At 43.5% G+C, this 59,443-nt stretch overlaps 3 protein-coding genes across 4 annotated transcripts in view; all 3 read right to left on the bottom strand.

The window, feature by feature from the left end:
* rapgef5b (Rap guanine nucleotide exchange factor (GEF) 5b) overlaps positions 1-12,668 on the bottom strand; it is a 45,436-nt gene extending 32,768 nt beyond the window's left edge. For both annotated transcript variants that reach the window (XM_080768682.1, XM_080768683.1), the window contains exon 1: positions 12,115-12,668. In XM_080768682.1, coding sequence (XP_080624808.1) covers positions 12,115-12,318 — 204 coding nt within the window. In that variant the 5' untranslated portion in view covers positions 12,319-12,668. The remainder of the gene's footprint in view (positions 1-12,114) is intronic.
* Positions 12,669-19,704: 7,036 nt separating this feature from the next.
* LOC308318345 (ferroportin) lies at positions 19,705-30,041 on the bottom strand (the record flags this gene model as incomplete). The annotated part of the gene is made up of 10 exons (XM_080767868.1): positions 19,705-19,964; positions 22,446-22,596; positions 23,184-23,474; positions 23,961-24,195; positions 24,903-25,170; positions 25,892-26,018; positions 27,806-27,921; positions 28,149-28,308; positions 29,480-29,547; positions 29,939-30,041. 10 exons carry the CDS (start codon positions 30,039-30,041, stop codon positions 19,705-19,707), a joined length of 1,779 nt encoding a protein of 592 aa, XP_080623994.1.
* A 3,252-nt stretch (positions 30,042-33,293) lies between these two features.
* LOC308318673 (uncharacterized protein) lies at positions 33,294-40,969 on the bottom strand (the record flags this gene model as incomplete). Its single annotated transcript, XM_080768297.1, has 6 exons — positions 33,294-35,565; positions 36,368-36,678; positions 37,590-37,658; positions 38,848-38,981; positions 40,030-40,182; positions 40,729-40,969. The coding sequence occupies 6 exons, from the start codon at positions 40,967-40,969 to the stop codon at positions 35,556-35,558; spliced, it is 918 nt and encodes a 305-aa protein (XP_080624423.1). The 3' UTR covers positions 33,294-35,555.
* Positions 40,970-59,443: the final 18,474 nt, after the last annotated feature.

Here is a 59,443-nt window from a genome sequence, read left to right as displayed (position 1 = left end):
TCTTATCCTCTTTTCAATACAGTAGCACATGACTGAAAACTCTTTTAACAATTCTCTTACAAAGAATATATATAATATATATATATATATATATAATCACGATTTAAATTGTCACCAGTTTGAATTTTAATCGATTTACGATATATCGTTACATGCCTTCTGGAAACCGTACAGGCATAATAATTATAATGTTTCTATTTCCCCCCGGAGTCAGGCCCTAAAGATGCTACTGATGCTCCACTCAGCTCCCCCCCCCCCCCCCCCCCCCCCCCCCCCTCTGGTAAAAGGCTTTGGTTTGGTTAATGACTTGAGTAACATCCTCAATATCATCCTCAATAGAATCCACAATGGAAGCCATAGTGTACACCAACTCAACCACTTAAACCTATATAGTCCCCCAGGCCTCTATACTATAGTGACTTTTCTGTTTTCACATATACATTAAATATCTTGGCTGAAAAATGGCTGAATATATAGGTCACAATGCATTGCGCTATAGTCAATCTATTTTCTGCGGGAGTTTTTACCCAGAATTCAGATGCTGGGGTTTAAAGGCAGGGTAGTGATATTTTTTGGTTAAAACAAAAAGTTTTTCCTAAAATGTTAAAGCTATTTAAATCACTTACCCTGCCTTTAAGTGGTTAAGCTCCAGTCCCCCAGGAGTGCGCACGTGCATATGCATACGTGAAGCTGTAGCTATGTATACTGTAGTGATGAGTGTATACATTTCCGTGTGTTTCATTAGGTGCAGCCGGGAGGCCAAAAGAAGAGGTATAAGGATAACAAACCTATAAAAGTGCCACATTGACCTAAAAGCTTGGGAAGACATATGGCGACAGACAGGACAACCTGGAGAAGGCTAGGGTGTTGCACAGTTTGATGATGACCTCCGCCATGCTGCACAGGACCAGCGCAGACTCAGAAAGGACCTCCGCCATGCTGCACAGGACCAGCGCAGACTCAGAAAGGACCTCCGCCATGCTGCACAGGACCAGCGCAGACTCAGAAAGGACCTCCGCCATGCTGCACAGGACCAGCGCAGACTCAGAAAGGACCTCCGCCATGCTGCACAGGACCAGCGCAGACTCAGAAAGGAGAGAGCATCCATTCCAATAAACAGGTCCAACCCAAACCCACCACTACTGTACATTCTCCTGTCCACATACTGCACCAGAGTCATTTGGTCCAGAATCGACCTTCATTCAGTTTCGTGTGTGTGTGTGTGTGTGTGTGTGTGTGTGTGTGTGTGTGTGCGTGCGCGCGCGCCTGCAGGGGAGAGAGAGCATGATTTCACGCAGCGCTGCTTAAAGGGGAATACCACTAATCTTCAACATTTTACTATGTCATTAATATACTTTAGAGTTGTTATATGTGGAAATAATAAAAAAGTCCCCCCATTCTGTGTTGGCTAGAACTGGAGGTCTGAAAAGAAAATCAGTAACATTATGAAGTACATCTTTGTGATGTCACTGAGATTTGTTTTACTCTAGTCTAAGGTATATTAATGACATAGTAAAATGGTCAGTGTCAGTGAGGAGATTCAAAGTCATTGAATTGCAGCGTTGATGCAAACATTCCCATTAAAGGTTCTCTTCTGTTTGCAGGAGAAACATGTCTGCTATGTCAGCCACGCACAGCGAGAGACTGTACTAGGAAGAATGTGGTCTGCACACACACACACACACACACACACACACACACACACACACACATGCACGCACACACGAGCGAGCAGCACACGTAAACAGATCCCAGAACAGCACACTAGTACGTACTCGCGCCAGGAAGTCCTGCAAGGCCCAGGGTCCCTGGATGCCTCGGATTGTGATCACAATTAGAGCAGGAAAAAAAATGCAGCCTCTTCCAGCCTGCCTGCCTGGCTGGCTAATTGCATGCAGGGAAGATGTGGTTGGTTGGGCTGACGGATGGCTGGAGGAAGGGGGGGGGGGGGTAGGGGGGAACATGGGCTGCATGCATGATGCAAGTAAAGTCGTCATTAGGATCCGTTCAGGGCTCCACACCGCCCCCCAGCAGCTCTGCCAAGATGTCACTGTAGTCTTGATTTTGTCGACTAAAACTATGACGGAAAATGTTTGTCAACGACTTTTTTCACGGACGAAAACTAAATAAAAACTAAGCTATGGTGACTATAAAACAAAGACTAAATATACTGACAATTCCGTCAACAAATTACAAACTACATTAAAATGTTAGGGAGTGGACTAGTGGAGAAGAGATCCAGTAGAACTAAATGTTAGGGAGTGGACTAGTGGAGAAGAGATCCAGTAGAACTAAATGTTAGGGAGTGGACTAGTGGAGAAGAGATCCAGTAGAACTAAATGTTAGGGAGTGGACTAGTGGAGAAGAGATCCAGTAGAACTAAATGTTAGGGAGTGGACTAGTGGAGAAGAGATCCAGTAGAACTAAAAGACTATACAAGTCATTTTATGTTTCGTTGCACGGTGAAAATAGCAGATCTACAAACTCACAATGCGTCGCTCGGCGACGCCAGTATCATGTGACTTCAAAGTCCTAAACATAATGAGTATGGTGCAGATCAGTTTACGTGCATTTTTTAAAGATATGCACCATAAGGTCTGCTAGTTTTAGCCTGAATTTCAGTAGCTCGAACCACATCCTAATTGGCGTATATCATTCAAGCGTGTGCGTTTCTTTTTTAGCTGGGAGTCATTACAGGAGAAACGCTCATTCATTTTTCAGAGCTGAGCACCAGATCAATAATAAGTCTAACTTGTCAGTCATCAGCAGGTATAGTCCATTCCCAGACAAACTCCATGCTGGGCAAATCAATACACTGTGTTTGTAATGTTGCACTGTACATGCTGTGTGTGTGTGTGTGTGTGTGTGTGTGTGTGTGTGTGTGTGTGTGTGTGTGTGTGTGTGTGTGTGTGTGTGTGTGTGCGTGCGTGCGTGCGTGCGTGAGTGCGTGCGTGTTTCTTTGTTCATGTATGTGTGTGAGCACACGTGAAAGTGGTACAGACAGTACTGCATCAACAAAGGGCCAGCAGGCCATATTATTGCAAATGGCTGCATTTCATTATCATTAGCATCCCCCCAAACACACACACACCCACAGCCATGTCGCATGCGAACATGCACGCACACACGCACGCACATGCACACAAACACACACGCACACAGCTCGCTGACATACTTGAGGGCGTGGCTGGCTGATAATAGCAGTCTGTATTATCGTGTCACATGAACTTTGACCTGAGGTCAGGGGAGGGTCGGAGGAAACCCAGGAATCACAGAGAGAACTTCCCAGAACGGGGCGGGGTGCGTCACTGAGCATCCTGCTCCAACAGAAAACACATCCACTTCCAGCTCTTACATTTTGCCCAGATGGAACAAGTATGGGACATGGTTATGTAATCTAATCGCCAAAAAGAATTATTACATAATCGCCTAATCACAATAATGGTAAAGAATTTTCATAAATTTTCACACATTTTCTAAAAATAGCAGAAATAGCCGATCTACAGGCTTACAAGTAGAGCAGCTATTTCAGCTATTCATCCAGATTATTTTAAATGCATGAAAATGCGTCACACTTTACTTAGCCCCTATGAAGCGTTATGACGAATTATGGATTATTATAGATGCATCCATATGTACGTCAGTTTACTTAACCCATCTGCTGCCACCTGGTGGACGCAGAGCCAACCGATCCGTTTGTAGTGTAACACACGCTGGATTCACATCCTGTTTGGGCGGCCATCTTAGATACTAAATAAATAGCCTCAATACTAGCGAGCTAAAATTAAGCCATCCTTGCTCTAGAAAGCACCAATGTTCCCATCTATAGATCACTGGATAATCAAGACCTCCGAACATCGTGTGTTTGATCCAAACCATGGAGAGTGGTCCCGTCAGTGCAAGCGGCGGCCGGCCGTCGGGAGCCCCCTCGAACTCAGACTTTGGGCCAAAACTTCACATTTACCCTCTTTTACCTCATTTACCCTCTCTGTAACCATGCAACAAAAGTGTGTTCTTACATCCTCCATTTCAGCACTGGGTGAGTACCGTAATTGCTGATATGAAAGTTCTTTCACATTCTGCACTGCAGCACATATGATGCTGCTGATGAATGAGCTTGTAGTAGGTAAATATTTGGCCAAAGTAACTATTGAACCGTGCCAGCAATATGAATGCCCTCATAAAGCATTATAAATGTGGGATTTATGCACCCTATAGCAAGGGGAAATCGTTTAAATAAAAAGTTGAAATATATGGAGATACTGTACAAGCTTTCTACCAGACACCGACAATACACCCTTTTCCTGCCAATTAATCATTGACCCCGCCCGTGTGGCTGGTTGCGACCCCATGTGGTCAGCTGCTGGCCCTCCAAAAAAAAACACAATGGAGCCTCCCGGCTGCTTCTAACGAGGGACACGCTGTCCTCTCGGATGCAGCCTGGAGGTGACCGGAGACATGCTGTTACCATGGCAGGACTGCCAACCTGCACATGCAGCCTCCGTGCAACTACAGCACAGTAAAAGGCTAAATGGTATCGTTTTAGTCCTCTGCGTGGTGCCATCAATGTAACAGTGCAGCTACACTAACACTTGCATCTTGTTTTGAAAGCGTATCTGCGGGTATCGTAGAATAAGTATTGAACCAATGAAAAGTATTAACAAGAGCTGGTGACTGTAACTACATTATTGGACCCATTGGAAACACACTTTTTTTCCCTATTTCCTGAAAAGTGAAACTATAAAGTTTCCATCAGACAGCGATGACAAGTTTGGGTTATAAATAACAAGTGTTACGACACACACACACACACTTGTCTTCCAGAGGCACATCGCTGACATTCCTGATTCAGCTCAGAGAATGTAAACATGCACTAAGTGTTTGTACATGTCAGAGCAGTCTCCGGAACAATAACATGTTACATTAACTAACTGCTATGTTTGGAATTCTCTGAATTCCTTCTGAGAGAAATTAGAACATCAGTACTTTGACCCCCCATAGTACACATTATGCAACATCTATTGAACATCGTGATTGTGTCACGTTCCGTGACATGTGTTATGTTTTTCTAGTGTTCCTTGTTCCTAGTTTGTGTGTTTTAGTGTGTACTCTTATTTTGTAGTCTTGTTCCTGTGTTTTCTGTCTGCCTTGTCTGATGTCACCTGCCTTGTCTCACCTCCCTGTATTAGTGTAACCCTAGTCACCTGTGTTCTGTTTGCCTGTTAGCCTATCCTAGTGTTGATTATCAGTTTGAGTTCACCTGTGTCTGTGTATTTATACTCCCCTGGTTTTGTCTTTTCCTTTGTCAGATCATTGTTGTATGTCACTTGTGTTTGATCATATAGTGAACTCCCAGAGTATTTTCCAGTTCTTGTTTTCCTCGTGTTCCTGTACCTGGATTTTGGTAATAAACCTTCTGCCTAAACCTACTTAGCCTCTCTGCCTCTGTCCTGCACTTGGGTCCGAAAACCTCCTGCCTTGTATCGTGACAGATTGGCCGAGAGGCATTCGGAGCCGTGGCAATAACCGCAATACACCATGCAGTGACATCGGGTAAGTTATGGGGAAAAGTTTCACCCCAAAATCCATTTTCAGGTGGGTCTCAGCCGACCAGGAGAGTACACGTTTATTAGCTTCATTTTATAGTGTTCCAGTTCCAATTTTGTCTGCTCATTTCTTTGAGTCATCACTTTCTATTTCACTTGTTTAAATTAATGTATTGTACTGTAATGTAATGACAATGCACATTACATTACACATACATTACATGTATCCTGACTGAGTTCTCTGTCCTGATTGTATAAAATTGGTATCCTGACCTGAAAATGAATTTTCTGTTTAACAGTTTGTCTGCCCTTTCATTCTTTCAAAATAGTGACCTGGGGTGTCCACTGATTATTATTATTTTTTAAACGTAATTAAAACTAATTAAAAAGAATCCGAAGACGTGTACGGGCACACCATGGGATAACACAATTCTTGCCTTCCACGATAACACACACACACACACACACACACACACGCACACGCACACAATTCTGCATCACTTGGTGGCATATAAACAACAGCAGGCGGTATAGCCAGCCACATATACATTCATTCATCCACTCAGTTGTGCAGCGCAATGCAGAGCACACGGAAGCCAGAGCTGTGTAGTCTATAATAAGAAGTGATTCACGAGGACACATTTTCTCTGTATAGGTGATGTACATTCGCAACGGATGCAATTACCCATGTTCTGGTCCACAGCTAGGCTACTGGAAATGCATTGAATTGTGATTCGTGAATCACTGAGGTATCTGCAGTCGCAGAGGCGACTATGGAATGAGAAGTCATCTTCACGTCCAACCCTCATTCTTTATATCGCTGCTGTCGGGCGCAAACCTCCTATCTCCGTATTTCAACTTTTAATCAGTGCTATTGAACACTCTTACGTCAACTAACTCTTATACGTCATTTTTTAGAAATTGCAGCGTTTATCTCCCATATCATCATCCATAAATCCTCAAACAGTGACCCGGGCTTGTATTTGTTGTTTCAACTGTAGCGGGTCCCAGGCTTTTTTTGGAAGGAGGCATATATAAATGTGTTTTGCTTAAATCAGCCTGATGGTGGCGCTATAACAGGTCATTGAGGAATATTTGGGGCAGAGGTTCATCGTTGTTATCCAGGGAGTTTGTGCTAAAATTTGGTTTGGATCGGGCCAACGGTGCCGGAGATTAGCTGGTAACGGACGGACGGAAGGAAGGAAAGAAGGAAGGAAGGACGGACGGACACACACACACACACACACACACACACACACACACACACACACACACACACACACACACACACGGACGGAGTGCAAAACATACTCTCTCCCCATGCCTTCGGCCTGGTGGAGACAATGAAGAAAACCTCATTCAATTTGGACCCAGCATTAGCCATGTTAATGTTTATTCTAGTGATACCATGACCATCTGTTATTGCCACATATATCATAATACAGTATATTACCATAATATCAATAAAAAGCTAACTATTTCCGAGGTAATATTCTGTCTCTGTTGTCATGCATGGTGCAAATGTAAATATTATTAGAGATTAGGAGGGATTATGTAACTGTCCCCATGGCTTCCAGCTGAAGCTGCTATATATGGTGACCAGCATGCTTCCACCAAGATGGATTTATTTAGTCACTGGTGGAAGAGGTATAGGCCTACTCACATATCGTTGAAATCGGCATATTTAAACTTTTCGTGTTGTAACTTTTTTTTGGTAAACTAGTAGTGCTCTACTTGATCACACTAACGCATCACAGTAAAGCATCAAAAGTAGCAGATCCACAAGCTCGATACGCGGCAGGATGTGACATATTTTGACCTTGTAGATCTGCTACTTTTGCTTTTTTTTTTTTATCTTGAAAAGTAATGGACTGGCAAGACTAATGTCACTGCGTAGTTATTAGTCTGGAACTATAGGGGATGAATCATTTCCATGGGCGGTTTACAAACAGATCCAAATGTCACAGCAAAAAATGTCCCACTTTGAATAGTGGGCTATTGGTCAGGGTGAGCAAAATGTAGTGCCAGACCAATCTGCCATACTGCCTGACATTTGTTTTAGTGTGGATAAAATCACAACGCACGATATTTACTCTACCACTAACTCTACCACTAACTCCAACCATAACGATAATAACCTTAAAGATGGAGTGCCACAATTTTTTCAGATATTTTACAATCAATGAAAAGCTCTCCTGTAAAATTCAGAAAATGTTACTTGCCCTTTGCACTCCAAGCCCTCAGGGCCGAGGGAGTAGAGGCTTTCCACTGCTGATGCTGACCACCCTGCTTGAACTAACATGGATTTATTTTAATATGTGAGCTTATGTATTAATATGAGTATCATACATTATTGCAGCATCATTGGATTATTCAAAATCATTTTCTCTAATCTGGTAACGGACCTAACGGTCCATCCATATAATCTCCAGATTATCTGGACATTTCCAGATAATATCATGCAAAGAAAAAGTAACTAAACATTACTATTGTATGTGAATGACGTGAAGTGGTATGTACAGTGTACATATATTATTCTCATTCACATTATACGATAGGGAGGCACTTAATGTGCAGAGGTAGACGAAGTATTCACATTATGGATTTATAAAAGTAGCAATACCACAATGTAAATGCCCTGCAAAATATTCTTAAAATAGCTAAAGTAAAAGTAGTATTTTTATAGTATATTATACTATATCTTTTAATAGTATACAGTACTTGAATAAATGTACTTGTTTACTTTCTGTTCGTGTGTACAATACAATGGACAGACCACGTGCCATTCAAACAATAATACGCAGTAACAGCAAGGAAAAGGTCGTATACCCCGGTTTGGCAGTGACTCACAATACACAGTAAGGTCATTGTGGTGGATGAGGACATGGATAAGGACCCCTGGCCCAGCCTTTATTGAAGGTCAGAGACCTGTCCCACTGGAGCCCATACTGAATAAATGTGACAAATTGTGAATGTTTTCGGAGCATTTTAACAACATAAATCTTATATGGTGATCCCTGGCACTAAATATCTTCAGATGGTGGGGTCCGCGGTCAAACACATATTAATTTGGGGGGGCTTGACATGAACATGTTTGAGAACCACTGGCTTAAACAACATTATATGCAGCAAGCCCAAATAAACTACCAAGCGAATTTACCGAAAAAACAAGCCCTATAAGTCACGTATGGACGGTACTGGTACTGGCCCTGGCCTGATCGAACACTGGTTCAGGCCAGGGCATGTGGTACGTCAACATGTACTGCGGGGCTGTGGTAGGCCTACAGTACGTCAGCCCTTAACTTCCTGCCATTGTTGCAGCAGGTTGAACATACACTGATACAGCTGCATGGCAGGAAGAGGAAAAACTGAGCCCGCCGATGAGGTCAGTTCGAGCCAATCAGGCCTGTTAAGTGTCTCAACGGCTTAATTGGCAGCTGATATTCAGTGGTGGAAAGTAACGTTACTCAAGTAGTGTACTTAAGTAAAACTTTTTTGTTTCTGTGTCGAGGGCTGACACAAGTCATCATTAGGCAAGGTTTTCTTTTAGTTTTATATATCTTTTATTAACGTGGGAACAATTATATTTTCTATTATAGCATGCTAACATTCCAGGAATAGAAAGCCTTAGACTGGATTCCCCATTGATGTTGTCACTGGTAGGCAGGTTTCTGAACTGTCCACAGTCCTCCTCTGAGACACAGACCAATTAGACAGAAATGGGCATTAATTTGAGCTAATGTGCTGATAAGCTCAATGCATCACTGAACCTCCTCATTCCCTTAGAAGGATATCTTTAGCAACTTGTCCTCCAGTGCCCTGCAGGCTGATAAACGGTTCTATTAAGAAAACAAAAAACAGAGTGGGAGACATTTTCTTAACCGCTTCAGCCCTTCAAATACGGTGCAGGCTGCAGCAGGGAAAATAGCTGATATACAAACTCAGAGTGTGCAGAATTGTGACACGTTATATGCAAAGGGATAATCTGCCTACAGTAGGTGGTAATTGTCGGGAGATAATAAATACATGTATATGTAGCCTATAGGCCTTATATATAGGGTGCATGATAGTCCATGTTCGTCTGACCAGAAGCAGGAGGAAAAACATATCCCTAACGGTAATAGAAGTTAATGACCAGAAAAGGGGGGAGGGTATTAAATGCAGAAGCAGGGACACCAGGGACAGCACCACACATAGTTTTGCCCTCTGGAAGTTGTACAACATGACAAAGACAAGCGACTATAAAGCTGCCAACAAAGCAGCTCTTTATGTAAAGTTATGGTAGATTATCATGGCTGAGATGAATGAGAAAGAGACTCCGGCGGGGGGGAGAGAGAGAGAGAGAGAGAGAGAGAGAGAGAGAGAGAGAGAGAGAGACACACACAGAGAGAGAGAGAGAGAGAGACACACAGAGAGAGAGAGACTATGAATTATCTCATTGCTGCAGCGCGTGGCAGCCCTGCACAGCCCAGGGCAAAAACATGCTATGCAATGTTAGGCTATACTGTAATAGTGTAATGGAATATATCATTGTTGTCGGGCAGTAACCTCTTATCTCCACATTTTAACTTGTGTTTATAGTTTAGTAAATTAACGCTACTTGTCACTACAGCATCACACAAACGTATCAAAAATTGCAGATCTGCAAGCTTGTCGATCTGCTGTTTTTGAGTTTGAATCCTGAATAGTAACCGTTTTGGACATATGAGGTTTCCACCAGACACGAAAGTGATGCTATGCTAATTCAGCTGGATAAACCTAATGAGACACATAATTAGAGGACTATAGCCGCGATAAGAAGGTCGAACGAACACTTCAAATTAAGGTTGAGTCTCCATGTCTGCGTTATACTACTCTGTCTATAAGGATTGTTAAAAAATAGCAAGAGTCAATACTTCAGGTGTACGACTATTCAACAGTAATCATTTCTGTTTTGTTTGTTCAGTTAAGAAACAGGGGTCTCAGACTGAAGGGAGAGAACCCATTTATCAGCTTAATTCTTTCTTTCCCATGTCCGTATATATACGGACCCCAATGTATACCCCGTCTATATAATGGTTGAGTCCCACGGCAGATTTTAACATTGGTCCGGTTGCAATGGGATTGCAAATATAATCACTGTGTAAAGCAGTTGAAAGGAGGATTTTCAAACGTCCATAAATCGTAATCCAGGAGGTGTCCTTGGTGGTTCTTAATTCTGCCATCCAAATTTCGGATTTAATTTGTGCCTTTGTACCACGATGCTCCCGCCATGTAAAAGCTTCTGACAAAAGGTAAACAGTGTGTGCTTGTGCCAATGATAGTAGTAGTGACTAGTGAGTGTGTGTGAGGGACGGGCACACTCCGAATCTTAAAGTGAACACGTATGGTGGCACCTGAAACTGGGATTCATGCTAACAGCTAGCCGCAATAAAAGAGTTAAATGTGTTTCAGTTTAGCTCATTCTTTTATTTCATCACTTTAGGTTTCATTTGTTTATCCTACTGCATATAGGTCTCTCTCCTGATTGGATGAAATTCGTATCCCCACCTGCATCTGTTTTACTAATGCAGCCTCAGAGCATATCCGTGGTCATCATATGGGCATACCTAACAATCTATGCCAAAACAATGGGAAATGTTCCATCTTAGTGTATTTTTATATGAAAAATCCATAAAAATCTATTTTTTTAAATAGATTTGACGGTTCCCTATATTGTGTGTTATATATATATTACTCTTATAGGTTGTCTGGTTTTGTACTGTTTACCCTATGTAACCTCTGTTCTTTTTATTCAATAGGATTGGGGAGCAAAGCCTAATCATGATGATCAGCTCGCACCTGGGCCCGGGTGTCGCCCTATAAATGCCTGCTTCCCCAGTCCTTCCCCAGTTCTGTTCTTTTCAGTTTGCTCTCTGCACCTACGTGTTCCCACCATGCACACTTTTCTGTTAATACATACAACACGCACACACATACATTTCACTCATGCATACACGCTCTACACCACTGTCTACTGACACAAAAACAATTCCTGCAGGGACTTGTTTCCATTGTGGTGCTATTCAATTCATCAACATAACATAAAAAAATCACACCCGTGTGAAGTGAGGGGCACTAATATATTAAAGTCTAACTCATGTTGATTAGGTGATGTAATGGTGATATAAAACAAACGGTGCCAACACAAACATTAAATTATCTTTATTGTTAATGGCATATGTTTGTGTTAAGGACACAATGAGGTAAATGTTCCCTTCATTGTCAATGGCGTTTTTAAAACAAACATTGAACTAAAAACAAACATTAAACCTGTAGGAGGGGCTAGCGCCCCTCAAAAATAACAATACAAGGTGTCATCACCTAATGCAAGTACTATATGTACAAAACCTCCCCTGTGGTCTCCTGATAGATGCTTTTTCAGGCCTTTTTCATTTGGAAAGAATTCCAGTGTTACACTTCAATGACAATGGATGGTGTCAGGGCATTCCACATTTTGTTGGCAGAGTAGCAGAATGAGAAGTTTTCCATGTTTGTTCTAACACCATTCTAACCATGTGTGCCTGTGCTTGCGAGTGCTCTCACTCACCTCTCCCGTCCTGTCCGAGGCCTTGTTGCTGCTGCTGTGGCTCTGGAGGAAGCGACAGCCGTCCTTGGCCAGCCTCTGGACCATCTCCAGCCGGGAGGACAGGTCCTCCTTGTCGTGCGGGACGCCCCCACCCACGCCACCCCCCGGCTGCTGCAGCCCGGGGGGCATGGAGAACATGTAGCGCAGGCCGCAGTCCCACGTCATACTCTCCTCTCCTCTCCTCTCGCCCAGGCGGCAAAGATCCCTGTCCTGTCCTGCCGCAAGCTCTCCTCCTCAGCGCTCTTACCAGAGAGAGACGTGCAATTGACCAAAGACAGAGAGAGTGTGTGTGTGTGTGTGTGTGTGTGTTAAAGTCTAAGAGTGTGTGTGTGTGCGTGTGTGTGTGTGTGTGTGTGTGTGTGTGTGTGTGTGTGTGCGCGCGCGCTGTATGTGTGTGAAGGTGAGTTACGGCCACTGCAGTCTAAGTAATTCCTAGCCACTGACTGTGGACCTCAACGCATGGTGGAGACGACTCTGCTGCTCTGACTCCAGGTGTCCCTGTGTCCCTGTCTGTGTGTGTGTTTAGAGACTGAGAGAGAGTAAGAGGCTGAGTCTCTCTCTCTCCCTTCTGGTGGCTTTCTCCGTCCGTCAGGGAGGGGAGTGTGTGTGTGTGTGTGTGTGTGTGTGGGGGGGGGGGGGGGGGCATGGTGGGAGTCAGGAAACATCTGGCCCACGGGGCCAAGCAGACTCCCTCGTAGAAAGGAAGTTTCACAATCTCCCTAAAAAAGCAGGAGAGAGCTGGGATCATGGGTCTGAGGCTGGGCAGGGTCAGCACACACGCACGCATGCACGTTTACTTATAAAATACTTTTATAACCATGTCTAACAAAAACAGTATTAACCCTATTGCCTCTAAGATCATCGGACTTCTCACACAAACCTTCTGATTATGAACAACACGTTTAGCACTCACAGTAGCAAATGACACTGATCATACCGTATCACTTCAGACTGAGTTTTGTCCCTTCAGCCATTGCTGCACTAAACAAATTAAACTGCCTCGCTGATTGAATGGTTCTATGTACTGGACATCATGTTATCTTGGTGATGTTTTGTGCTATGGTTATGTATTTTTATGTTGGAACATACTGTACTAAGATACTAAGATGAATATCCATGAGGGCACAATATAGACTATTATTATTATTTGGGGGAATTTACATATCTTTTTACAACAATTCCAATTTGGAAGTATCCCAGTGAAGTACAGTACAAGTACGCTACCTTGAGTAAATGTACTTAGTTACTTGACACCACTGGGACCACTGATGTAGCCTACAGTAGAAGAGGTTGAATCAAACAGTGGATGGACCACTGATGTAGCCTACAGTAGAAGAGGTTGAATCAAACAGTGGATGGGTGACTCTGACAGAAACACACTGATGTAGCCTACAGTAGAAGAGGTTGAATCAAACAGTGGATGGGTGACTCTGACAGAAACACACTGATGTAGCCTACAGTAGAAGAGGTTGAATCAAACAGTGGATGGGTGACTCTGACAGAAACACACTGAGCTGAAGGTCACTGCTTTGCCTCTGTCCGTATAGCACATTCATTGTATTATTGAATGTGCATACCACAACACTAATTTTGTGTTAGTAGTAGTACTAAATTGTGCACTGCAAGTGAGTATACCCTCTCATGGGGAAATATGACTCTAAATGACCTCTAAAATATATATGTTTAGCAAAGTAAGCTTATAAATACTGCTACTGTGCAAGATAAACTGAGCCTTTTACAGTCACTACCCGACCTCTAAAAGGTTTGCTCTGTCGTAAATGTATAGCCTCAATGGATTTAGAAACTGCATTTCTTTGTGCAGATCTTGGCTTTTGATTGTCGATACATTTCAGAGCAGAGTTTAACTGGTGAGCATACAAACTTTGACCTGAGACCACCTGAGACCAGGTCTAGGCTGCTGCTACAAATAAATCCTCCATCCTTCACCAGGAGCCTTTATTACATTCTACTGTACATCTCCCCACCTTGTCACGAGTTACTGTAGCCGTTCAATATGAAGCCTGTCAGAGCCAACCGCTTGAGATGATTACATGAACACCAACAATATAACAATAACCTACATACAGGACCCATGCAGGTGAAGCAAGGACATTCATTTTCGGTATGGCCACTTTATCTATATTGCCATTACATATTTTCCGCCCTCTGTCAGCAATGTGACGCTTGACTGGGCTCATGCAGCAAAGCCCTTCAGTTGTTCCACAACCGGGCAGTGCAAATGTGCTGACGTAGTAAACGGTCCGGTGAGAAATGGCCCCAATCTGTATAGGTAGTGCAAGGAGATACGTGCCACATGTGAACGTCCTTCTCTGTACATGTTTGTATCTGCACAGAGCTGTGGATTTGGCCATCTTATATGAAGAGAAGACCATATAAGCACATTCTGAGGTCCTTGTATCATCTTTATGAGTCCAGACTCTTCCAGTCAGATGTTGCCTCTGCATGCTCTTTGACATGAAACAGAATTTGCTATCTTTGAACATTTTCGAAAAAACTTGAAATCTTTTACACTCTTCTGGGGGTCCCTGACACGAAATATTTCCAGTTGGGGCTCCGTGGCCAAATAATGTATGCATTTTTGTGTTATCCTTTTAGCCTTGATGTCTGACTGTACCTTGTGCTGTTTGCATTTCTGTCTAAGTATTCAATCAATCCATCAATGCTGAGCTTGCGTTTGCAACCACATTAAGCACCAGCTGTTAATTATATACGCTGGTACAACTTCTTGATGCAGGCGATCTGCTCTGGCACTTATAATCCACCTCAACAACTCAGATGCACGTGATGTATGGAACAGTAGTTGACCCAGAAAGACAAGGCATGCTTTTCAATTTGTAGAGGGAAACAGTGACAGTTCCTGTCTGTGGAAGGCAGGCCGAAACGCTGTGGTGTGTGTGTGTGTGTGTGTGTGTGTGTGTGTGTGTGTGTGTGTGTGTGTGTGTGTGTGTGTGTGTGTGTGTGTGTGTGTGTGTGTGTGTGTGTGTGTGTGTGTGTGTGTGTGTGTGTGTGTGTGTGTGTGTGTGTGTGTGTGTGTGTGTGTGTGTGTGTGTGTGTGTGTGTGTGTGTGCGTGCGTGCGTGAGTGCGTGCGCAACACATCATCAAGTTATTTGGTCAAAGTTCAAACCAGAGTCGTGTTCATTTCATATAAGGAGAGGTAATCATCTGTCTATAACCATACAGACTGACAGAATACAGTATATAGACAGATGAGATAAGTATGTAATCACATGAGCTGATGCAGGTAGGAATTGAAGTAGTGCAAGACTAGGAAATAGTATGCATGGTGCAATAATATCTCCCTGGCACTAACCCAGTGCATATGCTAATGAGCTACTCTGAAGTTCCTCATCAATTTTTTAACCCAAAGCTATGAGTTAAATTACTGAAAAGAAGGCTGGCGAGGATGTTTCACTCCATGCTTGAGAGCGGAATCATTTCACAACACCTATATACTGTACTGTATGTGTAGTGTAGTGCTGTGCAATATCTTGTCATTGATTTTAATTACACAAATAAAATCATTGCTCACAGTCACAACAAGCCTCGTTATTGCAACGCGATGTGAGCTTGTAGATCGCTTGCACGAAAACGCACATGCCCCAATTGTTTATAGTTTGTTCTTGTATACATTTTACTCAGGTTAAGGTTAGGAATAAGGTTAGGTTTAGCCATAGTTTTACTGAGGTTACGTTTAGGAATAAGGTTAGGTATATAGGCATAGTTTTACTGAGGTTACGTTTAGGAATACGTATTCTTCTGTAAGAGGAAGAAATTAGCACAGCTCAGGCTTTTAATGTGCAACCACCACTCTGACCCAGTTTCACTGGCAAATGAATTGCAAAGAAGACAAAGTGCCTGAAGTCAGACTCTCTCCAGTAAGGGTGTCCTTAATAAGGTGGAATGTGTGCGATAACTGTTAATATAAGCATGGCAATGATACTCTCATTTTATCCTCCTTTTTTTCTAATAAAGTTGTTTTTATTTGTTGTTACCTCTGTAAAGCCCCCCCATGTAAAGCGTCTTTGGGTACTCAGAAAAGCGCTATATAAGTTTGAGATATTATTATTATTATTATATTGATACTCTCCTTTTATCCTGATATACATCATGTACTGTATAGTAACTCGTAGGAGGAATGTTGAGCTTGTGGATCTGCTACTTTTGATGTTTTCGTGTGACGCTGTAGTATGATCATGTATTGTAGGCCACTGAAGGCCAGGGCATTTTATGAAAAGAAAACACTAAAAGTTTGAATATGGAGAAAGCAACAATATCCTTTTTATCCTGTGTGTGTGTGTGTGTGTGTGTGTGTGTGTGTGTGTGTGTGTGTGTGTGTGTGTGTGTGTGTGTGTGTGTGTGTGTGTGAGAGAGAGAGAGAGAGCAGGTGAGAGTGTGTCTGCGGCTCTGCGCTTCATCCAATTGCTTGTTCTAGACATAGCTCCTTGTCAGCATAATAGGCCTAGCATAGCATAGCACAGTGTGTGTGTGTGTGTGTGTGCGTACGTGCGTGCGTGTTTGGGGTCGGGGAACAGGGAACACGCTCTCCTATCAGACAGCTCATAATGAACTCTGCTGGCCAACAATTATATTGCACATTTCTCGTCTACTCATGTGCCAATGGAAACATTTTGTTTTGTTTGTTTTGTTTTTTCTATCAATAATGCAATATAGAATGTAGTCCGGTAATTTTACTTGAGTAGACTACTCATGTACTTTTCAACTTTTTGCGTGCTCAAAATAATAATACAATTATAAACAAATAACTAGTGAATTGTTTGCTATAGCGTGCTGCTTGTTTATGTTATGGATACTGTACAACTTTGTCATGAATAATTCAACATCAAAATTGCATTTTTTTCCACACTTGGTCATCATATGGGCATAATATGATTATTTATAGCACTTCAAGTTGTGTTCTACAACAGACATCCTACTATAAATGCCCCACGTCTGTGCGTGTGTGTGTGTACGGTTGCAATGCACGTAACTCGAGAATCGTTTGACCCACCGACTTCACATTCGACACACGCGTTCCACAGCCCCACAGGGAGTGCAGTGCCAGGTATCGAGTCGGTCAGACCCACCAAAAAAGGCTCTGGTCAGGCTGTGCCAGTGGGCCTAATGAGGCCAACTCCTTTCACCTGGGCCAGGCTCTGCCAGTGGGCCTAATGATGCCAACTCCTTTCACCTGGGCCAGGCTCTATTTATTTAAAGACGGTTACGCCGCGGACAAAGCCAACTCGGATTGTGACGAATCGTGACAATGAACACAATATTTTGGGCCGATCAAATCATTAGAAAGAAGAAAATAAAGGCAGGAGACAACACTATTTGTTTTGTTTTTCTTCTTATAAATTATTTGATCGGCCCAAAACATTGTGTTCATTGTCATGATTTGTCACGATCCGAGTTGGCTTTGTCCGCGGCGTAACCGTCTTTAAATAAATACTTTAAGAAAAGCCTATGGGAAAAATGCATTGCGATTCATTTCCTGGGCCACTCGTCGTTCTGAAAGGGGGAGGGACTGCGACGCTCTATAGAGGCTCAACCAATCAGTTCAGCTCAGTTTGCAGTCTCCACACACACAGGCACATACACAGATCTCCATGTGGGACACCGGCTGACAGTTAAAACGGGTGCTATGACAACGTATATCATTAGGTTCCCAAATTGCATCGATTTTACGGAGCCCCTGAGTGGCCATGGTAAAAAAAAATTGAATTGAACGAGATATCATATTGTTTGAACAAGATATTATTTTGTTTGAACAAGATATTATCTCGTTTGAACAAGATATCTCGTTTTATATACATAATTTATCCAATACCTGATGCAGAGGTGCTGTTGGAAATGTGCATTGAGAATTTACGACACAAGTCACATCTGCGTTGGCCTATAAACAAGACACTAAAAAAAGAAAGATAATAAACGTGAAATTATTTTGTGGATTATCGGTAGATTATTCTAGGAGATTCAGGCCATTAGTAAATTCAGCACAGGCAATGTTATTATGGTCATTCGTGTTTATTGCCTTTATCGTAAAGAGTCTGAAACAGATGAGGACAACAAGGCACAATACTGAGACATCACAGGGAAATGTAAACAAATATATTGAGATGTGGTGCTGGTTGGCATGACGAAGAGTTCACTGTACTGTACACAATGTATAAAGGAAATATGAGACAAACAGCAGCTGAGAGTATAATGTCCAAGTCAGTTGTGTTGTTCTGAGGTGAGGTAAGGTCATGTTTGGTTCCATAGAACTAAAACAATAATGCTAGCATAATATATGATACAATACTGCCCTTGCTGCTGGTCTTACAGACCTGCAGTTAAGCATACAACAGTCAAGTCATTTCAAACGTGGCACAAACTGAAAGGATCGCTTTTAAAACCGCATTAATATCACTCCGTTTTATACCTAAAAGCTCATTTCATTTAACTACGTACACAAGCAATTAAAGTCGTGTTTTTGACTGAACCGTGTCAAGAGACCAGGATTTGCCTTGATTGCTAGGATCGGTCCTTTCTTTCTTCTTTTTTTTAGGTAGGTATACATGTTCATGAACTAAGTTTTAAACTCATAAACCAAGTTTACATGTGAACTTATGTCTGAAAGATAAAATAAAGAGAGGCACTTTGTTTGCCTGATTCATCCACAGAGAAACAAGCCAGGGGAAGACAGCACTATGTCCTTCCTCTTCTGTCCATCAAGGGGCGGGGGATTCCTTTGTCATTTTTGTCACTTATCCTACAATCGAACAGCAAGTTCCCTTTAGGTTCCTTTTTGGACATCCTGGAGTATTTCCAAGTGGACGGATCAGTAACATCTATGCCGCTTGTGAAAACGTTCATGTCTCCCATTGATTTGCTTTGCTTTGCCTTTTTGTGTTTGTTTTTAACTTACTTACTTCTACTATCATCATTGTTTGATCTCCATAATGCCCAGTTTTTTGTGAAGTTTACAAAAATAAATGAATAAATAAATAGAATCCCTCAATCCATCATCTGTCAAAAAAATGAAAAGGAAAAACGTGCGTGAGTTACTTTAACAGTCAAGTCGACCGCTGTGTTGAGGAGCTCTTGCAGTAATCCTGTGGGGCTTGCAGAAAAAAGAAAAGGCACGCACCAGTGCCTCGGTGGCACAATTTCGCAATTTTCACGCATTCCCTGTTCGCGCCTGAGATTAGGACACATCTCGTGTATGGAGGGAGCGGAAAGTGCATCTGCTGCTGCGGCCACATCAACTTGTATAATATGAAAGAAGGGGTTGTGGTTGGTATATCTCTCACTCCGGTTTCACCTGAGTTGTGGCGTTTGGCCCTGCAGGACGAAAGCATCCAAGGGGAGGACAGAAGGCTCGCTGTGGTTTGTGCAGAGATGAATGGCCGGACGGGGGGAGTGGGGGGGGGGGGTGGGTTAGCTTAGCACTGACACTGCCGGAGGAACGGGAGAGAGAGACGAGTGGTTTCACAGGCGCAGAGTGGACTGGGACTCGGTGCACACTGAGGTTCACCGCTCCGCTGCCCTTACGTGTCCAGGCGGTGTTTTCGCTTGGCCTTGCGCGCGTACAGGAAGTACATGGTGTGGCCCGTGGTGATGAACAAGACGGAGATGAGGACCAGGATGCCGAAGTGCTGCGGCTGCGGGGCAGAGATGACCATGATGAAGTGCAGCAGGTCCATCAGGTAGTTCATGGAGCTCTGGACACCGTTGACCACGCCCCGCTCCGACGCACAGATGTTCTCCTGCAGCAGCTGGGTCACCGTCAGGTCAAAGGACCACAGGCCTGGAATACACACACACACACACACACACACACACACACACACACACACACCGGGGGAGGGGGGGGGGGGTCAAAGGTCAAAAGAAGTACTACATCAGGGGGGAGACAGACCCTAACACTGACTTTCATTAAGACATCGATTGCTATTTATAACTTCACTTCAACTTCACCTCCGTTCCACAGGGTTGAAATGGTACCGTTGTCTTTTTCCCGCCTAGTGTTTCCACTGAAAATGAATTGGTTCAGAACCCTATTTTCTTCTTTTCTTTTTTCTTTTTTTTCCTCATAGTTTTGTTTATTCAAGATTTCAGGGTATACAGTAAATCAAATCAAATAACATAATACAATACAATATATGTGACACACCCATACGGAACATACCAAAGATGATAATATGTTTACATATAATTATAATATAATATAATTACATTGTCACAGTCTCTGTCAGTGTCTGTGTTTGTCTATGTTTGTGTGTGTGTCTTTGTGAGTGGGCGTGTGTTTTGGGTGTAGGCTTGGCTCCAGCTCCCAGCTTGGCACACCTGGTTCCAGTTCCCTAATCTCCCTCACCTGCCTGGCATCAGCTAATCATCCTCCAGTCTATAAATGTTTGGTCTTCTCCCCGCGCCGATGCCAGATCGTTTCACAACCTCATGATATTCTGACCAGCTTCTTTGCCTTGCCTGCCTGCCACCAGCCTAGCCTGCTCGACCACACCGAATATAGCAGATCTACAAGCTCCTTTTTTCCTCCTGTGTTTTTTCAATAAACACCCTTGGACTTTGACTTTGTTGTGTTCTGCTTTTGCGTCTGCCAGTTTTTACAAATCGTGACATACATATGTCATATGACCACCATATGCAAAATAGTGTGGTAGCATAAAATAAATAGTATAGTCCTACACTAACAGGGAAGTGACACTGACAGTTACAAACAGCATATCCTGAATTAAGTTTTGAAACAAAACAAACATACAACGACAACAGAACCCTAAAAGTTGGTTCAGAACTGAAACCAAAATATTTTCTTGCCCTGAACTGGGACCCAAAGTGGGTGGGTCACACTTTTCTACAGGTTGGAAGATGCAGATGTGATATAAACAATGACAAAAGCAAGCTAAAAATCATCCTACATAAATAAATAATTGAACATGGGGCAACTGGGGACTCCTGCATTACAATTGTTCTGCTTAAAACTATTGGAAATGCAAGTCGGTTCGCAGCTAGAACGGAACCAGCTCTAGAAGCAAAGTTCTTGTGGTGCTTACTATAAACACAGGGCTGCAGGAGGGCTTTCTCCCTTCGTCTCCAAACACGTAGCAGCTGGATCTTGTGTTTATTGATGTCTGCCATGTTCCTTTTGAATTGCTTTCAATGTAAGTCACTGTTTGCTTTTTCATTGATGTGGATCCAACCCCACTTGGAAAACCACTGAACTACAAAATTGCCAAATCCTGGGTTTGTATTCTGCTCAAGATATTTCATAAAAACTTCTGGCTGGATTGCCAAGGGATTTGCTGTGCAACATCGTCCTCCACCAGAAGATGAACTCTATACTGAATATTACTGATTTTGGTGACCCCGTGACCTTTCCTCGTGGACCAACCTTAGGCCAAAAGGTGCACATAAAATATAACAAATTCTACAACAATTTGGCCCTGATATACCACTGCTGATACCATGGTGGGCAAGCAACAACAGTGGTTGGGTCTGCTAGAGCAGAGGTTCCCAACCACTGGTACTAGTACCACTGGTGAGTCCATGGTGGATAAGCACTAAGCAACGACAGTGGTTGGGTCTGTTAGACGGGCTTTTAGACTCTTGGTCTTCGTTAAAGGAATACTTCACCCCAAAAAAAACTACTTGTTTTCTATCAATTACTCACCCCATGAAGCCTTGAATGCACAGAGATTTTTAGCATTCCTGTATAATATAATATTTGATTAATTGAAGTTAATAATAACATTCTCTTTGATATTTTATACATATATCTATTTTATATAGCTTTGCAATGGTCTCCTATAACACCGGCACCTCCTATCTCCATGAATTCAAGGCTTCATGGGGTGTAAATAATTGATAGAAAAAAAAGAGAATCTTGTTTTTGGGTTAAGTTAAGTATGTTTAACTAACAGCACAATGAGTCATGTGTAAGGGAAATTATTCTTTTGGAATCCGTTTAGTAAGAGAATTGACAAAACATAGTTTTCAGTTTTGATGTATTGAAAAGAGGATAAGAGTAATGCAAAAAAAAATAGAGAAGAAAATACTGGATTTGTGTAAGAGAAATAATATAAAAATAAACCTTTGTCGGTCATTTGTCTGACAAATAATGTTGTGTTTAAAAACCTAGTGAACCTAGTATCGTGATACGAATCGTATCGTGAGTCGAGTGAATCGCGGCATAATACCAAATTCCACAATAATCCCCGTAGAATGTAACAAAAGATCCCCGTAGGATGTGACTCTGTGTGGTCTCACTCACCGATGCGTGCCGTGATGACGCCCAGGAACAGCAGGATGATGGAGATGTAGGACTCTGGCGTATTGCTGACAGGAACGGTGTCGAACAGCACCGTGTTGTTGGTCCAGTGGATGGACGAGCGGTCTGGCAGCAGCGGCTGGTTGATGCCCACCTATAGGGTTGGCACAATTATTACATAGTCTAATTGCAATTGTTTGAGATGGTCGCAATCATTTTTTGTCATAATTGTCATAATCATGTTGTAAAATGTTCATACATAAAAGAGCAGAAATAGCAGATCTACAGTGAACTGTAGATTATTTGCAATTATTTGTGCGACAATCGTCAACTTAAATGTGTAATGGTGACAGCCCTAGGCCTGTCACAATTACTACATATCGCCTAATCACAATTATTTGAGATAATCGCAACAATTCAATCAATCGTCAATCGATTTCATGTTGAAAAATATCATTCACTTTGTGATGTGTTGTATGAATCTTTTAGATCAAATATTTTCGATATTATGTACATTTTTGGGAAATAAAAAATACAAAATGTATAGATGTGTCAGTGATTTCTTTGTATATTTAAGTATATTTAAGTTGTATATTTAATATTTTATTTGTGATTACGAAGCCTAAAAGGCAAACTAAATATAAATTGAAAAACATTCAAATCTTTAAAAAAAAAGAAGAAAAAAGAAAAGAAAACGTAATCGCAATTATTTGTGTGATAATGAATCTTGTGTAATCCCACCATGAACGGGTAGGTGTGCTTCTGCCTCTGGCCGCCCGCCACCTCCGCCGAGGAGGAGGAGGAGTTGGCCCCGTCCGTGTGGGGCATGAGCAGGCTCAGGTCCATGGGGCTGCCCGGGGCGAACACGGAGCACACGCACAGCAGCAGGCAGCCCAGGTGCAGGCAGCTGGAGATGATGCCCGTGTTGACCAGGCCGTACGCCTTCCGCAGCTTGGTGAACATCACGGTGCCCATGAGGCCCGTGATGGCCGACACGCCCATCAGCAGGCTGAGCAGAGAGCCGCTGATGCCCTGCGTCGTTGTTGTTGTTAGTGTAGTAGGGGATGATGCATCGGTCAGACGTTATGACATTATTGTGAATGTATTCATGATTTACAGTAGTCCTATTACACAGCGTTGCTGTCAGTCAGACAAGAGGGCAGAAACTTCTTATCTCCATATTTTAGCTAAGTTTACAGATTTGTTCGTAAATTGACGCCCTGCTTGATCATATTACAGCGTCACGTAGAAGCATCAACAGTAGCAGATCTACAAGAACGAAAGCGACACATTTTGAGCTTGTAGATCTGCCGTTTTTTAACAGTTTTGGACACCCGACAGAGACAAAGTGTAAATTAAGAAATACAGGTTATATAAATTATGTACAAATTAATAAAAATAAGCAAAAATAAAAAGTAAATAAAAGCCACATTTTTGTAGGTTGGTATGAAAGAAAACACACATCGCATCTAATGAATTGTGACCTTTTTAAAATGCGGTCACTATAAGTTACCATACCTGCGTGTAGGCGTAGCCCGTGGTGATGCAGTCGAAGCCCAGCACGGTGGTGTAGAGGAAGGCCAGGCCCATGCCGGCCAGGAAGACGGGCTGCCGGTAGTAGGCGCTCCAGCCGTCCTTGCAGGTGCTGAGCAGCCAGCGGAACCTCTGGAAGCACAGCGGCAGGTTGGTGATCTCCTTCAGGTGGAGGCTCAGGTCACAGCTGGTGTCCTCGGCCACGGCAGGGACCTCCTCCCTGCTGGCCTCGGCCTCTGAGGGGGAGAAGAGAAGAGGAGTCTGTCAGCGCTAAAAGGGAATCATTTCATTATATGACACACACACTGCGCGCACACACACACACACACACACACACACACACACACACACACACACACACACACACACACACACACACACACACACACACACTGCACTGCTCAGTTCACACGGGTGTGATTTTTTTCTTCCCACAATCAAATGTACTATGGTCATGATTCTCCAAGATGCTAGATGGCTAGATTCTAGGCTTAAAATAATTGATTTTTGGAGATCTCTATGGGAAGAATCTGGTCGATGGAACCAGAAAATGGCCGCCCCTGGTATGCCCTATACTATAGTACTGTTTTAGACTGATGCTATACCCCAGAAAGGATGAGTGGAATCATGTTTTCAGACACATACAGAAATGTCAACTGGGCAGCCCCTTGGGAACCGTAACAAGTTTCTTGATCCCCGGCACCCCCTGGGTTAGCTTTGAAATGTCCAAGAGCAAGAAACTGAACTCATTTCACTTTTTAAAATAAAGAAGATATGCTATTTTCACTAGTTTGGGTCCTGAGCAAACGTCTAATCTCCCTTATGGGTCTCGACCTGAAAGGTTTGTGAAGCACTGTTGTAAATGCACCATTTTATAAGCCTGTATTTGGCCCCAAAACCTCTACTTTTAGCATCCTGTGAGTCGACACCTCCGCACCTCGTGAGCGGTTCCTCTCCCTGAGCGACGGCACACACTCCTGGTCGTCCTCCGGGGCGGGCGGCTTGACGGACAGGGCCGGGACGATGCGGTACACCCGGGACAGGAAGATGAACTCCACGATGAGAGACACCAGGTTCCAGCCCAGGATGAAGCCACAGCCAACCACGTTGGAGGCCAGGGTCATGACCTGGCCCACTGCCAGCGGGGCCAGGATGTTGGTCACCTGGTCGATCCGCCTCATGGTGGCGTTCATTCCTTCCATGACGACAAATCAACCCAATGCAAAGGTTCATGTGCGAAGCATGAAACCGACATAAGTACAGTCATTAGTACTTCCCTGCTATTTGGGAGGGAGGGAGTTTCATTATCGCCCCTGTCGGGTGGAAACCTCATAATGTCCAAAAACTGTTACTTGTCAATACAGCAAACAGCAAAAGTAGCCCATCTACAAGCTCACATTTCGCAACGCAATTCGAGCTTGTGGACCTGCAACTATTTATGCTTTTGTGTGACACTGTAGCATCATCACGTAGGGCAGTAATGTACGAAAAAAAAACACGAAAAGTTAAAATATAGAGATAGGAGGTTTCTACCTGACAGCAACAATAAGTAATAAGGCGTTGATCATGATATATCCCATTGACGCCTGGTGCAACCTATACGTTGTTCTACCTTTGATGCCGACGCACCCTCTGCTATTGTTATACATGTAGCAACATAACTATTTAAAGAAAATTTAATAAGAATTTGAAGGTTTTCAGAAACCTTAGCTCAGGCCCTAGAAGGCGTTCCCAGATTCGGCCTCAGGCATCAATGGGACATACATAGCAAGGTTTATAATGAGAGTTTGTTATTCAGGTATTGAACATCAGTGATTAAAGCTCTACATTCTGAGAGTAATCGTTGCACTTGCTAGTATAGTGTTTGTTCAGTAACAGGGGTCTCCAGTTATTTAGTATACAGAAAATACTCTCACCGGCGAGGTGTCCGCGGTTGTAGCCGGTGATGACCACAATCCAGTCCCTCTGAATGGCAATGGTCAGTGCTGTGCTTGCAAGGTTTGCCACATCTGCCAGGACGATCACCACCGTATAACAAACCACCTTGCGTTGAGTTTTTACATGATGCAACATGTTACTACACGTGACAACAGAAAGGTTTTTATGATGCAACATGTTACTAACATGTGACAACAGAAAGGTTTATGATGCAACATGTTACGAACACGTGACAACAGAAAGGTTTATGATGCAACATGTTACTAACACGTGACAACAGAAAGGTTTATGATGCAACATGTTACTAACACGTGACAACAGAGAGTTTTTATGATGCAACATGTTACTAACACGTGACAACAGAGAGTTTTTATGATGCAACATGTTACTAACACGTGACAACAGAAAGTTTATATGATGCAACATGTTACTAACACGTGACAACAGAGAGTTTTTATGATGCAACATGTTACTAACACGTGACAACAGAGTTTTTATGATGCAACATGTTACTAACACGTGACAACAGAGAGTTTTTATGATGCAACATGTTACTAACACGTGACAACAGAGAGTTTTTATGATGCAACATGTTACTAACACGTGACAACAGAGAGTTTTTATGATGCAACATGTTACTAACACGTGACAACAGAGTTTTTATGATGCAACATGTTACTAACACAATAACAACAGAAAGTTTGGTCATACTGTACTTGAGCATGCAAATTCATACAAATAATTAACACTTCTTTTTACGCTTCTCAGGTGGGTGGCCAGCCTCTCCCTGATAGGGTGAGTTCAGGGCATCAAGTACGAATGCCCCCCGACTCCGAGCGTCTCCCTAGGGAGGTCCTCGCTGCATTGGGCGGAGACCCCCTGGCAGACCAAGAACAGATGGGATTATATCTCCACATTGGCCTTGGAGCACCTCGGGATCCATCAGGAAGTGGCTAATGTTGCTCGGGAAAGGGAAGTCTGGAGCTCTCGGCTGGAACTGTTTCCCTCGCAACTCGACACCGGATAAGCGGTTGAAGGTGGATGGATTAAGCACTGTCGGGAAACTCCCCCCTGTCAGGTGCAAAAGAAGTGGCTTGGAGTCCTCATGCATAGAAGGAATCATGAGGTCAGTCCATTGCTCTCCCCAGGTTGGCAGAGGAAGTGTAGCGTCCAGGATTACATTAGATAATTGACAAAATGGGTTGCAAAATCGTGGGATAAAAATGTAACAAAAAAATAAAAAGATGGATGGATTAAAATTAATGATCAGCTCTCACTAATACATGAATTCATTATGAATTGAATCATGAATTCATCATTAATTCCTGGTTCTCACCATTAACTAATGATGAAGTCACTATGACTTAACCAATTACAGGTCATTCATTCATCATTAATTACATGCATGAAATTGCATGCTCAAGTAAAGTGTGACCGTGTGCATTTGTGATGGTACAATGTGGCAACAAGAGACAAACAAGGACACAGGCAGGCAGCAACGCTACTGATTGACACAGTGAGATTGTTAGCAGGGGTGGAAGAAGTAGAAATATATATATACAGTATATATATATATATACAGTATATGTATGTGTATATATATATATATATATATATATATATATATATATATATATATATATATATACAACTTAAAATAAGTAGCATAAGCAACACCACAATATGGAAATACTCCAACTTTTACAAGAGTAGTACAACAGTATTGGCATCAAAATATACTTACAGTACCAAAGTAAAAAAATAATCTGAATTTGTCAAACATTGGTTAATGTATGTTTTGTAATCAAAAGCAAAATCTACAAAGTAACTAGTAAGATACAGTTTCAAATGAATGAATCCAGTGATTGTTAAGGTAAGTGTACAGTACTCACAGTCAGCCATCCGTCCCAGATCAGTTCAATGGATTGTTTATAAGAGAAGACCAGCATGAGGACGATGCTACACACCGTTACTGAGATGTTCTGAATGAACAGTGAGGCGTGAGCAACTAAAACAAGAACAGACAAGGACAACTGCGTTTATAAGCCTCTCTGAATAGCACAAATATTAAAAACAATAGTTGTTCCTTAAGGCCCCGTCACCGTGTCCAACCAAAAAATTTTTTTTATAAAAAGAATATCTCATCACTAAAATGCTAAATAAATAACTGACCTTGACATGAAAAGGGTTGGAAACCACAGATAGGCCTATATAATAATACTGTTTGGTGCCTACCTTTATTCCTAGGGTTGCGGTCGACCCAGTCGCCGATCAGAGCGCCCAGGAGGAGCACTGAGCCGGCCACGACCAAGCCAAACACTGCGGTCAAGAGGAGGTTACGGCCATACAGCTCAATCAGAAACACAGAGATAGCAAAGTGCCACATGCGGTCCCCCTGGGTTTTTACCAAAACAACAACAACAATAAATTTAATCACGCTCTGTTGTGCAAGGAAGGCACGTGCTGTGCTGTCCAATGGGTCACAGAGTTCAGGAACACACAGCCCTGCAGTTAACCCTGTCTGATCACTCTGCATCTCAGTAAGGTGGGTGGGCTGGCTATGCGACAGCTGAGAAACCTGGGAGACAGCTCAGAAACTTGGGGGACAGCTCAGAAGCCTGGGGGGGGGCATCTTATGAACATGACATCACTAGTGTAGTCTTGCAAGTCAGACTGTTACCTACCACAATTTTCAAACGCTTCCGTCATACATTCGTATAGATTAAATCAAAAATGAAATCTCACGACTGAAAAAAGTGTACATTGCCAAGTTCTAAGAGATTTCTTAAGATTTGAGAAAGGAGCAGCACGCACGCACACGCGCACACACACAAACACTGTTTCCTAAACAGTTAACACAATATGTAGAATTATGTTTTAGTAATTTTGTTCCTGTTCTATACTTTAACCTTTGCTGTTATGAAATATCCAAGACCGTTAAGGTTTTATGGAAGATTGATCTGAATATATTTCTAGTTTGACCACTTCAAATGCTCTAATCTTAAAATAATAGCCAATGAAAATAGCCAACCGATACAAGAAAATGTGAGCCTGTGAGCTTGAGAACCGCTCAGAAGACATGCCAACCTCTATGGAATCCAAATGACTGAAATCAGTCGGGGCGACTGAGAACTTTAATACATGCATTCGGAGATTGTGGAATGGTTGTCTGGCACACGTGAGACTATCATTGGTGGGATTCCAATGAAACTACATCTCTTCCTGACCTGGACACACTGAAATAGAAGCCATTGTTCTTACATCGTTTTAAAAAAGAAAACGTTATAAAATCTTGTTTGGAATGACCACCGATGATGTCACTGGTATGCAGGTTTCTGAACTGTCCAGTGTCCACACCAGACCTCGCCTGGAGGCGCTCGTTCAGCGTTTTTCTTTTAACTTCAGTCTGGATTCCAGGCCACACCACCAGCCCACCTCTGAGACAGAGTGACTATAGACAGAAACGGTGCCATCTCTACTGTATATTGAGCATTACTGGGGAACCAATATAGTGCCGCAGTTTCCCCACCAATTGCTGGTCTGTCTATCAAATCAAATGGTCTTACCCACATTGACAGAGCTCCACTGACATAGATGAGAAACTTGGGACCTTTGAGGTAGATGAGAGGAGACCCTGAGGAGGAAATTTCCAGATATAATAAGATCATGGAAAACCTTTGGGTTAGATGAGAGGATCGAGACCTTAAGGTGGAGATGTTCTCAACATGGATCGGAGCAGCGGAGAGTTAATAAACGTAGCATATTATCTCTGTAAGGCAGAAATCTCTTATCTCCATATACCTTTTTTGGGGTGTAAATTAACGCTCTACTTGACCATACTACAGCCTCACACACAAAAGCATAAAAAGTATCAGATCCTCAAGCTCGAAATGAGCATGTAGATCTACTACTTTTGCTACATTTGAAATTGAATCCCCAAAAAGTAACATCTAGCATTTCCACTCGACAGAGACGATATGCTACTACTGCACAGTGAGGCTTACTCCAGGTCAAGTCAAGGTTACCTGGTATAGTCCTAGCCGGCCTGGCTCTTGTGTCACTCGAGTCCTCCGACTCGAACTCGACCACCACCCCTCCACACTGTGAGGCGTTTGTTCGCAGGGACATTGCCTACAGTGGGATCATGCAAACAACAACGATGCAAAACGATGCAAAAAATGGATAAACATTTTGTCAAATAAAAGTATGAACAAACGCGGCTATTTTCGGCATTTGACGTACAAAGACCTCCAATAGCCGGCTTGTTTTGAATGATTGCAGTAACTTTTCATGTGTTTGCATCTCCGCGGACGTGTTGTTGACCACAAGCACTGGTCAGTTCTTCTTTCACATCCATATTGAAGCCATTCTAGAAGACAACTCTCTGGGCTACAGTTGATCAAATCTGACAGGATATTGATTTAAATCAATTCACAGAAACCACCAGGTCAGTGTATATCCAAACATCTCTGAACTTTACCACCCACATCAACCTCTCGGAGATGCTATAGCACTGATCATGTCTCCAATATAAAGCATGTGATTGTTTACATACTGTATACTTGGTCACAATGATTATTAGCTTTTTTTTTGTTGTATACAAAACACACAAATTGTAGATATAGTTTAGATTGTGTTGACTCCATATGCTACCGTACTGTATACAGTATGTATAGTATTACTGTCTAAACTATTTATACACATGCAATGAAACTTGGAGGGGGAAAAAACACAGTTTCGTATACAATGTGAAGTTTACATATAAATCACTCAACAATACAAAATAGCAGTATTTAGCATTGATGAAATGAACCAGAGACACGTGAAGACAAAATGAAACTAAATCCACCATTTGTCAGAATAAGTCGGATCATAAAAGAAAAGAAGGTCCATAATAATCACCGCTGTGCCGATGTTACATTCGATCCTTGCTGAGGTCGACCGGTCGCTCGATCCTTGGTGATGCTGCTGATGGTGACGATGACGATGGGAGTGTTGCCATGTATCTTACATTGGGATGCCAGTGTTTCCTGAGAGCTATAGGCTTTTCAAGCTGTAGTAGTAGTAGTAGTAGGTTGGAAGGTTTGATAACAGCGCAGGTCTAAAGTGTGCACCTCCACCACCATTGTGTGAAAGTGCCAGAAAAGCAGAACGGACAGTGGGGACAACAAAGGCAGCCAGCATATTCCACACGCGGCACGTGACGCCGCGGGGACAATGATCACTGGCCCTCCGGCACCACAAAACACAGGCCGCACATTAGAGGGTGACTTTCTGTAAAAAGACTGATTTATGCTTCGTCGTGGGACGGCGGTGTCGGTCACTTGCCGAAAGAAAATATGCGATCTACAAGCTCACGACCGCTGTTGCAGCGTTGTTTTGAGCTTGTAGATCTGGCATATTTAGAGGCAGGGCAAAATACCACGGTCCCACAAGTATACAAAGTCTCTGTCGTGTCCAAAACCTTTCAGGAATTAAAATTTAAAAGTATCAAAATATCAGATCTACAAGCTCGTGGTTGTGGACAACGATAAATGAGGCGGGTACTGTAATGACCCAAGTGTCCACACACACGTGCGCACGTGCAAACACACACACACACACACACACACACACACACACACACACACACACACACACACACACACACACACACAGTATTCACTGTTCATGATCTCTTTCAAACGCAGACACACACACGCATGCTCTATCTCTCTCTCTCTCGTACACACTGTTAACATGCATAGTGGGAGCACATGAACCCTGTTACTATAACTATCACATAAAAAGCCCTGCCACGCATCAACATCCAAGTGTTCATCTGACTGTTATGGTCAACTGGTAAGACTATTATTGGAGTAACACTGTGTACTACTGTACTTGACCTTTTGGGCTTTCAGATGAAAGAGTGCCACTTATTGATTGCAAATGTTTTATGATGATTTGTTTAATTCACTCAGTCACCCTGGTGTGAATGAAAATCTGCACATATCTCAAGATTGCAACACATTGTGAGCTTGTGTACTTAAAGCTTTTTTCTTTTTTTTACATTGTTGCCTTTTTCCCTTTTCTTTTGGCAAAATGATTTGATGGAAACCAATATTAATGTTTGACTAGAACTCCACCTAGTGGTGATGTGCTGTGCAACACTAGCTGGGCTGGAATGGAATATTGAGGAAAGGAAGATATACTGTACACTGTACAGTATATCTTCCTTTTCCTCAATATATGTACAGTGTACAGTGTACTAGGTCAAACATTGGCCAAATTGTGAAATTCTACCTGAGAAATGAGGCAAACAGGTGGTAATGATGATGGATAGCTGGATACTTCCATGCTATGCCAAACTGTTTCATGTCAGGGACCACCAAATTGATAGCCATCCGGGTCCATTTGGTTACTAGAGGAAGAAATAGAAAGAAGAAATGTTGAATCAATAAACCAGTGGAGCTGAGTTTTTCCTACCAGTGCTGCAGACTCTATTTCTTCCTCTTGTATTGACATTTTGTCCAGCACCTGGACCAGAGTGGATGTGCATGCTCTATTACCTCTGTCCATTTGGTTACTACCTTTATTCCTAACCCTAACTACCGTCTCTGGACCCCTGGGGGTCTCTGGACCCCTGGGGGTCTCGGGTCCAGAGACCCCTCTTTGAGAAACAGTACTACGACAGAGAATGCAAAACCTGTCCTTTCTACCGATTACACGGCTTGGTTGAATGCTTGATTCTGATTGGTCAATTACTGAATTCAGCAGTGTGTTATTTCGGAATAATGACCGATCAGCTATATAAGTTATATAACAGATTACTGCCTAATCAAAGGCTCAGAGCACCTGGCTTTGCTGCGTGAATTTTATGCTGTATCCAACATGACAGGCTGTCATTTACGTTTCCTTCATTTAACTATATAACTATATATATTTTTCTCCCCCTTTTTTCATATAATTTTATGATTAAACATCTCGGCTTTCGCTCCTGTGTTTAATCAACAAAAGTATCGCAAAAAGTGCCCCTGCTACGCACCCAGCGTTTCTCACCTTACAAACATGCATGCATAAAGAAAATGTCTTAAAGCACTGTAGAGCTGGATGGAGTTGTTTTGTGATTTTGCTTTATTGAGACATTTGTCAAAAGGTGTACATGGTGTATACAGTTAAGTACATACTGTATGTAACAGTGCTACTGAGAGGCTGGGCAAAAACATAACAGAGCAAAATGTCTCCTGTTGGTATGCCAGGTTGATAAATAAGACCATTACATATTATTAATTAGTCTCACGTAGCCAGACAACTATTTCACAAAACATTTCTTTCTGGTTTTACCTCTAGGCTTTATGCTCTCAGGATTATTTTTTTTTCTTTCTAGTGGTGTGATGATTTTTAATGCAAATGCTAATTGTAGCACTATTTTCACAAATGTAAAGTGCATTATTAATACAATCCATATTACAATCTTCAAACGCTACATAATCTGGAGCTACACATCCCAAAAGCCGAGAAGAACGAAAGCTGTCATCTGTTCGTCGTTTCCGTTTCCATTTCTGCTAAGCAGCAAGCTATTATGCTTTGATTATTTTAATTTAAATTAGGGCAAATTTGCACGACTGTAAAGACAAAACAGAAGTGGGGGAGGAGGTTTCACATCCGCTTCATTGATCATTTTCAGAGCTTCCATTGCTCTGAAATGTATGACGGAAGCATTTGGAAATTGTGGGAAAAAACTGTGAGGCTTGCGAGACTACGAATTAATCAATTGATTAATTAATTGAGTGAATACAGATAAACCTCACAGGACAAACATATGCCTGTGTGGCGGGAGACTAATTACAGGTGAAAAGTATTTTGGTTCGGTGCGTACTACTGTTTTGAAGCTACAATATAAACTGTCTTCTCTTTTATAATAGAGAACCCTTGAATACAAATTCAAGGATTCATGATTGTTGTTGATAACATAATAAAAAATTAAACATAAAAAATGTAATACTACCGGTAATAGTAAACACGTCATACCCGACAATTATTGTCATTGAACACAAACAGCAATCAAGTGTTCTTACTCAGTCACTCACTCATATGCAGGTAAACGGTGCATTTATATAGCGCCTTTATCCAAGGCGCTTTACAATGATTGTGCATTACATTCACCCATTCACACACTCATGCATACACCAATGGCGGAGGAAACCATGCAAGACACCAACCTGCTCATCGGGAGCAATTAGGGGTTCAGCGTCTTGCTCAAGAACACTTTGACTAACTCTGGGGGAGCCTGGGATCCTACTGGGAACTTTCCGGTTCCCAAGCAGGGAGGGACACAGTTTAACTTAGTCCTACATGTTAGTTAACAAATTATTCATGTGTGTCTTGACTCTGGTGCAAATAAATAGACCTGCGTCACGAAATAGAGGGACAGTGCTACGATGTGTATATTATTTCAGTACGAATTTGTTTCTTCTCTCCCCCGACTCCTGTTGCCTTGCTAGTCTCTCTGTAATTGTTACAGAAGCATGGATCAACAGACGTAGCCTAATAAACACACCGGGGAGGAAAGCCCAGGAGGGCCATTCATTGCACGAACCTACTATACATGATACACGCACACACATGCACGCACCATCCGCAATGCACTTTGTTCATAATTTGTCCCACTGGCACAAGTAGTATGGAAATGTGTACACAACATATAATATCCTCTAAGGAAGAGATCTACAAGCCGACAATGTGTCGCATGATCATGACATCTGGAACACCAAACAGCTCATATAGGCTACTGTATGTGTAGATCTGTTCTGCTTTCAATGTGCATTTTACTCTGGGGCTGCCACAGCTCGGTGCAATTTCTTAATCTGTCCATGTGAGAACGTGGAATTGAAGTCCTGCAAGCAAAAATAAATCTTATATATCGTCTATGTCGGGTGGAAACCTCACATGTCCAAAACCGTTACTTGTCAGGTAAAAATAGAAAAAATTGCAGATCTAGTAGGGCATTCATTTGACTTCTGGAAAGTGAGGGGCGCTCTTATCATCATACATCCTCATACATCACATTCCGTGCTCAGCCAATCAAATCATCACAAATGTCATTCCGGCCCATCACTTTTAGCGTCTTCACTTTTCTGCCCTCACTTTATATGCTCAATATGTACTTTGCTCAGCCAATCAAATCATCGCTATGGAGTGATCAGCCAATCAAATCATTAACAACAAACAGACAACACTGGGCATAGGAGGGGCTAGCGGTCCTCATAAACACAAAAAGTTAAAATATGGAGATAAGCGGTCTCTGCCCGACAGTAACGATATACTGTATACTGTATAGATATGTTCAATATGCGCCTGTACCAAAGCCCTGTGCTCTTCTTTTTTCCATTTTTCAAGTTTTTTTCATTTGATGAATAGCGTTAATATGGCCTCATACGGCTCTGGTTCTAGTTCTGTTCCATTGCTGTCTTTTGCAAACTATGTTTAGTGCATAAAACAATATTGTAAATAATAATAATAACATTGTGAAGTCAAAGGATGAAGATTAACAGAAAGTGAAGTTACTTGACATTTTACTTGGAATTGTATCCACCTTCTTGTTGTAAAGGTCTGGCAAAAGATGGTCATTGTAGCGATACATGCAGGCTGGAGGCACTGTGTTTATGTGGATCTGAATGAGAGAGAGAGAGAGAGAGAGGGGGGGGGGGGGGGGGGGATAAATATGGGATATTATTAAAACACTTTCCCTCCCATTCACGAGTTACACGAGTAAATTGATGTAGAACATGCTTCCCTCCCGTTCACGAGTTATGTTTTCATTGTTTAATTTGTGTTATTTTAAGACCTACAGGGTTTCCATCGGACAGTGGGATAGGTGACGCGTTCCGATGACGTCACTGGAAAAGTTTCACACTGGCTTGCAAAGACTTCTTGGAAACTGAGGCGCAATGCAAACTCTATGTTAGTCCAGGATAATTTTTTTGCGCGCACATCCATTACATTAGCTTTTACAATATGTCCATTACCATTATCCAAATGAATTCCTTATTATTCTAAAAAAATATTACATTTTGCAAAACACACAATGTTTAAGTGTCCACTCTTCCTGCACCCTTTTGCAATGTAAAATGCCACCGAATCAGTAAGAGTCATCTTTTTCCACTTTGCATCAAAATGAGCTCGTGCAATGGACAGATCGGTGAGATCCAATCAGGGCATGCGCAAATCTCAGCCGTGACCCCTCTAGACCAGAAACCTAACTTAATATCAGGCTATATTATGTTTAGCAGGAGCGGGACATTGAGGCCTGTTTAGATGGAAATCTGGCACACAGTCTTGAACAAAGTGTACTATGAGAGAGCCAAGTTCACACACGCCCAGAATGAACTCGTTCACAATAACGTTCACCAAGCAGAAGTACGGTACATTCGGTTCACGTTCACCCAAAATATGAACGGGACAACAATGCTTACCTGTCACAAGTCCCACCGATGTCGGGCCCTTCGTCTCTATACTGCTCCTGTCCCAGCACTGCCCGGGGCCTCAGCATTTTGGAAGGCTCTCTCCACTGCTCCTGTCCCAGCACTGCCCGGGGCCTCAGCATTTTGGAAGGCTCTCTCCACTGCTCCTGTCCCAGCACTGCCCGGGGCCTCAGCATTTTGGAAGGCTCTCTCCACTGCTCCTGTCCCAGCACTGCCCGGGGCCTCAGCATTTTGGAAGGCTCTCTCCACTGCTCCTGTCCCAGCAGGGTCAACCGCTCCCGCCCCAGCACTGCCCAGGGCCTCTGCAGCAGTGTTGATTTTGATGTACAGTATAGTTTTAGTCATAGTCTTTTGAATAAAATTCCAGTTAGTTTCCAGTTAGTTTCAGCCATTTTAGTCATCTGAATTTTGTTATAGTGTTAGACTCTAGTTTTAGTGGAAATATATATATATATATATATATATATATATATATATCATAGGATTTTGGTCGACTAAATCTGCAGTTGATTTAGTTGACTAAAATGTATTTTAGCGGGCTTTGATGGCGTCGTAATTGCTGATTTTACACTTGGTTGCCGATTATGATCTGCAAGCTCACACCCAACACGTTGCGAGTTTGTAGATCAGCTACTCCCAGCATGCAACCAAGCACAAAATGACTTGTCTTTTAGTTCTACTGGATCTCTTCTACACTAGTCGACCCTCCCTAACATTTTAGACTAGTTTTTATTTGTTGATGAAATTGTCCATATTCTTAGTCTGTTTTAGTCATGATAGCCTAGTTTTTAAAAGGAGCTGTAAGTCAGTGGTTCTCAACCTTTTCTGGATCAAGGCCCACTTGAAAATCTTCACGAAAATCTTTGCAAAAATCGTTGCGTAGCGTACCCATGTGGTGAGATGGGTGGACCAAGGTCATTTTCAGCATGATCATCAGTCAATCGACTGTGCTCTGGCTTGGATCAATGGAACCAACGATAAACAAATTCAGAACTAGGATATTAAATTAAATAAATAAAATATCGGTTCATTGCTATACAGGACTTAATGGATACAGTTTGATGCCTAAAAGATTATATAGAACGCAACAGTGTGAATCTGTTATTGTTCCATTTCTTTCATCATTAGTTAGTGACTAAAATATAACAAAATAAATAATAATTATTGAATAATAATGATAATGATAAAAGTACAAGATATTTTTTTCTCTTACCGTCACTGGGCTCCCCCTGCAGTTCACAGGGAGTGGTTCGGGTCTTCCTTTTCTTGACATTGGCTGGCACTGCAGATACGCAAATGAAAAGCAGTTTAAATATATAGTATATTGCAGAAACCTTATCTCCATATTTTCGCTTTTGTGTTTTTTTTGTAAAGTAATGCCCTACTTGTAGTAAAGATTTCTGCCCAACCGTGACAACGTTTATTCTGTATTAAGACTGCTTCTTTGAAATAAGCAATTTACACGTACACGATTTATTTCCTGTATGAATCCACATGTTTCTTAAATTTGTATTTTGACTGAAGAATTTGACACAAACTACAGTTTTTGTTGTCATGTAATTTTTACCTGTATGTGTTCTCATGTGCCTCTTCAGGTTGGTTGATAGACTGAATTTTTGTTCACATACTGCACAAGTATACGGCCTTTCCCCTGTGTGAGTCCTCATGTGTTGTGACAGATTACCGCTTCCACGAAAGCCTTTGCCACAAACTGTGCAATTAAAGGGTTTTTCCCCTGTGTGAGTCCTCATGTGAAGTGTCAGTTCAAACAGTCGGCCAACACCTTTGCCACAAACTGTACAAGTAAAGGGTTTTTCTCCAGTGTGAGTCCTCGCGTGTCGTTTCAGATCACCAATGTGGCCAAAGCCTTTGCCACAAACTTCACAAGTGAAGGGCTTTTCCCCTGTATGAATAGTCATGTGTCGTTTCAGATCAACCTTGTGACCAAAGCCTTTGACACAAACCATACAAGTGAAGGGTTTTTCCCCTGTGTGACTCTTAAAGTGTCGTCTCAGAGTACCCATGTGATCAAAGGTTTTGCCACAAACAGTACAACTACAGATTTTCCTCCCCTTACGACCCCTTGTGGATGGCGTTTGTTTCAATGATGTCACGTCCTGGGACAACATGTTGCTCAGAGACAATCTTTGTCCTTCCACACGTTGGGTCGGTGTGTTTAAATCTGACTGATCTTCCCTGGTCTCCTCCCAATCGTCACTGTTTTCGGTGTTGTCAGATTCAGAACAGTGTGAAGAGAGGAGCTGGTCGGCAACAGTTGGATGCGTTCTACAGTCCTCTACATCAGCTTGTGTTTTCATGTGTGCAGTCGAGGTGTTGGCCAGAGGCTCTGTCTCTCTGTTTTCAACATGATCATCTTCACTTTTCACAGTTAGTAATGTCAAAATTGGCGTTTCATCATCTGCATGTTCACTTTTTATTGCTAGTAATGTCATTGTTGTCCCATCAGCCACCTCTGGTCTTTGAAATAACTCCTGATGTTCCTCTTTAATCTGTGGAGGCTCTGGTTCCTCCTGGAGCAGAATGTGATTGCTCTCCTGCTGATCGACAGAAACCTCCTCTTCACACACAGGGAGGTATAGGAAGTCTAGGCGGAAAATACATGTGAATGATTTTAATGAGAGAAATGCAATTCATCTATGCAATGTATATACAGTACTGTATGGTTTATGACAAACACATTTAAATGTTAAACACAATGAAACTGTATTATGTAATATTGTGTCCAATCTGTAAGGTAACATGTTAATACATGGATTAAAGCAAAATAAAATTTCACGCCTGGAAATGTTTGCATGATTTTGCGATTTGTGAGACAGCATGAAAGGAGCCTCCCCACACACTAGCACTGATTCCTTAACAATCAACACCATAATGTAAAATGATGATGTTTTAGTAATATTGTCCCTGCTGTAAACCACGTGAAAGGCTTTAACTTTTGCTTTCATATGAGATATTGGACCAAGACTATTACAGAGTTTATGGAAGATGCTTCTCGGTGCAAATCAAGAGTAGAACAGGAAACAATATTTCGCATTCTGAAGTGTTCATTTCGTAGACTGAGAGTATGAAGAAGTTCGTTGACTACCTTTGTTTACTGAAGAAAACTAAATAAAAATGTAATAAAAACTAAGCCAGCAAACGCAAAAAGGAAGCATGAGTTCAAGTCCGTTGCTCTCCCCATGTCCCTCATATATGGGGACTAGGTTGGCGGAGGGTGTAGAGCCCAGGATCACATTAGATAATTGACACAGGGGTGAAAAATGGGTTACAAAATCATGGGATAAAAAAAACTAAAAACAAAACTAAGATATGATGACTAAATATATTGACAATTTCGTCAACATATAAAAACTAGAAAATGTTAGGGAGGAACTAGTGGAGAAGACAGAGCTAAAAGACAAGTCGTTTTATGTTGGTTATGCTGGTGTGTTGCGCCATTGCGCCATAGCCATTACGATGCCATCAAGGCCCACCAGAATACATTCAACATACAAAATACAGGTACATCATCATGCTGTGTAAGTTGTAAGTAATTACCAGAGGCTGTGTAGCATTTACAGATGTTTTTGTCGTCAAGCTCTTGGCGTGTTTGTTCTTTCATATTAGTACCGATAAAGTGATCTTGTTTTTACCTGATTGAGTGTTACACCTCGTCTTATTGTGTAGTAATGTCAATGTTGACACATCAGCCTCCTCGTCCTGTTCCTCTTTTATCTGTGGAGGTTGTGGTTCCTCCTGGACCATACTGGGACTCCTCCTCCTCTCCTCGTGTTCAGGTGAAACCTCTTTACACACAGACAGAAGGAGGAGAGAAGAGGTAGCATCAGCAGAACAACCCAAAGTGCTTTTTCTCATCGGATTGATTTTGTTTTGGCACGATCGTCAGTGTTTTTGAGTGTTGCAACTACTCCCTTACGGAGCTATGTGTGTGGGTGGTGGGTGGCTGGCTGGGTCTGAACATGGTTGTTTTTCACCACATGTGCGCAACGCACAAACACACATGCACGTATTATGATGATTTCGGGTGTGCCAGTACAGTACAGTGACAGTACAGTACAGTACAGTAGAGGGACCCCCAGGGCCCCACACGGTAGGCCTAACTGTCAGGGTAGGCCCCATGGGCACGTTCCTGTGGGTCTGGAAACCAGTTGCTCGTCCACATATGATGTAAATTTTCCATTCATTGTCAATGGGAATTTAATGTTTGTGTATGACGACAATCTACACTATAGTAACGCCCCTCAAAAATATAGGATCTAAAAGATAGAGTTGCTTGCTACAGCAGTGTGTAGTTTAGTGTTGTTGTGCATGTACAGACGGTACAGACATACCTGCAGTGTGTAGTTTGCTGGTGTGCAGTGTCTCTATCTCTCTCTGGAAGAGGCTGCACATGAACTGTGCGGCCAGACGGAGGCGCTCCAACACAAACACTCTGACATGAAGCTGCACAGTGACATAACAAACATCAGCGCCACTCTGCTGCTGCTGTTTCTCTAACACACACAGTATCTCCTCTCCCACAGACGCCAGGTGTTCATTTATAGACAGCCGTACAGACTCCATGTGAGACATGTTGGTTTGTTGAAATAATTGATTGAATTTCGATTAGACAAAAATGCAAACAGCACGAGTGCAGTGACAGTGTGGTCCTTAACATGAAAAGGGCTGAGAAGCACTGCTCTGGCCGGGTGACAGTCACAGATATAGATGACAGAAAATCAGAAATCCCACAAAATCCAGGACATTTAAAACATTACAATCCAGGAGGAGAGCTGCAGGAGAAAGGCTTAAACAACAGGAGGAGATCGACTCCACTGTCGAATCCAGGAGTGTTGTTGTTGACACGTCTGTTATGAGACAAAGACATGTTTCATCGCCACCGTCTGTGTTCCTCACCACGACCACCATCATCATCATCATCATCACAGGGAAAATAATGTAAACAAAACTACAAAGCTGTTACTTCCGGGTCAACGTGCTTCGCTTCGCACATGTGTAGAGAAGCGTCTGGGTGTATAAGGATCCAGGCAGCACCGTTGTTTTCGCCCCCTAGTGGAGGAGGTGTGTAACTGTCACTAGAACGAAAGAGAAAGAAAGAGAGAGGGAGAGAGAGTGAGTGTGTGTGTGTGTGTGTGTGTGTGTGTGTGTGTGTGTGTGTGTGTGTGTGTGCGTGTGTGCGTGCGTGCGTGCGTGCGTGCGTGCGTGTGTGTGTGTTCATCCTAATCCTCCCACGTCCCCACCCCACACACACTCCCTTCTGACAGGTGGCCCCCAGTCCATAGCAAGTGACACATTTCACCATCCGCGCCCGGCTTCTCTCCCCCGAAAACAGGCCAATTCTGTTCGTGCACACAGCCAGATCCACCACCATAGATTTGAACCCGCAATCTCTGTGGTGGTGGACAGCTGGGACTTACCACTGCACTACCCGAGCACTAATACTCTCTTTCTACACAGCTGTGTCAATCTCAGAAAAAGCAAGCAGGCTATAGGCTAAGTCATTCAGACAATGTCTTTGCAAAATGATTCGCATGCTTTTATCCAAAATTGACAAATATGGACACTGGGCAGGGGCCCTGTACAGAGTGCGGGCAGAGGCCTTTTGGGGCGGTTCTGGACAACCCTGGGTCCGACCGACTCGACACCAGGCACTGCACCCCCTGTGGTGGGGACCGGGGCAATGGAGGCTGGTTAGTGGACGACTACACCATCACAGTGTTTGATACAGTGACCAATTTCTGGCTGAGCATGCCCCCTGTACAGCTTCCAGAAAAACGCTACAATCATTCAGCATTTGCCTACAATGGAGAGCTGTACATAGTTGGTGGCCGCTTGCCGGCATCCATTTTCTTCAATCAGTTCTATGATGTCTGGAAATTCAATCCAGAGACCTTTGCCTGGAAGAAGATGAAGCCCAAGGGGTTATACCCACCTTCATTGATTCGCTGCTGCATGGTGGGAGATCGCATCATCGTCGTTGGAGGATACGGATACTCCAATGACCTGAACTTCTTACACTTAAGTCCTACTCTGAAGACGTTATGCAAAGTAGCAGTTATCCAGTTTGGTTTGGAGCAGTCAGAATTCCCACATAACATCAGGTGGGAAATGGCAGCCATCAAAGGAACTGAAATGACAGCAATCCCACAAAATAAAAGACTAAAACGTCTAATAAGGTTCTGTGTCCCATGTAGAACATATACTTTTTATTTTATGTGAGTATGTGACATATACATACCATTACTGCATCTCTATCAAATTAAAGGGTGTGTGTGTGTGTGTGTGTGTGTGTGTGTGTGTGTGTGTGTGTGTGTACAATAGTACAATAAGCGGAGTAGAAGTAAAAGTACTGAACATTTGACATACGTACTCAAGTAAAGTACACATACCTCAAAATTGTACTTAAGTACAGTACTTATTTTTTTAATTTACAGTACATACTGTACAGTACTTTCCACCACTGCAATCATCACATCAAAGCATGGTACTGTTATGAAAAATCACACCCCTGTGAAGTGAGTGTTATTACTTGCTATGCAGCAATCTCTATTACTTGCTATGCAGTAAGTAATAACTGTGCAGAGAATACACCTCTAAAGCTCAGGATATGCTGAACAATTGATAAAACAGTCAAGATTGCTTTCCTTGTGAAGGCTTGTACACACCTAGACAGTCTACTTCACCCAGAAGAAAAATGCAACAAAGATTAGTCTACACACACACACACACACACACACACACACACTACTCTTCTTTAAAAAAATATATCATTTTGAAACACTGCCACATGGACTGCAATTGCATCATGTATTTAAAGAGAACCCGCTGTAATATGCATTTAATAGTGCAGTTATAGGAAGGAGGTGGAGGTGTCCAACTGACAATTTTCTCTAGATATAGATTCATTTGAGCTGACTATTGGATCAGGACACTATAGTAAGTGTCAAGATGCACATTACCAAATGTATAATACCACCATGGACAAAAGTAGGCCTACATAAGGATCACATTTGAAACAGTGCCGTAGCCTGCCTGCCTGCCTTCCTCAATATCCCATGAGCCAAGCTGCTGGCAATTATTATGGTCTGTTATGGTATGCTATATGGTCTGTTTTCTTCACAGTATCAAACAGAATTCAAGCAATTACAAACTTTGGAGTTATAGCAGATATGTGAGAGGAAGTTGAAAAAAAGAAGAAAAAAAAGGGGATTTGAACACAAGAAGCAGACACAATTAATCAAATTGTCAATTCATTGTTATTTTAGATTTTTCAGTAATTCTTTCACAGGATAGAAATAAATAATACTGAATTAGAGGTAGAACATTTTATATATTGGAGTCCGAAGATGTCCGCTGGTACACTTCACACCACTAGCTTGTCCCCTGAAGATCTAAAGCAAAGAGAAAAATCAGAAACACAAAACACATGTAGGCCTAATCCACTGCAACATATTATTGAGATGTCAGCACTTCAATTCTTCAGTTCTTATTGTTGTTCTTGATACTCACAGGTGATTGGTCCAATGGTGAAGGGTTTGAACGGTACAGATGTGGACACGGAGCGACGACGCCTCCCTGAGCAAACCTGTGAATGGTGAAGGAATAGCAGTAAGCACACAGTTTGCTACTGACGTAATTGTCCGGTGTGAAACAGCAGAGTGTGGAAAGAAAGTGTGAAACTTACAGGAGAACATGAGGAGGCTCTCTGGTCACACAGGTGGAGGCTGCAGTGAAGGTAGATATCTCTGTAGTCTCCATGGAACAGGAAGAGCAGGGCAGAGAAACGAGCCTGGAGGGAAGAGCCGCTCTCAACCACTGACACCTGACGACGGTTGGTAGAACACCTGGAGAAAAGAAGGGTCAGGTGGTAGGCCCATGATGACACATCACTATTTCAACCCTCATCCTCAATTTATTTTTTATAAAGACACTGAAATAATATTATTCATATTGGTTGTTTACAGCACAAAACCATACCCCGCTCCCACCCAACTTCTACCCAACTGGCTCTTTCATTTATTGATTGTTTTGGACACCAACCATCAGACAAATAAAGTATGAAACAAGAATGAAACCTGTGCCTACTTGTTTTGAATGAAGAAGTGTCGCATGATGTCATCAGGGCTGGGGGAGTGAGTGGTGTAGCAGTCGTCCAGAACGACCACAAACCTTGGATCTGTTTCCCCTACAGATACTCCTACATACAGGGCAGAGCCCACTGGCAGGGTGACTGGGCCTGCTGGGTAAGGCTCTGTGTAGTTGGAGTTTTGGAACAAGGACATGGAGGCACTGGCTGGGGAACCCACACCTATGATGCCAGCTTCAGGCCTGTCAGAAAAAATGGCACTTAACTGTTAACTATTCTGTAATATACTGTAGCCTACTATACAACTTCTCCAAACATGCACATATTTCTTCCTGTTAATCAGATAGGAAGACTTATAGACTCAAATGTGTTTAACAGCTGATGAAACAAGACTGACATGAAATGTCATATAGGCCTACAGGTTGGCTACCGATATAAAGAAGACTACTGCATATAATGGCCCTCATTTATCAACCGTGCGTACGCCAATATGGGTGCACGCCGAAATTACCGACATTTTCGGCATTTACCATTTCCGCCAAAGCTTGAAATTGAACTTGACAAAGTTCTGGTCGGGAGCTGTCTGGTCGGGAGCTGTCGTACGCTTTGTCCTCACCTGTTTTTCTGTCGTAGAACAGCGGAGCAGCATTGTTTGACCAGCTGAGAGGCTGTCACAGGCATCTAAACATATGTTTTCACTCCAAAATGTATAAAACTAATAATAGCCTACATGTGAAAAATATATATTTTGTAAAAGCATGTCATATGAAATTGGTAGGATATTACCAAGTGTGCAAGCTTATTAAAATCGCGCAATTAAAAACAATATGCTTTAAGCCATTTAAATAGTGTTTTGCATGAGCGCATACCGGTTTGCGATGAAAATGCTTCAATCTGGTGCACTTAAGAGGCTAGATCTAAAAAGAACTACACACATATTAGATTATTATCATCTGTACTGTGCTATTATTGCCATTTACCAAAATCAGCAGGGGAGAACACAAGTACAAAACAAAACATTGGATTTTTATATTGTTGATGTTTTATATTTTATTATTGACATTATTAAAAAAAACAGGGTTGAGGGGTCAAGTACCCCTTTTGACCCCTCGTGGCACCGGGCCTGGCCAGTGCACTTGTACAAGGACGCACTGTGATTAGCCAGTAGCCACTTTGAGTGGCAGTCAGGACAAACGCTCTTGCCAGAACATGATTTAATATTCTGTGCCTATCAAAAATAAATGAAAATGAATGTCATGAAACCTTTAACTTTACTGTATATTAACTTCACTCTATCACAAGACACTTTGAACATAGGTTACTTACAGAAGGGTTCGTTTGATTTTTAGGCTGGTCTCTGTGGCCAGAGGATAGACACAGGAGAAGGGAAACCTCACAGATAGTGAGACATCATTTGCAGGATAGATAAATAAAATGTTGGAGTAGATGGCATGGGTGTTGTTGGTCTGAAAGACAGAGGTTAAATGAATGGTCAGTCCAGTGAATCATCTAGTCAGCTGGAAACAAATTTTCCGTATCCACCACATCATATATCAGTAGTCATACTGTACATCAGACGGAAATAAAATAATATTTATGTCTAAGAATCTAAAACCCACACTATCCCATAGTACAGTGGGTTTCAACCCTTTCCATATCAAGGCCCATTTTTTATTTGGCATTTGAGCCACAGACCACCATGATGACATTTAGCCTTGCGGACCCAAAACTAAATAATTGTTGTTATTGTTGGATAAGATTTTGCCCACAATTTCATGATTAGGAAAGATTACAGGCAAACCTTAATCAATACATGTTCTAATCGTATAGACTTCTTGTAAATTAAGTAATGCAGATGCTTTATAATAATTGAACTAGAGAGTGAAAAATCATTTGGTTACCAACTGGAACCACCTCAAGGACCACTGGTGGTCCCCGGACCACTGGGTGTCATAAAAACCACTGCCATAGTATTAATAACGTAATGTAGCAGTTATTTTTTTGATATTTGATATTTAAATTATATTCTGTGAACATGTTTGGACTAAGGGTGGCGCTAGAGGAACATACACCGACATCAGTAGGGTTTCTCCTGATTTGTCTGCTTATTATATTACAAGATACTACCTTGTGTGCAATGTTAGCATTTAGAACTACGAGCAATACACTAAGAGGAAAGGTTGTGGGGTCATTCACACAGTACCAATGCTGAAGTGTATGTGTGCTAGTATCTGCATTCTATCAAAAAGCCAGAAGGAGGCGCATGACTCCAACAGCCGCAAATAGAGTTGTCTAAAGTGCCTCTCTCGAAGAGAGTCATATGGGTCCGAGACACTTGGTGGCGCTGGAGCACAGAACAAAACATAAACTCACGAGCTAATTTATTGGTTCGTGGAGCTGTCACTCAAGGCGGCGCCTCCGGTCCTGACCCGCAGGTATAAAACCGGTGGGCGTACACGCCGAGTCATTCCTACATTTTTCTGCGCTTGGATGCACACAGCACAACGAGTACACCAAAGTTCACACCGGCTGTTGAAGTTGTATTTTCCCGAAAGACGGACGAGTCTAAAACCGACTTGTACCGCGGGGATTCGCAGCCACAAGAAGGTGTTTTTCTCTCTACGAGCTACTAAGCAGATAAGTCAAATAAGACTCATAACACAAGTGAGCCTGCCCGGCGGCTTGTTGTTCTGTCTTCCCTCTCATTACCCTCTAGCTAGCGTTGTTAGCTGTCAGCTAGCTCCGTTAGCCTGTCTGTGGTTTAGCTTCAGCGTTGCTGCCGCCTCTTTTCTCCACGGCTAGCCTCTCGTTAGTCGCTGACTAATCTGAGTCCTAGCCGCAGCCCGCAGCCTCGCTTCTACACCTCTCGGTGACGGCGGGCATACCGGTACGTTACGGCCATACCACCCTGAACACGCCCGATCTCGGAAGCTAAGCAGGGTCCGGCCTGGTTAGTACTTGGATGGGAGACCGCCTGGGAATATCAGGCGCTGTAAGCGTCTACATCTACCGCAGGCTAGACGGGCCGCATTCTCAACCCTTCCCCACTCTCTCTCAACCCTTCCCCGCATTGGGGACAAGAAAAGGGTCTCCCTGGCTCCCTCCATTACACGGTGGGCCAGCAACAACACGTGGGGTAGCCTTCAGCCGTCGACTGAAGGCTAACCACTGTGTGTGTTCCGCTTCACGTTACCCTCTATAGTAGGGGAGTTAAGTGAGAAAAATATTTTTATTTAGTAGTGGTGCTAAATAAATAATATATATATATATATTTATTTTATTTATTTTTTATATCTTAAAATGAAATAAAAAAAGGGGTTTGAGAATAAGACAAGGAACAAGCCATCTCCACCATGGCTACAGATGGCCACGATGATGGACCCCTTCCAAGGCTCTGTTTCAACAGGGTTTGTAACAACCTCTTGACTAAAGAAGTTTCCACTTGGGCTACTGATTCTTCCTCAGACTACAACCAATACCCAAGATGGCCTGCGGGGGTGGCGACAGCCCTCCCCAATTCCCAGTGGTGCACCACGAGTCCTACTCTTCTACTCCACCGCCACTTTTCTTTTTATCCTGTTTTGTGAGTTACAGACAGCTTTTCCTCACAACAATTTTGTTATAGTATATATTATTATTATATAATGATATTATATTATAACTTAAAAGTGAAGTGCTTCTACAATGTCTTGGACTGCTGGTTCCTTCTTCAAGCTACACCAACACCCAAGATGGCCTGCGGGGGTGATAAAGGCCGCCAACAACAAGCTCCACACGCTCTTCGCCGCACTGGTAAACAGACCTGTGGAGCCAGACCCAAGACATCAGCCAGGCCTCGCCGGCTTGCTCTGGGTGCTGCTCTCCCTCCAGCGGGATCTAGTCAGCCCACCACCTCGTCCTCTCTCTTCAGACCCCTCAACCTCGACGCGTCTCAGAGACACCGTGACGAGTCCTTCCTGGGCTCCTCCCCTGCCGGGAAGGCGGCTCGGACCGCCAACAACAAGCTCCACATGCTCTTCACCTCACTGGTAAACAGGCCTTGGAGCCAGACCCAAGACATCAGCCAGGCCTCGCCGGCTTGCTCTGGGTGCTGCTCTCCCTCCAGCGGGAGGCCTCCACCGACACTGCTACTACTTCACGCAGCGGCCGAAGGCACGAGTCTCACTCGACGTGACGACCCTCAACAACCGACTGCTTCCCTCAACATTACAGGTATGTACATTGTGAAGCTAGGTTTGTTTAGCTGTTTAGCTAACCTTTTCGAGGTCGGGAGTAGCAACCTCATTGGATGGCCGACGCCACCCTAGAATGTTTAGCATTCCAGTTAGGCTGTTTTCAAGGTGCCACACCAACTCGTCTATGACATAGCCATAGCATCGGAGCTACTTCGGCTATTGTCTCACGCTGCTCTCATACGGTCACTGAATGCCTCACGTTGCTGTCCAACAGCCAACGTGACGGCTGCCAGGATTACGACCGGCACAGCGTCTTTGGAGGGGCCGATCGGACCCTGCAACTCCGTCTCCAGGAGGAGCGTGCTCAGACGCTTTCCCATGCCTTGGGCCCCGTCCAGGGTGTAGCAGCCCCAGACTGCACACCGGGACCGCTCCCCAAAGAAAGGCAAAAGCTCTTGACACAGATCCCCACCATGGGTGGGTCTGTGGCCAAGCTGCACAGTATGTACACGACAAAAATCACTGTCGGGGGACCACCGCTTCCCCTGTCCCAGGTTTTTCAGAGCACATTACACGGCTAGCTGGAAGGAGCCCATGACTCTCCCGGCTACCCCGCGACGCTCTCAATGCTTCAGAGCTCCCTTCTTCAGGAGAGGGGCCACGGCCCTACTCCTGAACAGTTGGCTAGAGTTCGTCTCCTACATGAGAAAATTGTGACCTTCACGTACTGACTCACCGACCTGACCGGCCTTATGGCCACCGCTTCCATCACCTCAGAGCATGCTAGGTGGCTGGAAGCCTCACCTGGTCTGGATCCCGTTGCCCAGAGAGAGTTTTCCGAGGGTGCTATCATCCCCGGAGGCCTCTTCAGAGGCGCACTCGAGAGGATCACCCTCAACGTGGAGGTGCAGCGTCCAGGCTGCGAGGCCCTGACCAGCAGCCGAAGTAACACACTCCCTACCCTCCCCCCATGCGCCGGGCCCAGCACCGGACGTAGCAGTCTCGGACTGCACGTCCAGTCCGCCCGCAATGCGCTTCTGGACCATGGCACAGGTGGGCGTCCTGGGCGTCCCTGTAGCCAGGTCCCTCGATATTGTTTGCACAAGTACAGCATTTTTTGTCTGTAGTACAGGCTATGCCACAATACAAAAAGACAACAAAACAATATCCACGGAGGGGGGGACATGAACCCACTGCCACGGGGGCCCCATGGGCCCCCCCCCGACGCAGTGGGGCAGGGCATAAGGTCAGTGGCGTACCAAAACGCCACTGGGGAGACGGGTCATGCCCAATTTTCTCCGACATGCTAGGGAACACTACCCCCAGGCGGGGCGTGCCTCCCATAGCCGGAGAGAACCCACTAGCCAAGCACCTGGCACAGTGGGAGTGGTGCGGAGCATCCCCGTGGATCCTCAACACCATAGCGAAGGGCTACAGACTCCAGTTCGCAGAACACCCCCAGCGTTTTCAGAGGTCATCTTCACCAACGCCGGGGGTCTGGAGGGTCTGATTCTCCAACAGGAGATAGCTTCCTTGCTGGAGGAGGATGCCGTCAGAGAGGTACCCTTGGCCCAGCGTCGCAGCGGGCTCTACTCCCGCTACTTTCTGGTCAAGAAAAAGGGGGGGGGGGGTCTACGTCCCATCCTGGACCTGCGGATACTCAACAGGCACCTCAAGTCTTTTCAGTTCAAGATGCTGACGGCCGAGTCTCTGGTGCGCTCCATACGCCCAGGCGACTGGCTCACATCCATAGATCTAAAAGACGCCTATTTCCACATCCCTATTTACCCACCTCACAGGAAGTTCCTGCGGTTTGGGTTCCAAGAAAAGGCTTATGAGTACACGGTCCTTCCATTCGGGATGTCCCTCAGTCCCAGAGTGTTCCGTCCGCTGTACGGAGGCCGCTCTGGCACCCCTGAGACTTCTGAGTCTATGGGTGTCCAGTTACATAGACGGCTGTCTCCTATGTTCGGATTCAGCAGAGGAGGCCGCGAGGAACACGACTCGGGTCGTGTCCCATGCGACCTCACTGGGTTTCAGGATAAACCTAGCCAAGAGCATGCCTACCCAATCCACGGATTTCATGGGCATCACTCTGGACTCTGTCTCCTACAGGGCTCCGCTGAGTCGGGACAGGGTCAACGACCTCCTGAAGTGCGTGACCATGTGCAAGACAGGCCGCACACTTCCACTGGGTACGTGTCTACGGATGGCCGGACTCATGGCCTCGGCCATCTCTCTGGTAGGTCTGGACAGACTCCATATGAGGCCTTTTCAGCGTTGGCTGAAATCCCTCTTCCACCCTTGCCCCAAGGACCTAGACCTATGGGTCTGGCCCGTGAGAGGCTAATGCTGACTGAGGCCGGTTTCCCTCCGAATGTTGTCGCAACGATTCAGAAGGCCAGAGCCCAGTCGACAATGACCCGCTACGAAACAGCCTGGGGTGTGTTCGAGCAGTGGTGCTCAGAACGACCTAACCAGGTTATCCCATTCCAAGCTTCAGTAGTTTACGCCCTGACATTCCTGCAGGAGTTCCTAGACAGAGGTCTAGGCCTCTCCTCAGTGAGAACCCACTTAGCAGCCATCTCGGCCTGCCAAATGGGCGTTAACGACCAGACAGTATGGAGACATCCGCTGGCAAAACGGTTTGTGAAGGGCGTACGCAGGGTACACAGGGTCGACAGACCCCTGGTCCCCTCTTGGGCTCTGTCTCTAGTCCTCAGGGCTCTAAACAATGAGCCCTTCGAGCCACTGCAGACGGCTGACCTGAGATGTCTTACACTAAAGCCAGCCCTCCTGGTCGCCCTGACGTCCGCTAAGAGGGTCAGCGATCTACACGCACTTTCGACCAGAGTGACAGTGTCCTCGAACTGCACTCTAGCTCTGTAATGGTGGTCGAACAGAGGTGTTCTGACGGAGGGGGTCCCGAGGGGTCTCCCCACAGTCAGGAGGTTGGTCACCGCCGACGCCAGCCTCTCCGGTTGGGGCGCCACCCACGACGGGAGGATGGCCAGGGCCGTGTGGGATGCCGCATTACGCTCCTCCCACATCGACTACTTGGAACTACTGGCAGTGTTCCTGGCACTCCGAGAATTCGAACAATTCCTCAGAGGTCACCACGTCCTGGTTCGTTTCCGAAAACACCACGACGGTTTGTTACATCGACAGGCAGGGGGGACTTCGGTCCTCTCGCCTGTGTTCTCTGTTTTATGCGTTCCCCCGTTGGAACTGATTCCGCATGTCCTAGCCAGGGTGCGGGATCAGGGATCAGAGCTGCTACTAGTAGCTCCAGCCTGGGGATCTTGGAGACAGGACATAGTCCCTCTCCTGTTCAAAGAACCATGGCAGCTTCCTCTGTGGAGGGACCTGCTGACCCAGGCCGGAGGAGAGATCTTTCACCCACGTCCTCAGGACCTAGATCTCTGGGTTTGGCCCGTGAAGGGGCGTCGCTAGAAGCGATTGGCCTGCCTCCGAATGTCGTAGAGACGATCCTTGGTGCCAGGGCTGCCTCCACCAGACGACGTTATAACACTGCCTGGCTTGTGTTTGAGCGTTGGTGCTCGGACAGACAGGAAGAGGTCTTCCCTTTTCAGGCGTCTGTGAGACACATTCTGATTTTCCTACAGGAGTTCTTGGACAGGGGTCTTGGTCTCTCCTCAGTCAAGATCAACCTGGCGGCCGTAGCGGCCTATCAGGTTGGTATGAACAACAGACCATTCAGTGAACACCTGCTGATCCGTCAGTTCATGGAAGGAGTTGCGCGCCTCAGAGCGGTCGCCAGATCTCTGGTCCCCTCGTGGGACCTGACGATAGTCTTGGACTCCTTGATGAGAGACTCCTTCGAGCCACTGGAAACGGTGGACCTGAAGTTCCTCTCTCTGAAAACCGTTTTGCTTGTCGCCCTGACGACAGCAAAGCGGGTGACATGCACGTGCTCTCAATGAGCAGCGGCTGCTTGAGATTCAGTGGTAATGACACCAGGGTCACGCTCAGGCCGAACCTTTCATTTCTACCTAAGACCTTTCCCTCGGGCTGCTCGCCTGTGGATCTCACGGCCTTCCATCCTCCTCCCTTCTCTTCGGTGGAGGATAGGAGACTACATTGTCTCTGTCTTATGAGGGCCCTGAAAGTCTACAGGTCAAGGACTGCCCCCTTCAGGCTGGGTGAGCAGCTCTTTGTAGCCTGGGATTCCCAGTGGAAGGGTAAACCCATTTCGAAAGTAAGACTCTCGCAGTGGATTATGGAGGCTATAAGGTTAGCCTATACCTCGTGTGGTTCTGAACCCCCAGAGGGTCTACGTGCACACTCTACAAGAGGTTTGTCTGCATCCTGGGCCTTGGCCAGGGGAGTCCCGATTCAGGATGTCTGCGCTGCGGCGAGTTGGTCGTCTCCGTCGACCTTCGCCAGGTTTATAACCTGGATGTGGCCCCTGCAACCCTGGGACATGCAGTCCTGGGGGTTGCCGCCCATTTGAGTCAGGAAGTCTGACTGTTTTTTGTTTTGGTCAAGAGGTCCCTTCTGGCCCCTGGCCTTTAAAAACCTTCTCAGTCTCCCTTGCGGGAGGGACGCACATTCACGTGACGTCTCTCTGGAAAAAGGGGGACCGTGGAGCGGTCCTGTCAGCCGGGGTGATCATACGGGAGTTTTATGATGACCCATATGACTCTCTTCGAGAGAGGCACTTTAGACAACTTCGGGTTACTTCAGTAACCTCAGTTGTATAAGTGACTCGAAGAAGAGAGTCATTGTACTGCCCGTCTGCTTTGGCAAGCGGCAGAAAAATGGTTGATAGGAATGACTCGGCGTGTACGCCCACCGGTTTTATACCTGCGGGTCAGGACCGGAGGCGCCGCCTTGAGTGACAGCTCCACGAACCAATAAATTAGCTCGTGAGTTTATGTTTTGTTCTGTGCTCCAGCGCCACCAAGTGTCTCGGACCCATATGACTCTCTTCTTCGAGTCACTTATACAACTGAGGTTACTGAAGTAACCCGAAGTTTCAGTTAGGCTATTATGACTGCTATCATTACAACCTTGCTGCTAGTAGGACTAAAAACACAATTAATGCATTGTGTTTGACTCCTGTTCATACTCTTTGACGACCAAACACAATATTAGACCAAACACAAAATGTGTTGCGGCCAACAACATCATGGACATGAGATAGCCTACAGTAGTTTGAAATACTAAACTATCAGACAAATCCTCACCGTCAATATGTTCCCACAGGTGTCAGCCTGTCGTTCCACATGGTACCACATTGATCCATTATGCTGTGTGAAGGATGAGCACTGTGGGTCGGCCAGGTGACCAGAGGATCCATTCAGACCAGAGGATTCCAGGATAAATAGATTCAGGCCAATTTGGATTTGACTCTGACCACAAATTAGTCCCGAACCTGGAGTGTGATGGATTAAAGAGAAGAAACATACAGTAGGAAGCTAATGGGTCAAAGACATAAAACAGCAAGGACAGCAAGAGCAAAATAAATTCAGTAACAATATTGATCCTATGCTCTGCCCTGACTGACTCGCACAGTGGCAAATCTTATAAATATTTCTATTCCTACTGTATATTACAATTAATTGTACAATTAATGTGAGGAAACCTTGAAATTAATCTGTTGTAATGTAAATGTGGTACATTCAAAGTATATTTACAACATACTTAATTAAATTAAAACCTTTTCACTACACAGTGATGTCACAGGTCATATATGTCTTGTATTTTTGTCAGGTGAAACCTGACTAATGAAAGCACATGAAATGTAGACGACCTAGTTTTTACCTTCATCAGGTGTTGTAGTAGTAGTAGGCCATGGAGTTGTAGGTGTTGTAGTTGCTACTATAGTAAAAAAAAAAAGAAGAAAAAGGCCTTAAGCGGTACCCCAAAAATATGACTAGAACAGTATGAAAGCCAGGGACAAAACAATGCTCTGAACTTCTAAAATGCAAGTCCAAGCTAGCCAAGCGCTTCGACAGTAATATCCAAACCCAACTGGGCATCCTAAAAACCCAACGAAACAAGCTAAGAAATATTGTAACTACCATGACCAAATCCGCAAAAAGAAACGTTATCCTACTATAAATGCGCCACGTCTCTGTCTGTGTGCGTGTGTGTGTGTGCGGTTGTAATGCACGTAACTCGAGAACCGTTTGCCCCACTGACACACTCGCTCCACACCCCCACAGGGAGTGTGCAGTGGGCTCAATGAGCCAAAGTCCCCTCACCTGTGCAATTTCCAGCCTCTGCCTCAGCCAATTGATTGCCATGGCAATCCCACACCTGCAAATTGATTACTTAACCACTCCACTTTTCATAGTCAGTTTGCACTCTTCAGACACAGGCAGACCGGCAGCTACAGAGATCTCCATGTGGGACATAGACAGATAGTTAAAATGGGTGCTATGACAAGTTGACAACGGGTATTATTAGGTTCCCAAGTTGCATCGTTCTCAAGTAGGCCGATGGCCGACGGGCACGTACAGGTCTAGTCAATGATGAAGCAGAGGAAAACAAAAACAATCCTCGGGAGCTCTGGAAGCTACTAAACAACCAACTAGGCTGCGGTCAGAAACTAAAACCAGGTTTACAAACGAACGACACCCTCATCACTGACTTGATGTAGCCAACTACTTAAACATCTTCTTTACAAACATTGCAAAAACACTGGTTAACAAACTGCCCTCCCACTCTGGTGTAGAGTACATCAAAGCCTTCTACAAAATGTGTTTGTAAAGATGACAACGGAGGAGGTGCTTAAAAAACTGAGTGCCCTTCAACCCCACAAGGCCACTGGCCACTACCTTCATCGAGTGTTGTGATCGTTGTTGGTGCATTCGTTTTAGGCATTGGTCTGGGGGAGAAGTACAAGTTGTAGTCGGTGTAGTTGTAGTCGGTGTAGTTGAAGGCGGTAGTCGTAGGTGCTGCAGTCGTTGCAGCTGCTGCAGTGTACAGTGGAAAACAACACTCAGGCCTTCAACGCTACCAAACAAACCATTATAATTACAATATGATGTGAATGACTGAAAAACTATTTTCAAATTGCCGGAATGTATGTTGAAGTGGTTAGAATCTACAAAGTAACTATAGTAACTACAGTTTTCAAATAAATGTAGTGGAAAAGTACAATATTTGGATCTGAGATGTAGTGGAGTAGAAGTAAAAGTATTGGTAATGTACAAATAACTCAAAATTAAGTAAATGTACCACTAAGGCCCCTATTCCACCGGTTGGTTCCCGGTTCAGTTCTTTTTGGTTTTTAGTCCATGAGCCAGAGCTCCAAAATTGGTGGGCAAACTATACCCTATATTAAATTGTTTATAGGATCAATACAAGTAAATTAATACATGATAACCCTTCCACAGTAGTAGCTTTTTCATATTTTTGATTATTTTCCTACATAATGCCTCATTTGCATATTTAAAAATGTAAAATGTGTAATACAATAAATCATTGTCTTCGAGTAAGTACTCAATTGGGGAAGTTTAATGGTGATAACAATCTAATATAGTAATATGTATGGTTTTGCACACTCAATTCATAATTAACGTTTCAATTTTGGAGCTCTGGCTCATGGACTAAGAACCAAAAAGAACTGAACCGGTTCCCACTGGGAACCAACCGGTGGAAAAGGGGCCTAAGTGTATAGGCCTACATTTCTAAGTTTACATTATTTACAATGTACTTCAAATGATTTCAATATTGTAAATGCAATTACCGGTAAATGTATGTTTGTTTGTTTTTGCCCACTATAGGCCATAGGACCACAGCTCAAAGTACAGTACAACATATATTCATGTGTACCTTCATTACAGACAACACCAGCATCTTCACGGTGACCACAGTCGTGTACTCCCACACCTGGATGTGAGCACTGTGCAAGCTTTGATTCACTGCCTGTGCAGCCGACATTATCCAACCAGATGGGACCACTGCCTGGTCCAAAACGTGTTGATGCTGAGGCAAAGTCAGCACCTGCAGCCAGCACTGCTGACTGTGCCTCGCCACATCCTAACTGTCTACACACCACCTTGGCATCATTCATGTCCCAGAAATCATCACACACTGTCCCCCACTGTCCATGGACGTAGACCTCCACTCTGCCAGAGCAGCTGTTCCCTCCATTTACCAGTCGAATGCCCCCCTCATGTGCTGTGAAGTTATAATAATCAATACTGAGATGACATTTCCCTGCTTTGGAGCAAGGACAGCTTGAGGAAAATATATTCAGTAACAATATTGTTGTCAACATTATTGTTAATCAAAATTTCATTTTCATATATATTTGTAATTCAATTATGTTTACAGTAGATATTGCATTTAGATTAGAAATGTAATGATTCAAAGGTACACAAGTAAAATTAGGCTAATTATTATTTTAATTAAGCTAATTGCTTCGAATACACATAAACAAATATGCAATTATTTTAAACAAAAGTAACCATGTATACTAGATAAATAAAACATTCTCAGAAAGAACACAGCAGTTCATAATGCGATATATATTCATGCTTACCTTCATCGAGTGTTGTGATCGTTGTTGGTGCATTCGTTTTAGGCATTGTAGTGAAGTAGTCGTCGTTGTAGTCGAGGTAGATGTAGTCGGTGTAGTTGAAGGCGGTAGTCGTAGGTGCTGCAGTCGTTGCAGCTGCTGCAGTGTACAGTGGAAAACAACACTCAGGTCTTCAACGCTACCAAACAAACCATTATAATTACAATATGATGTGAATGACTGAAAAACTATTTTCAAATGGCCGGAATGTATGTTGAAGTGGTTAGAATCTACAAAGTAACTATAGTAACTACAGTTTTCAAATAAATGTAGTGGAAAAGTACAATATTTGGATCTGAGATGTAGTGGAGTAGAAGTAAAAGTATTGGTAATGTACATTGTACAAATAACTCAAAATTAAGTAAATGTACCACTAAGACCCCTTTTCCACCGGTTTGTTCCCAATGGGAACCGGTTCAGTTATTTTTGGTTTTTAGTCCATGAGCCAGAGCTCCAAAATTGGTGGGCAAACTATACCCTATATTAAATTGTTTATAGGATAAGTGCTCACTGCGTTCGCAATCAATACAAGTAAATTAATACATGATAACCCTTCCACAGTAGTAGCTTTTTCATATGTTTGATTATTTTGCATATTTTCCTACATGCCTCATTTGCATATTTAAAAATGTAAAATTTGTAATACAATAAATCATTGTCTTCGTGTAAGTACTCAATTTGGGAAGTTTAATGGTGATAACAATCTAATATAGGTATGGTTTTGCCCACTCAATTCATAATTAACGTTTCAATTTTGGAGCTCTGGCTCATGGACTATAAGAACCAAAAATAACTGAACCGGTTCCCACTGGGAACCAACTGGTGGAAAAGGCTAAGTGTAGGCCTACATTTCTAAGTTTACATTATTTACAAATTACAATGTACTTATTTCAATATTGTAAATGCAATTACCGGTAAATGTATGTTTGTTTGTTTTTGCCCACTATAGGCCATAGGACCACAACAGCTCAAAGTACAGTACAACATATATTCATGTGTACCTTCATTACAGACAACACCAGCATCTTCACGGTGACCACAGTTGTGTACCCCCACACCTGGATATGAGCACTGTGCAAGCTTTGATTCACTGCCTGTGCAGCCGACATTATCCAACCAGATGGGACCACTGCCTGGTCCAAAACGTGTTGATGCTGAGGCAAAGTCAGCACCAGCCAGCACGGCTGACAGTGCCTCGCCACATCCTAACTGTCTACACACCACCTGGGCATCATTCATGTCCCAGAAATCATCACACACTGTCCCCCACTGTCCATGGACGTAGACCTCCACTCTGCCGGAGCAGTTGCTTCCTCCATTTACCAGTCGAATGTCCCCATCATGTGCTGTGAAGTTATAATAATCAATATTGAGATGACACTTGCACTGCTTTGGAGTAAGGACAGCTTGAGGAAAATACATTCAGTAAAAATGTTGTCAACTTTTAGTTAATCAATTCATTATTGTATTAATTAAGCTAAATTGCTTTAAATACACAAACAAATATGCTATATTTTTAATGCATAGTAACCAATATACTATAGATAAATAAAACATTCTCAGTAAGAGCTAAGAACACAACATGTTTACCTTCATCGGGTGTTGTGTTCGTTGTTGGTTTGGTTGTTGTAGTGTTGATTAGAGGGAGGTTGATGGAGTCATTGTCATGGGTCATATGGCCAAAGTCACTGGTCGGGTAGCCCCTGGTGGTTGTAGGTGCTTCAGTCGTTGCAGGTGCTACAGTGTAGTAATAATAATAAACACTTAAACCCTATATACTACAACTACATCATGTAGCGAACATAGCCAATCTGATATTCACCCAATAATTGTCTACTGTATTTTTTGCCGAATGGAACACTAGATTAGAGTTCATGTGTGTTTAATTAAAACTAATAGTGTAGCTAGTGGTGGAAAACGTACTCAAATTATTTACGTAAAAGTACCAATACTGCAATATAGAAATACTCTGTTACAAGTAAAAGTCAGGAATTCCAAACTTACTTGTGTAAAAGTACAAAAGTGGCTGTATTTTGCGTGTCTTATACCAGGTCTTATTACTTAACTTAAGACCTGGAGGCGTGATCAATGCCATTTGGCTATTCTGAGTAGCCAAAGAGCATTGACCACAACTCCAGGTCTTAAGTTAAGTAATAAGACCTGGTACTTATAAGACATGCAAAATACAGCCCTTGGGTATCAAAATGTTCTTAAAGTACCAAAAGTAGAAA

Source organism: Protomyctophum bolini (genome assembly GCF_963924005.1).
Source record: "Protomyctophum bolini genome assembly, chromosome: 7".
Lineage (NCBI taxonomy): Eukaryota > Metazoa > Chordata > Actinopteri > Myctophiformes > Myctophidae > Protomyctophum > Protomyctophum bolini.
Note: the sequence above shows the minus strand (reverse complement) of the source record. Positions and strands in the feature narration are given on the sequence as shown.